At 47.0% G+C, this 71,938-nt stretch overlaps 1 protein-coding gene across 1 annotated transcript; it reads left to right on the top strand.

The window, feature by feature from the left end:
- The first annotated feature begins 25,724 nt into the window (after nt 1-25,724).
- On the top strand, nt 25,725-65,904 carry LOC144172783 (cytochrome b-c1 complex subunit 2, mitochondrial-like). Its single transcript, XM_077701388.1, has 13 exons — nt 25,725-25,878; nt 28,170-28,247; nt 28,882-29,031; nt 31,828-31,892; nt 34,357-34,413; nt 37,627-37,751; nt 42,500-42,597; nt 45,641-45,791; nt 48,860-49,062; nt 58,102-58,182; nt 61,827-61,900; nt 64,467-64,620; nt 65,703-65,904. The coding sequence occupies exons 1-13, from the start codon at nt 25,834-25,836 to the stop codon at nt 65,787-65,789; spliced, it is 1,368 nt and encodes a 455-aa protein (XP_077557514.1). The 5' UTR covers nt 25,725-25,833; the 3' UTR covers nt 65,790-65,904.
- The last annotated feature ends 6,034 nt before the right edge of the window (nt 65,905-71,938 follow it).

Genomic DNA, 71,938 nt, shown 5'->3' with positions numbered 1-71,938 from the left:
AGTTGTGGATAATGTTGTAAGTAGTGAAAGCGGTCGATTTGTTATATGTGATTTTGTTTATGAGCGCGTAGAGTTTAGGGTGTTGTGTATGTACGCCCCCACAAAACCAAAGCCAGGCTATGAATTTTTTGAAAGCCTTGAAAGTTATTTTCAAACAGAGAAAGTTTTGCTTGTCCTCGGTGACTTCAATTGTGTGTGCTTTCCCGAAGATAGGTCAAATGTAGAAGGGACAGTCGATCGCAGCGGGAAGCTACTCGGAAGGATTGCAGCTGATAATCTGCTAGAAGATGTGGCAATGATAGTGGAAGGCGGCAAAGGCGTTCTTTACACGTTATTCCAAGGCGCAAGTCACGCGCGGTTAGATCGTATTTATGTTTCTGCAGATCTGACGCCAATATGTAATGACTATGAAGTACATGAAGTGTCTTTTAGCGATCACTGTTTGGTTGCTGTTTCGTTGGGGAAAAAATCAAGTTTAAAGTCAAATTTTACGTGGCCCCTCTGGAAAATGAATGTAAAATTGCTTGACGATAACATTTTTACTGGAAACGTTAAAAAATACTTTGAAAGTAAGTACGGGCTGGGATGTAACAGCAGAAGCGAAGCCTGGGAAATTTTTAAACAAAATATAAAAATGATGGCTCTAGAACGATCCAGCGAAATGAAGAGAAACGAAAGACAAAAAGAGGCAGGCCTGCGTAGCAACCTTAAACAGTTGGTACAAGAGGAGGCCAAAGAACCTGGAAAGTTTATAGAGGATATAAGAAACACGAAACGGGCCCTTGAGGCACTGGACGTTGAAAAATTTAAAGGAGCAACCGTAAGGGCACGTGCCGAAAAAATGCTAGCCGGTGAACAACCGACGAAGCGTGCTCTGGCTGACGAAAAAAGATATGCACGTAAACATGATGTCGTACAAATCGAAAGAGGGGGAATTGTGACACAAAACAAGGAAGAGATAGCTCTTGCGTTTACAGAGTACTATCGCGATCTTTTTGCAATGCGAAATCCGAAAGATATGGGTTTTGAAACAGAGTTCTTACAGTGCTTGCCGCAGTTGGAAACTGAGGAAACGGAAATTTTGAACAAAGATATCATGTTATACGAAATCGAAGAAGCCATAAATGAGTTGAATAGTGGAAAATCACCCGGGCCTGACGGCATTGGCGCAGCGTTTTACAACAAGTTCAAATCCGAAATGGCGGTACTACTACACGGTGTGTTTTCAGAATCTTACGAGCGTGGGAGTTTGCCGCCGTCGTGTGCAAGTGCCCATACGGTGCTCATTCCGAAGGGGGAGGACCCCGATCAGCTTATTAAAGTTACTGGTTATAGGCCTATCACGCTCACTAATACAGACTACAAGATTCTAATGAAAGTGCTTGCGAAAAGAATGCAAAATGTCATCAAATCATTAATCGGGCCTCACCAAACTTGTGGTATCAAAGGCAGAACCATTTTTACGAACATTCATGCTGCACGGTGCGTACTGGAGTACTGCGACGCTGACTTTAGAAAAGTAGCCATGATACAAATAGACTTGGAAAAGGCTTTCGACCGTGTGTGCCATGAAATACTGTTCAAAATACTTGAGTATGTCAAATTAGGCTCTGTAATTACAGATGGAGTTAAAATGGCCTACGGAAACTGCAATACTAGAATCATTGTTAATAAAGAGCTAACGGATAGGATATGCGTTAAAACGTCAGTACGGCAGGGGTGCCCTCTGAGCCCGTTACTTTTCGCCCTGTATCTAGAACCCTTGTGTGCAAAGATAATTGGTAGTAGCAGCGTGCGTGGTTTTTGCCTCCAGTCGTGTGAACTGAAGGTTTTGGCCTACGCAGACGATGTGGCTATTTTCTGTGCGGACAAAATAAGCGTGAGTAACGCACTTGCCCTCACGGAACGGTACTGTGATGTCACAGGTAGCAAATTAAACGTCAATAAATCTGTCGGGTTGTGGCATGGGGAGTGGGAAGAGGCGCCTGCCGTTTTTGAAAGGGTGAAGTGGTTGACAACTCCGTCAAAGTATTTGGGGATTCCGTTGGATAGGTATCGTGAAAACACGGCGTACTGGAGCGAAAGAGTGCAAGAAATGCGTGCGCAGACAGAAACATGGGGAGGTAAAAAATTGTCAATCTTTGCGAGAGCAACTGTATGCAACGTGTTCCTTGTGGCCAAAGTGTGGTACGTCATGCAGGTGCTGGCGTGTTCCAGGATGCATGTGCAAAAGTTTCACCGGTTGTTTGCTGTTTTTGTTTGGCAGTCGTCCTTCGAACGAACAAGCCGTAGCAATTTGTTTCGGAGACTAAAGGATGGGGGTCTGGCGTTACCGCATCTTTTTTTAAAGCAGGTTGTCTCAAGATTTTTCTTTTTGAGGGACCAGATAGACCCATTTGTGCGTACCTGCTTGCAGTTGACTCTAGCGACGGTACTGCCCAATTTCATTGTTTCCTCCGTTGATTACTTAAGGCCCAGTGGCAGCGGTTTTCTGCGAGAAGTAGTCTCGTCTTTACATTTTCTAAGAGCACGTTTTTCAATGGAATACCTATCCAATGTTACACGAAAGCGCTTAACTACAGACTTAATAGAATCTTGTTTTCCGGAACCAATGTACCGTTTAAGATATCGTGGCAGTGCGGGACGCGATGTTTTAAAACGTGTGAAGAAAATGTCTGTACAAGGAGCAGTAAAAACGTTTTTCTTTAAGCTCCACACGGACACCCTGCCAGTAAGGACATGGGAAGAGCAAAGGGGCTTTTTTCTGCCATGGGGGTCAGACTGTTTTTTGTGCAAGAAGCCAGAAACTGTGGAGCACGTTTTCCTCGATTGCTGGGACGCTGTCTTTTTTTGGGATGTACTTCAAAGGACTATCAAAAAAGACTTGCCGTTGACAGCTGAAGGAATTCGATATCTTTCTGTGCTATCTGAGGGTATTCCATATGACCTGCTTTTTCTTTACGGTTTACACTCAATCTGGCGTAGCAGAATGGACGTCCGTCACAATGATGCTGACGCTCGTTCTGTAAATAGTTATTTTGTTGAACATGTTTGCAGTCTTCGTGAAGTGCTGAACAACGATGATTGTGACGACGAGTTTTTGAATTTGTTAAATGAGTTGAGTGCATTGAAAGTGCATAAACATGTACATGCCAACTAAAAGTTTGGTTAACGTTCTTGTTGTTCTCAACCTGAAAGGTTGATTTTGTAATTAGTGTTGGGAATTTATGTATTAAAGAAAAAAAAAAGCGTCCGTGGCTTGGTCGGTAGAGCGTCGCGCTGCGGCCGCAAAGTCCTCGGATCGAAACCTGGCGCCGGATGCTGTTTCTTTTTCAAATATAGAGGAGCACTGCGGACGCCAACGCCGCCGGCGGTGGATGGTTTGGGGTCGCTTATAAAGTGCATTCGCACTTAAAAAAGCTTGAGCGTGGGTATTTTTTAAAGAAAACAGTAATTGTACCGACAATCTAGATTACGGCATTTAAGGCAATTTCAGGGTCTGCGGTGGAAATAAAGCTGCCGCGGGGTTGTGGGTGCCGTAATTTTACGGTTTGTTCTGAGGCCGTAACCACATGCAGCGTATTTTCCGCGCTTTCGCGCGTCGACATCGCCCCGCGTTGGCGGCGTCGGCAAAATGCACGGCGCCGTGAGCTTGAGGAGGAGAAAACTTTATTGAACAGGTAGATCGAGCTTAGAAGTGGGCGGGGTCCTCAGTCCAGGACTCCGTTGGTGCGGCCTGCCGTCTTCGCCCTTTCAGCGAGCCCAAGATGCTTATTTAGGTCCGAGCTGGCAAGTTCACTCTCCCACTGCTCCTATGTAGCTACGCCGATGTCTATGCTGCTCGCCAGATATCAGCGTCGACGCAGCGCCAGAAAGCATCCGAAAGCAGGCGACATCGTCCGGTTTCCATGTCCATCTCCTGGTTTGGGGTCATTACGTTCGCAGAAAACAATCATTTTTTTAACGTGCGGTAATTTGGTGCCTTGAGGCAAATTACAAGCTATTTTTGTTCGAAAGTGCGCATTCCTCCGTGGCTAGCTTGGCTTTCATCGTGGAGATCGGGGGATTGGGAGAGCTTTTTGCGAGTTAAATACGGCAGCTCTAGCTACATCGCTTGTAGTGTTAGCATGATGGGTTTGTCTGCAAGATCGGTGCGTAACGAACAAAGTTTGTCAACGTCAGAAATCTAGCGGTGCATTCAATTTCATTCATGGCTGGGGAACGATAAAGCGCGATAGCTTTTCTTGGCAGGTATGCGGGAGCTTTGGTTACATCACTTGCAGTATTAGCATAATTGACCTCGCCTTCAAGATCGGTGCGGAAGAAACAAGCGCTATAACTGCCGAAATTTGTCAAATACGACCAAAACTAATCACCCGACAATATTCGTTGGCAGCCTCTGTTAGGGTGCCAAATTCTTCGGTCCACGCATTGTTTTCCGGCTGGTCAAGTAGATTGGAGCTTGGGTGCTGGTGTTGTGTTTTGAAAGTCTATAGTTCGAATCTTGGCAGAACCTCACGGATTTTTTTAGTTTTTTTTTTTTTTGCAATGAGGATGTCATCGACTTTTTTTTTTCAAGGCAAAAAAAAGGCAGAGTACCTTGCCGTTTAACCTACAAGTGACGTTTGACGGTAACCTCAGTATCACGGCATCCCCGAACTTTGCTTTGCTCACACTTTGAATTCATGAAACTGCAGTCGGTACGTAACATCAAGGTTAAATCAAGTAACAAGTAAAGTTGTGCTAATTGCGTCTTCGATCATCATCCTATCTTATTTTGTTCAGATTTCACGGCAATAATCCCCCCCCCCTTCTACCAAAAAAAACCTTACAAGGCTCGTTGGCAACGTCGCTTGTAAACGAATTCTGCACTAAGTCCCTGCCTCTCTCCGTGAGGTTCGGTATTGGGCAACTGTTTTGAAGGTCAAAGGTTCAAAGCAATAGTGGTGGATTACAATACTTGCACAAAACCCCTCGGTAACTTCAGTACAGTACGCCTGCGGAGAGTTTGAAAATAAAGTATAGCAGATATAGCTAAAATAAATATAACTGCGATAGACATGTTCGAAGTAAAAAACGGACATACCAGCAACATCTGAACAACGTCAGCCAAATATGTCTAAATTCCGTCCCCAAATGAAGCAGCAGCAACATCGAGAGTACGTCTTTAGCAAAGTTGAAAGAACGTCCGACATTAAGGTACCATCAACGTTATCTCAACATCCAAAAAATTTTCATTAAAATATTGCACGTTGTACGGATGTGTAATAGAGATACTGCTGGGACATATACGTTCGGATCTTTCTGGGACGTCGCAGAGATGTTAGTGGTTTGCTGGGCACTCTAGAGCAATGGGAGGCTACACGGCTCAGATCCGACCCAGAAGTGCAAGAGTGTGTAATCCAGCTGGCCATACTCGCCGCTAGGGCCCACGGGTTCCTGGCCGTCGACTAGGGGACTGTAGAGTGCCGGTCCTCCCAGCCGGTGCCTCTTTCTTAACAGCTTTGGATGAATAAAGTTATTACCACCACCACCACCACAACCTCTTCTTCTTCCTCTCCTCCTTGTTGGGTAGCAACAAACCCGTTGAGCGTTCTGACCTCTTCGGCCAATCTTTGGTTGGACAATCCCTAGGGGGATCCGGCCACAATCATCATTAATGTGCCAGATACAGCAGCAACGAGGGACGGGACAGGGCCCGAGCAAGAGGAGCTTCGCCCCTAAAAGGCGCTTGTAGTGGATGGAGGATTGCCAGCTGCAAGCTCATGCGAAATGCACAATACCATCACCCAAAAGTTATAGCGAGACGGGAGACTGCGAAATCGTGAGCAAAACCGAGCTTTGACAAAACCCCGTGCAAAGCCTTTCCTATCGCTCATGCAACTAGGTTCATTAAGTGTTAAACGTCGGTCGTTGTGTTCCTCCAGAGAAACCTTTTAAGTGCGAATGCACTTTATAAGCGACCCTGAATTCCGTTGACCGCCGTCCGTCCACATAGCAACAGCTGCGGGTGCGCGCGCTCCTCGTCTTCCTTGGCAACGGGGGGAGATGGCACATACCCACGTGGGGGATTGGCCAGGCATCTCCTCGTCTCTCTTGGCAACGAGGGGAGATGGGCGCGCGCTGCCTGGCCGCTGACATGGCACATATCCACGTGGGGGATTGGCCAGGAATCGGGCGTGAGAAGGGCTAATGCACCCGCTTAAAGGAGTACTGACACGAAATTTCAAAGCTGAGATCCGCTCTAGCAATCAAGTACAACGACAACACAAATAGGTGTCTGTGAATAAATGCATCTTTCTTTCTTTGTAGTTGTGTGTGTGTGTGTGTGATCTCTCTTTCGCGAACATTACCGAACCGCGCAAATTCAACTCGTGCATTCGCACTTTCATATTCTTCCCCTCGGGGAAATGCGGGGAAATTTCTATATTTTTTTTTTTAGGCAGAGTGTTCACTGTCCCACCCTGGCAAGCCCTTCGTACCCAGCCAAAAGACCAATTATGTGTATGTAGGTGGGCGCCAAAAGCAACAATAGGTTAGAATACAGAAATTGTTTATTCATACTCCATGAAACTAACCACGTAAAGGTGACAAAACATCGCTCTAAATTTTTAATTTCAAGCACATAAACGATCAAAAAGGCCTTGCACGATTGCTGACAGTTCCAGGACATTCTTGCGCAACTCAAAGCTTTTTGTCACTTGGGGTCCAGGAACCCCGGAGCGGCGTTATTTTGGCTTTGCTTGGCACCGGAGTTGGTATACTGCTCCGTATCCCCAGCGGTGTCGCCAGACTGTGTGATTGGCCCCCTGACCTGGAAGCCGACTCAGATTTTGCGCTGCCTTGGCTCTTCCCATCGGCGGCTGGCTTGTCGCCTTTGAAGTCCTTGGAGTGAGCAGAAGACTTCGGGTGTCCCACGTCCTGGTACTGCTGGATAAAAGGGGGCTTATAGGCTGTTTTCGTCGTTGAACTCGAAGTCGTCGCATCCGCCTGGTCGTAAACTTTTCTTGTGATGGTGTTCATGAACTGCATGTGAATGTAAGGAAGAAGTTCAATTCTAGCCTGAGAACATCTGCCATACGGAGCAGTTTGTTTGGCGTCACTCTGTGAAAACAACTTTAAGCTCACAAAGATCAAAACTTCGCAAGAGCCACTTCCGCGATGACTTTGTCTGAACGAAACTTTTCTAACAGGGAAGAGCTTCACAAATTACCAGGAATCGTGGCGCATTACAACACACGAAAACCTCACCCAAATTTCTGCTAAAGCACAGGCATATTAGAGAGCGTAACTGTGTTCTTTATAATAAAAAACAGTGATGTTTGCAACAATAGGTCAATATAAACCAACGCACCTTTGTGAAAGGAAGTGCCAATGGGAAGCGCAATAACTCGCATAAAACCGGACGCCTGGAACTCTCCGGGCTGCACTGGTTCCGTAATAGTTTCTTACCACGCCAAGGAACAGCTCTTCTGACATAAATTGGTATAAATGCAGTTCCTCATACCAACATTTTCTTAACACCTTTTCCTTCATTTAAAACACAGTTTTTTGAGAGCGTCGTTAACATCAGCTTAAGCCGGAAAAATTATGTCCCTCTTGCTTACTCTTGTTAGCACATGCTGATCAAGAGTGCGTTTCTTTTTAAGCGAAAGTCCCCTAAATGCTCTATTCAAAATTTTCTACGTTTTCCTCAAACGCAGCTTGTGAAAATAAAATGACTGCCTTTATACGCACGACGTCGTGAAGTCTCCCGGAAGCCACTATACGCACGACGCGAATGACGCAACTGCCGCATTGGCGCCTCAGTCACGTCGTGCGTATAATGGCTTCCGGCAGACCCCACGACGTCGTGCGTATAAAGTCAGTCAAATGAAATTGTCCCCAGAAATCTTTACTGGACATATTACAACAACGCCGTTCCTCACCTCGAAAAACTTCACCCAGGCCGCTACGACGGGTGGGGTCATGAAGCTTTTGTTCTTGGCCTCCATCTCTTCCAGGACTGCGGAGAAGAAACCCTCGAAGTTGGGGGGTCGGACTCCGGCGTGCTTCGTATGATTGACGGCGTTCCTGTGGATTAGCTCAGCAACCGCATCGGGATCGTCCAGGCTCTCAACGATGGCCGACAGCTGGAAGCCCACCGCGCAGGCATGCGCCCTGAACTTGGGGTTGCTGGGAAGCGTCTGAACATCCGCATTCTTAAAACGCTCAAAGAGCTTCTGGTACTCGGGGTACTTGCGAAACATCCGCTGGAAGACGATCACTCCGAAGTCCGGGTTCTTCCGGGTGAAGTTTCGCCAGCTGTCCCGGACAAGCCTCTCCTCTCGCGGGGTCATCCCTGTCCGTGGGTCGGCCACGTCCTTGTGCAAGACGTTCCCCATCGCGGATTCCTCGAGGTGCGCTCGTGTTCTTCGTCGTCTTCTTCGTCTTGCTATCATGGTGCCACGAGGACAGACCCCCTATCTTCATTGGTGCCCTTCGCAGCAGTACCTGGTATTAAAAACGTATATGCATTCGTTATGATCATAATTAAACCAAGCGGGAATTATACATCAAATACTGCAGGGGGTGAAAATTAAACACACAACTTAATACAGGGGGAGTGTTTTTACGGGTGCACCACCGCCGAATGCCCTTTGTAATGATGGGATTGGACTGAAAACTGTGCTCGAGGAGAGTCGTCATGGGGAAAGACAGTCAAGGCTACAGAGCAGAGCCACCCCGTTTCGCTGCGCACCTGGAAGTAGTTGAACAAACACAATTGTTGGCTGTAACCTAAGAAATTCAAAAATATATGGTCCGTATCGTTAAGCCTTGGGTTGGTAATGCCACTAAATTACTAGCCTTCCTAGCCAAAAATATAAAACAGAGAGAACTATTTTTATATGTTCGGATTTTTTTAGTTGCCACTGAAACCACTGGTGTCGCAACGGTTCGCTTCCGAAAAAAAGATGACGTTTTCGTCAACGGACTTCGGCAGCCAGCGTCAGCTCGCGACGTTATTCTCTGCATACTGTTTTAGGAAGGTTGAGAACCAAAAGCTGTCAAAATAAACGAGCGACTGGTTTGCAAAGTATACTCTCAAGTGAGACTGATGCAAACGGGAGTCTCCGTCGTTTCCGCCATCCATTTTGTTAGCCAGTTTGACTGCGTAAGCGAGCAGGTGCGTAAGCTTGTGTTCGTGCTGCTCTTTCGATATACTGCGCCCGCGCTATCTAAATACACTACACAAGTCGGTGGTACTGCCCAGATATCCGCCCCAAAAGAAGTTACTAATCATCACATGCCGTCAGAACTGTAGCTCTAACAAAAAACTACCACCTCCCCTCGCGGGAACCCCTGTGTAGATGCGACGCATAGGGGGTTCACGTTGCAGCGTTGAACAGCGGAGGAACGGCGCTGGAACGATGGAGCGGAGCGGCGCAGGCACCGCGGTGAGGGGACGCGCCGGCGCCAGTGCGTCTGCCGCGGCTATGACGCAACACAATCCACTTTAATCCAATCCAATCCAAATCCAATCCAAGCCAAGCCAAGCCAAGCCAATCCAATCGAATCCAATCCAATGCCCCTCTCGAGAGAGTGTTCGCTGGAGATCCAGCGCGTGCTTGCTGGGAGAGCGGACGTGTTGCTCGTGTGTTCCCGAGGAACCCGCTGGAATCGTGCGAAAGCTCACTCTTCCAACCGAAATATATGGGTTGGCGACCTCGAGAGGACCTCAGGACCACGTCCAACGAAATATTTTGAAACCATAGAAGCTTTTTCGGCGGTTTTCGGAAGAAAGAAGAACACGCCACAACCTGCTTCCAGACCGAACGCCTCAGCCCGGCCGTCGCCCACGTGCGCAGGCACCCCGCCGCGCAACGCTGGCGGGCTCGGTGCTCCGATGAAGCCTGCCTACAAGAACAAGAATTCAGCACATCCCGCCTCGGCTACGGAAGCGATGGAAGTGGAAGAAATTAGAGCCAAAGATTTGGACAAGACGAACGACACGACAAGAACCCCAATACAGAGAACCGACGACAAAGACATGGAAGCCAACCGCGCTACGGAGACTTGCAACAACAGCACCTACGACGCGTCCTGGGAACAGGCGCTCAGTAGGAGGACCAAGCAGAAGATTAAGAAAGAAATGAAGATACAAGCAGCTGCAACAAAGGACACGCAGGCACCGGAGAAATCGGAGAAGAGCGCTCCGAAGTTCAACGTAGCACATAAGAGAAGGATTCCAAACCTTCCCAAGCAGGACTTCAAAATCGTCATTAGACCTAAGGGAATGCCAATACGTTCGTTCACGGTGCCCCGAATCACGGAAGCTATAGCGAGAGCATGCCCCAGTGGGGTGAAGAACCTTCAAGAGGCCATAGTAAGACCGAAGTGGACTTCCAACATCATCTTGGTTAGCACACCGAACCAAGAAGCCGCTAACGAATTTAGAACCATAGAAACCCTGACCATCGGAGAAAAAAAGTATGATGTAAAATCGTACGTGGCTTACTCCGAACAAGAAGTTAAAGGCGTCGTTCACGGCTTTGCTCCTGGCACTACCTCAGAAGAACTTCTGGACGGCCTGCGCGTGCGGACCATCGACACCAAGATCGTGTTCGCTCGCATGCTGGGCAAATCGACCACCGCTCTTGTCACCTTCGAGGGCAACACGGTTCCCCGCGCCGTCTACTTTTACGGAGGGGAAATGACGTGCTACCTATACAAGGCTACAAGGCTGGTCTGCCAAATATGCAGAAAAACGGGGCACAGAGCCGACGTATGCCCAGAACCCAACGCCAACATCTGCTCGTCATGCGGAGAAGAAAACCTTGCGAAAGACCACAAGTGCACTCCCAAATGTGCGCTGTGCAAAAAGGAACACCACACGGGCTCCAAGGAGTGCCAGCTGAAATTCCGTAGCCCCAGAATCCCACCAGGCAACAGAAGCAAAATTTCAACGAAGCAAAGCAGACCAGGATGGTTCGACGACGAGTGGCCAGAGCTGGAACGCCACCCGGAGCCAGAAGACCGAGAGGACCAACCAGCCCAAGGGAAACCCAAGGGTTCTGGGACCAAGGCCCTCAAGAAGAAGAGAAGCAGAGAAGACGACAGAACTAAGGTGAGCTGGGCAGATGCAGCTTCCCAGGACTATATTTGTCATAAACGCAAAATGTCCAAGCAAAACAAATATAAGGATGAAATCGCAGCTCTCAAGGAACTTATATTAGACATTAAGGCCGAAAATGTAATGTTAAGGAACAAATTGGAGAACTACGAGAAATCAGTAGGAAGAAACCCAACCCAAACAGAAACTGAACCCTCCACATCGGGCGCTCGAACCACAGCAGTACTGGACGACAATCTAATTAGTCGAATGAACAGGAAAATTCAAGAATTTAAAATAGAAATAGAAGTACAGTTTTAACAAATCCTCATGGATTGGAGCAAAGCAATAGGGTAAGAGAATGCACAAATCCCAATGAACCAGGCGAAGAAGCAATTAGAACAGGCTAATAAGCGGAAGCTCGATGACACACGAGCGAGCAAAAATCCAAAACAAATAATCATTGAAAACGACCCAAGCCAAATGGACGCAGAATCCAATGACACAGACTCAGAAGAGGACCTATAGACGGCAGCAAATCCAAGAACAATTAATAATATGGCAATGGAATTGTAGAAGCCTACGTAATAAGAAATACTCGTTAGAAACGTACATAAGCACCATAGAACTGAAACCGGACGTCATATGCCTGCAAGAAGTAAAGGTGCAAACTAGTCTCAGAGGATACAATAGGATGGACCTTTCAAAAGACTTCAGAGCAGCTGTATACGTAAAAAAAGACATAACTTGCCGGAAGCACTACTTATTCACTAGAGAACCGTCAGCGAACTTGGTTGAAATATACCCCACCCAGAGAGGACGGAAGAGTTTCTTCATATTGAACATATACAGCTCTCCTTCCAACCCAAAAGACAAAAGAGAATTTTACCCCTCTTTTTCAAGAGACGATGCGCCTAACCCGGAACAATAACATCATAATCTTGGGAGACATGAACGCTCCACATAATGAATGGAACTACAACTACAACTCCGTAAAAGGAAGAAATTTAATTGATACTATAGAATATCTAAATCCCCAAACGATCAATGATACGGCATACCCCACCATAACGGGTAACCACAGATGCAAAGATACATGCCCTGACTTGACCACTGTGCCCACCAAGGACAGACTCACGGCCTGGACAAATACGGGTGAGAATCTCGGCAGCGATCACGATATTGTAGAGATCAGGACGAAATCAGACAACTCTAGAAGCAAGGCAAGAAAACAAAAGATCACTAATTGGGACGTTTTCCGAGAAAAGCTAAGAGAAAAAGAAGAAATAGAAGACATAGACATCTGGTGTCATAACATAAGAGAAGCTCTCAAAGAGTCCACCAAGGAATTTGGACAAGAGAGCGAATACCTGTGTGTCGACAACCATCTGATCAGTCTATGGAACAAGAAACAAAAGCTACCTAAGCGATGGAAAAAGAAAAGACACAACAAGAAACTAAAAGCAAGAATTAAAAAGATCACGAATCTAGCTAGGAAGTACGCGATACAACTCGCGAATCAGAATTGGCAAGACTTCTGTGACACACTCAAGAATACCCTAAATACCTGGAAGACATGGGCAATAATTAATGGTATGCTCAATCCGGAGACAACAAGAAGGGAGACCGGACACAACAACATCAACAGAGTAGCCAAAGGTTTAGAAGGCACCAACGAGGAACTAATTAGAGCCCTAAAAGACAGATTTGAACTGAACGCGAAAATTCCCCCCTCTACAAGAGAATACCGAGGTTCCCAAAATGCAAAGCTCGACAGTGACATCACAAAAGAAGAAGTATATCAAGCCATCCTTGCCAGCAAACGAAAGAGTGCGCCAGGAGAAGATGGAATTGACAATAACATACTCAGGAACCTAAATGACTCACAACTGGAAGCATTAGCTGCATACATAAATGAAAAGCTATGGAAGCCGAACCGATTACCTATGCAATGGAAACACTCGAGAATTACGACAATACCCAAACCAGGGAAGCCACCGCCTATTGAAAATCTACGACCCATATCACTAAACTCGTGCGTAGGAAAGGTATACGAAAGAATTATCACGACAAGGCTTCAGAAGCACTTGGAGGAAAACAATATCTTTCCACACTGTATGATTGGTTTCCGCAGTGGACTATCCACTCAAGATGCCTTTCTACAGCTGAGACACGACATCCTCAATCGCAATGACGACTACGATCAAATTGTATTAGCCCTGGATCTGAAAGGGGCATTTGACTACGTATCGCATGAGGCAATATTGAAGGCAGCTGAAAAGTCAGGATGCGGCAAGAAAGTTTATGATTACATCAGAAACTTCCTGTCAAACAGAACAGCCACGATTGGCATTGGAAACACTAGATCCGAACCTTTCGAAATGCCTAACAGGGGAACTCCACAAGGGGCCATCATCTCCCCAGTGCTGTTCAACCTGGCAATGATTGAAATAGCCAAGAAATTAGAAGAGAAAGAACACATCGGCAAATCAATCTACGTAGATGACATCACCATCTGGACCAAAAGTGGAACCCTCTCAGAAAAACTACTGATCCTACAAGAAACAATCAACGAGCTACAAGAGCCAATACGAAGAAATGGCCTAAAATGTGCCCCGGAAAAAACTGAACTCATTAGAATAAGACCCTCCAAAGAGGAAATTCCCTCTGGAAGCATAGTAATTGACAACCAAAACATTCTCTTCAAACCGACGATAAGAATATTAGGCATGCACATACAAAACGACAACAAGGCCACCACCACCTTGGACAAGCTAAAGAAAACAACACAACAACTGGCTAGAGCCATCCGAAGAATCACAAGAACAAGAAAAGGCATGAGAGAAGCTGGTGCAAGCATTAATCATGAGTAGAATTACTTACAGCTTACCGTACCACCACATCGACGCAAATAAACATGAGAGGGTCGACGCACTCATCAGAACTGCCTACAAGGCAGCTCTCGGTCTTCCCATATACACCTCAAATGAGAAATTCTACAAGCTGGGAGTGTGCAACACCTTTCGGGAGGTCACAGAGACTCTCCTAGAAGCCCAGAAAGAACGACTACTGAATACCAAGAATGGAAGAGAAATACTGAGAATAGCCGGGTACTCAGTTCACTCAGAGTGCATACAGAGAACGACAGAACTGTCTCCTCAACAAAGAGCAAGCCTCAAAATTGCACCGATTCCCCGAAAAATGAATCCCACATACAACAAAGGAAGAAGACTAGCATGAACAAGATACATAAGGAAGACATACGGTAAAGACCCGGACGCAGTCTACACCGACGCGGCAACTAACATCCGTGGCAACGCCTCAGCGGTGGTAGTCAACTGCGACGGGAAAGCTCTAGACTTCCTAATGAGCAACAAACAGAACATACAAGAAGCCGAAACCACCGCCATCCTAATGGCCATAAGGTGGGGCGAGCACAAAAAAAAATCTCACCATAATTACTGACTCCACGAGAGCAATTAGAAACCTAATTTGCGGAATAATTCCTAAAACAGCAAAGAATATAATGTCTCTGACACCGAAAGGCAAACACAAAATAATATGGACCCCGGCCCATCAGGGACTGGAAGGAAATGAAAAAGCGGACTTCCTCGCGAGGCAAATCATGGACCGCGGGGAGTCTGAGCATTCATACGCCCTTCCTCCATACAGTGCGGCTACCGACCGACTCCGGTTATGCCGACTAACCAGAAAAACAATGCCGACCCCTCATCTTCTACTAGACGCAGAGGTGGCCAGAAATCTTAGGAAAATTCAGACAAATACCTACCCACACAAGTCTAGATTAGCACTCATGTTTCCGGATAAGTATAACGAAGAATGCCAGAAATGCCATCAGAAGGCAGACCTCTTCCACACTATATGGAACTGCTCGACCATATGGCAACAGAACTACAAGACATCAATAGAGTCCTGGGAAGCGGCACTGTCCAGCTCGGACCTCTCCAGTGAGCGAGAACTGCTGGAAAGAGCCAAGCTAGGGGCTTTCGCCACTGGAGTCCTGGAAATAGGATTCCACCCTTGACTCCACCCCCTCCTCTTCAACCTTTGTGAATAAAGGAGAGGGCTGAGCGGCGGAGAGCGAAGCTGGCGCGGCGAGGAGAATGGGGGATGGGCGGACGCCGACAACAACGACGCCGACGCCGGATGGAGGAACAAGGCGGGTGAATGAGATGCATGGCATCTAAAATGACCTTCTGAACGATACAGAGTTGGGCGGTATGGGCCACGGTCGGTCTCTCCAGTCAAAGCGCTGGCTTGTGTTTACAAACGAAGCGTGGGAAAGGAGACACCAATATGCCTCCATGCTCGGTGTTTGGGGTTCAGCGCACTGAACCAGGGAGCTTATGCGAATAAATAAACTTAGTAAAATGCGCGCCTCTGACGCCGAAACTGAATCCGAAACCATTTTATTGGGAACTGCTTTGGTGCAGTAACACACACAACACTGTTGGCTCCCCTTTCCGCGTCCCCCCATTGCTTTCTCTTCATTTCCCCTGAAACTTCCCCTAATCCGCCTTCGTATATTTGGGTTTAGTTTTGTTTTAGGACGAGTTTCGGTAAAATAAGGTGAGGTTTAGGTTTGGTCAGGCTAGTTTAAGTTACATTTTAACAGCCACTAAGGTGTGTGATGTTACGGAAACTGCTTCGAAAGGCACTCTTCCGAGGTATAAAAATTCCCCGCATTTCCCCGAGGGGAAGAATGTGAAAGTGCGAATGCACGAGTTGAATTTGCGCGGTTCGGTAATGTTCGCGAAAGAGAGATCACACACACACACACAACTACAAAGAAAGAAAGATGCATTTATTCACAGACACCTATTTGTGTTGTCGTTGTACTTGATTGCTAGAGCGGATCTCAGCTTTGAAATTTCGTGTCAGTACTCCTTTAAGCGGGTGCATTAGCCCTTCTCACGCCCGATTCCTGGCCAATCCCCCACGTGGGTATGTGCCGTGTCAGCGGCCAGGCAGCGCGCGCCCATCTCCCCCCGTTGCCAAGGAAGACGAGGAGATTCCTGGCCAATCCCCCACGTGGGTATGTGCCATGTCAGCGGCCAGGCACGAGCATTCGCACGAGCGTGGACATCGCCGGTGGACGCAGGTTCAGGGTCGCTTAAGAAGTGCATTCGCACTTAAAAAATCAGCAAAGATGTTCATTTCCCGGTGATGCTGAGCTCGCGTAAGGCAGTATTCACGCGCTGTAAGGGCAGAGCGGAACAGCTCACGCTAAAAACGTTTCTGTGCGCACTGAGTCCGCCAATCTCTCTGATTACACTCACTGCTATCGCATCATCTTCTGATTCTATCATCTTAAATTTGGGCGAAATTGTTGCAAACCTGTAGCGGTGGGGGATATTAGGGCTATGGCCCTAGGTTCCCCGAGGACCAGCATGGCGTCTTGGTCGGCCAGATCGGCTTCAAGCAGCTTACTCTTAGAAGCATTCAAGCGGCATGGCGTAGACATTATTCCGGTAGCATTTGTCCCCGCTAGTGACGGGGTGATTCGAGCGAAAAATTCAAAGCTCCTTCAAAAGCAGCTGAAACTAGTGAGCCAGCATTACATGGCCATCTCGGAAGTAAAGCATTATGGCAGGGCAGGCCTGTTGTGCCGATCGATAGACCTAGATTGTGTCGCGGACCTGCTGCAGTGCACATCGTTTCTCTCGGTTACCGTGAACGCCTTCATTCCGCCGAACCTCGCTTGTGTGAAGGGCATTGTTCGGGACGTTGATCCCACACAGTCCCCTGAAGAAGTACTAGAGGAGTTCAAAATGGCAGGTGTGACGCCATTCTAGCGCTGTAGCAGAGTGGAGAATGGACGGCGGATCCCTACCCCGTCCATTACCATGACTTTTACAGGACTATAATGTCTCTCTGAGGTGATGGCATGGCCGCTGGTGCATAGGGTAGACCCTTTGGAGCCTAGGCCACTGCAGTGCCGGAAGTGGCGGAGATTTGGCCACCCATTTGGCCATACAGGGCTAGAAGAGGTTCTGTGAACCCTCTGAGCATATACATTTTATATATGTGTGCATTTCCCCTCCCCTCCCCTTTCTTTCTTTCCTTTTCTTTTTCTCTTTATTGTCGGCTGTCACCTCACTGTAATCAGCCCACTAACCTGACCTACCGTTAGTGGGGCTGACCTCTTCAGCTTTCATTAAAGTTTTTTTCTCTCTCTCTCTCTAGTAATGACGAGGTTGGAAAAGCTGCCCCGGCTGTAGATATCAACGACTCATACGTCATGGAAGTGAATGACGTTTCTACAACTAAGATTCTCCCCACAAAACAGAAGAGGCGTATCTCCCCTATAGATGAACCTAAGGCTGCACGTGGCCAACCAGCAAGCAAAAACGCGTCCCTACGACTGCAACTAATGGCACTGATATACTGGGGAACATTGTTGCGTCCACAGCACACGAGTCAGTATAGCATCTCTGAAGGTTGTTCAGTGGAACTGCCGCTTCGTTAATTCTTCTTTTGTTGATCTCAAGTGTCTAGTTGCAAATTACAGTCCTGATGTTGCCCTCCTTCAAGAACTATGGCTTACTAAAACAATTATTTTGCTTTGGGAAATTATCGGGCCTTTAGTTTAAACCGCAATAGCAGAGGAGGTGGGTTACTAACCTTGGTTTCTTCAAAACTTTGTCACAGAATTTACGTCGTTGGAACTGATGTCCCCAGGAGGCGAAGTTCTCGCGCTAGATTGGTTCTCAATGGGAGTCCTCCGATCTCCCTCGTCAATGTGTATTTTCCGGTAGGCTTCCGTAGGGTTGAGAAACTGGACAGTTTTATAGCTAGTAAATCGAGAGTTATTGTTGCCGCTGACTTCAATGCTCACCACGTTTCTTGGGGCTTCAGAACGGATTCTCGTGGTTTAGAGCTCTGGCACTGGCTGGAAGAGAATCGTCTTTCCGGTCATAATTCACGGGCAATTACATTTTTGCGTGCTACATCTCGATCGCCCTTGGACTTGACCTTCACCTCAGGCAATGTACAAGTCGCGTCTTGGGGTACATTACCCTGCGGTTCAAGCAGTGATCATTTTCAACTTCGGTTTACAGTAGGTACCCCCTAATTAGAATTGAGGTTAGAAAGCAAAAATTTATTAACGCTCGAGTTTATCAGGGGGCATTGCAGGATTGCTTTACATCAATGCAGACAACTGACTCCATTGTAGATGTTGAGTGGACGATGGAGTCTTTGCAAGCAGCAGAAACAAGCGCTGAGTTCACAGTTATTTGATCGCACAGACAAAGGTCTTGAACTGGTGGAACTCTGATTGCAGTCGAGATTATCGCAGTAGAAAAGCAGCTCTGATGTCTCTTCTGCACATTCACTGTCCGGTGAATTGGATTAGCTATAAGTACATGGCATCAGTGTTCAAACGTACAGTTGATGAAGCTAAAATGGATTACATTACAAATCTCAATGACTTTCTTTCGAATTCTAAAAATAAAGCAGCGCTCTATAAGTTCATGGCAAGCAATCGGGCGGTTTCTATCAAGCAGGCCTCATCAGAGGTATTGACTTCTGCTGAAGAGGCCCGGATTCTTGAGCGCTCTGCTAAAGGACTTGCGGTTCGGTTTTCTTCTCGTTGTAGTAACTCGCATCGTATCAGTCCTCCAGAAACGTATGATTTTATGCCACTCTCATTTTGTGATCTGACGGAGGCCTTGTCCATCACACAATCTGTAGCACCAGGGTTTGGCGGCGTGACTGTTGGTGCTATTAAATTTTTGGCTGAGGAATTTGAACTATTTGTATTGAATGCAATAAATTCATCACTCAGGCTTTGTTGCAGTCTGCTCAACTAAACAGTGTCCAAGATAATTTTGCTCCAAAAAAAGCCACGTCAGGGTTTCGATTTAGACAACTTAAGGCCGATTGCTCTGACCTCCAACATGATAAAATTAATAGAGCCAATATTTCCTAAACGGATGGCTTTTTACATGCAGGACAGGCAAGTACTTAGTCCTGCTCAATAGAATAGAATAGGCGTCAATAGAATTCACTTGCGCGTGAGATATTCGGAGCGTTCGAGCACTCTAACAACTCTAATCAGGGGCAGTTTTCTCGACTTTTGTCCCTTTTTTGCGTCCCTTTCAAACTTGTCCCTTTTGGCGAGCCCTGATTGGCTAAAAGCAAAGAACCGGAAGTGACGTAACGCAAGCGCAGCAAACCTACTGCCAACGCCCACTGCTTAACTGGAAGTACGTCACGATGAAAGGGACTGAAAAGGGACGTTTTCAAAGGGACAGTCACGAGAATACCGCCCCAGAACGCAGCTGTTTAGATGCAAAGCATCTCTTAGTCGACCCACCGTCCGCACCTCTCCTCCTCTCCACACCACCTGTGCGCTAGCGCGCGCTGCTCTTCCTCTCCCTTCTGCACACCAGCTGTCCAATCACGCGCATGCGCGCTGCTCCTCATTTCCACTCCCTCTGCTCTGCAAATAAACCCGTCCGCGCTCCGCTCAGTGGCTTCTTCGGTACTGCGCCGTCCGATGACTGCAAATGAACCCCAATGATTCCGTCAGTGAACTGGCTGGCACACCTTCAACTAGCGCCAGCCAGCACACTGTCAGAACGGCGAGCACCTCCGAAGACAAGGCTGCACACAGGAGAGCTCGCGACGCCGGACGTAAACGGCAGCGTCGAGCAGCGGATTCCTCGCTTTGAGAACGAGAAGCCGCTTTGAAACGCCAGCGGCGAGTAGCTGATCCAGATGGCGTTCGGCAACGTGACAACGCTTCGAAACGCCAGCGTCGAACAGCGGATTCCTCGCTTCGAGAACGAGAAGCCGCAAAACGTTCCCCACTACTCGATAAATAAAGAAGACATTTAATACGCTACTACAGGTGTCTTTACTCCAACAACCAATTAACACGCTACTACTCCACGGCTTTGCATCCCCTCAGGATTCCAACGTGGGAAGATGGTGTAATTTTTTTAAAGGGCCCTTAACGTACTATGTGCTTATAGACATCAGAATAGCACGATGTTTAAGGCGCGAAAGGCAAAAAAATTGTTCCTGCGTGGCGTGCGAACTAAACTTTTAAAGAAGGGCGATGACCCCGCGCCGGCGCCGGTGCCCGCGGAGACGCCAGCGCCATCTCTCGCCCTCGCCGCGGAACCTCCCGCGGCGAAGTGCGAGGAGGTGGCGCCGCTCGTCGGCACCCCAGCAAAGAAAGAACTGAAACTAAAGCGTGGCAAACTGTTCACATGGCGACGCAGTGAAACAACCCCCTCGCGAGGGGCACGATCAAATGCAGAGCATTTCCGGGGGCGCACGACGTTAAGTAGTTTGCGTTACGTTAATGTTGTTGCACTTGTGGCAACTGCTGACGAGAGAGCGCTCGTTAGCAGTAATTTGAATGAGTCAACGATATAAGGCGCGTTCGTAGCGCCCCATTCTGTGTCGGCTTTGTGGCGCAGTGGGTAGAGCACCATGTACATTGCGTTCCGCCCGCAGGGTCGAGGGATCGAAACCAGGCGCCGGATAGTATTTTCTTTTATATAGTGTAGGGGGAGGGGTGCGGACAACGACGGTGCGGACTACGACGGGACAACGCGGGTGACATCGTGAGTTACTGAAATGCTCTGCATTTAAAAGAAGCGAAAGAGAACCAAAACACTGCATGAGCTGTTATCAGCTGCGCTGCGGACATCCCGTAAACACCGCGGAGAAGCGGCGGCAGGCGGCGCAGCGATCACGCGTCGCCCGCTTTTCGATGGGAACCATGGCAACGATAGGGACGCTTAGTTCAGGGATTCATCCGCTATGTGGCGCGCGCCGGCATCACTGCTTACATCACTCCTTACGTCACTGCTCGCGAGTGGCGAACGCCGCACCATAGCCTGGCCGCACCCACTTCTACGACGTGTGTCTGTCAGCTTGCCTGTAGGGTATCCTAGCCGCGACGGGGCGCCAGTTCGGGGCGCACGGGGGATCTCGTTTAACGTGTCGCTCGCTTGATACCTGCTGAATTTTTAGATGCGGCGCTCAGAGCATCTCTTGTCGGCGGCCCTGTCCTTCCTGCGTGCGTCTGTTGTTGCCCGCGTGCGTCCATTGTCCGCAGCCACTCTCCCCCTCTCCTCTCCGATACTGAACACTCTCTCGCGAGGGGCATTGGATTGGATTCGATTGGCTTGGCTTGACTTGGATTGGATTGGATTTGGATTGGATTAAAGTGGATTGTGTTGGATTGTGTTGCGTCATAGCCGCGGCACTCCCTCTCTCTGCGGTCTCCTCTCCTTCGGGCGCGCTGCGCATATAACCGGTGTGCCGCTCTCCGGCGGCCTTTCGGTCGACGGTTGCTTACTGCTTGCGCTTGAACCCCCCTCAGCGTCGCATCACACCAGGGTTCCCGCGAGGGGAGGTGGGCGTTTTTGAAAGATGACTGACAGAGGCTGAAGGGAAATCGTGTAAGAACATATCAATAATGTCGGGTAGGTACACAGCAAACAGAAAAACTATATTTTCGGATGGTACAGCCATTATTTTACTGATATGTTTCTCTCTGGACGATTTGGCGAGGAAAAAATTACGAGCACAAATTTTGTCCAAGCTCTCACTTCCATCATTACTTTCAAAAAATATCACGTGCTCGTAAATTTCAGGAGAATATAGAAAACAAAAGGATGAGCAGCTGAGGGTCCAGCGACGCTGTCTGGTCGCTTCTACGGTACAGGTCTCAATATTAGACCTGCGTACCGGTGCGGAGTGCGAGCAGCGTGGACAAAACAAGGCCGAAATGCGGAGGGGATAGAGGTGGATGCCCCACTTTGAACACTTTGAAAGTTTCGCGGCACGCGTGATACAAGTAGGTAAGCGAGCAAAGGCGGCATCAGCCTGCGGCAGCACAAGTGGTTTTGCGTCCCCCGTAGTGTCGCCAACCGCAGCGCCCAACACGGCGCCTCAAGAAGCCATAGCCTTACACCCTTTTGTTATTGGCCCTACGTGCCGACCTACGCTAAAAAATTACTATTTGGCGATCCATATGCCAATTTAAGCGTAATTTTTATTTGTTTGCTTTCGTGCTTTTACTTCGAAGCTGTGTATGTTTCGGTTTTAGAATAAAGCGTGCGTGGACAGATCGGCGTAGAACGGAAATTTTTCCTCTACAGAGCTAGATTTTTGTGTTGTCTTCATGAAGGGTTCCTGGAGCTACGTTTTGGCCTGTGTTTTTGCCCTAGAGACGTGTCCTCCTTGAAGGGCTTCCCAAACTTGTGTTTGGCTGGTGTTTTAAATGCAGAGCATTTCAGTAACTCACGATGTCACCCGCGTTGTCCCGTCGTAGTCCGCACCGTCGTTGTCCGCACCCCTCCCCCTACACTATATAAAAAAAATACTACCCGGCGCCTGGTTTCGATCCCTCGACCCTGCGGGCGGAACGCAATGTACATGGTGCTCTACCCACTGCGCCACAAAGCCGACACAGAATGGGACGCTACGAACGCGCCTTATAGCGTTGACTCATTCAAATTACTGCCGACAAGCGCTCTCTCGTCAGCAGTTGCCACAAGTGCAACAACATTAACGTAACGCAAACTACTTAACGTCGTGCGCCCCCGGAAATGATCTGCATTTGATTGTGCCCCTCGCGAGGGGGATGTTTCACTGCGTCGCCATGCGAACAGTTTGCCACGCTTTAGTTTCAGTTCTTTCTTTGCTGGGGTGCCGACGAGCGGCACCACCTCCTCGCACTTCGCCGCGGGAGGATCCGCGGCGGGGGCGAGAGATGGCGCTGGCGTCTCCGCGGCCGCGTCTGCGGCCTCCGCGGGCACCGGCGCCGGCGCGGGGTCATCTTTTGAATCCGTCTCGACACGCTCCCTACTGAATGGGCTCATTTTATTTACCGCCAAGCACGCGCACATTACCGGTCGCCCTTTCATGCGTGTACCAGGAACGAGAAGAAGGACAGGGGGTGCGGGAGTGCCAACGCGCAGCCAGACTTCACGCTCGCACCGTTTCAGAACCAGCCTGATCGAATAATTACGAGAAGACAGCTGTAACTCTTGTTTCATCGAGACAATCATAAAACACAATATCTCGTTATAGTTGAACCTCGTTATAATGAACGCTGATTTAGGGCTATAACTAAACTAAATCCAAACTTTGGTTGGTCACGCTTCATTTCAGTGACACTTATTGTTTCTAAAACGAAACCGAAACCGCGATAAAAGCGCGTTATTGGTCGTAACGAAGAAATATTTGGTTCGCGGAGGCTCAGTACTTACTTGTGAAAACTCCCTACGTCCAAAACTGCGGAAGAAAAGGCCCTTACGTGTGAACTCTGTGAAAACTTTGTACTATGCAAAGCCACCAGATGATGATCCCATACTTCATCAAATAAAAAATAATGCAGGCCTGTTATGTCAAACCAGCTTTGTTCGGTTGCAATTTCACGTTGACATGTTCGGTCCATTTAATTTGAAAAGCCCGAAGGAGCCAACTAAGGATCACCACGTTTGTAGTGGATTTGAAGCCTAGAATAATGCGGTTTTGAATCTAGAATTTTTGCACAAACCAGAGAGCTGATTTTTTAAGCCTATTTTTACCGCTGCTGTTTCAACGAATATCGGATATAAAAATCAATTGACTACCCCGATAATACTTCGTTATAACGAGGTTCGACTGTATGTGGCAATTAGCTGCTAAGTTGACTCAAACCGTACCCCGAGTTCCATATAATTTTCGGGATCACGTAGTTCACCGTTGGGAACTGCGCAGTTGGGAAATTGCCATCTGCTGTCAATATACATGTGCTCCTATGGGAGAAAAATCGACATCCCCGTGTTTTCCGCTGCAACGAAATTAGAGCCCTTACAAATCTCATTCTGCTGATTTACTTGGAAGTATGCTCAATCGCAAATTACAAATAAGCGTAGGCTTGTTTGGTTTACTCCTTGGACTGTTCCCACGGTCGTTGGTAATCCTTCGGCACAGAGTAGATTTTTTATTCATTCACCGTCGGCTTCCGAATCTCGGACTAGTTCTCTCCTACGTTAACTATTGGTCAGATACGAATTGCGTGACGTCATCGGAACCGCTATACAAGTGACAGTTGCAGAGCTTATAAGCTCTGCAACTATCGGCGGCACTGTATACGTAGTGCCGCCGATAGTCCTTTATGCTGATCATGGAGGGCAGCTTTGTTGCGGATCCGATTGATTGATTGTGGGTTTTAACGCGCCGACGCAACGCAGGCGATAAGGCCCGCTGTAGTGGAGGGCTCCGGATTAATTTTGGCCACCTGGGGATCATTAACGTGCGCCGAAATCTCAAACACACGGTAGTTTTTGCTTTTCGCCTCCATCAGGAAAGCGGCCGCCGCGGCCGGGAATCGAACCCGCGTCCTCCGCGGGTTTGTTGCGATAGCTCTCTTTTTTTATGCCACGGTGTCAGAACGCTCTATGCCACGGTGTCAGAATATATTTACACCACGCTCTCTGTGTACAGATTGAAATAGAGAGTTTTAGCAGTCCGTCTGTTCCGTTGGTTACGTTGTTACCGGGTTGACTGGGAAGCGCCTGCGCCTGCGCGCGCGGAAGGGCGAGGAGGAAGGGCGAGGAGGCGCGGACATGGTGAAGGCAGTCCCGCGGAACTAATTCGGGGGAAAATTGCTGAAACGCGCTACATGTAGGGCGAAAACCCTCCAGTTGGCAACATTGGCACGGCGGCTTCCCCCAGAACCGGGAACGCTGATTGGCTGCAGCATTTAAGAGAACCAGCCAATAGCGGCGGCGTAGTCTTCAGCGCGAGCTTCGTCATAGAGCCTGCGTCAGAGTGGATCAGAATGGCGACGAGGATTAACAGGTAAACAAGGAGAGAAAGGAAGATTTTTTCGCATGTTTGTGCCGCCCGTGCCTCAAGGCTGTGAGGTGTAATATTTGGTAGGTATACGTTGTCCTTAGAGATTGCGCGCTTGAAATCGTTACCTTCACACACACGCACGCCCGTGCACACACCCCCAAAACGACCGAGCATGTTTGGGTGCTCGGTCGTTTGGCACGCCACGGTGGCTCAGTGGCTAACGCGTTGTGCTGCTGAGCCCAAGAACGCCGCTTCGATATTCGGCCGCGGCGGCCGCTTTTCTGGTGGAGGCGAAAAGCAAAGCCTCTCGTGTGTTCGACGTTTCGGCGCTTGTTAAAGGTCCCCAGGTGGTCAAAGTTAATCCGCAGTTAATAAAGATATTCATAATAAATGAGTTCACGCTGTAGGTAGACGTATTACCGTAACATATTATTGTAAGAAACCCCATGGTAACGATGTACAATCTTACATGCTTCTCAGAACCTTCTCACAAACGTTTATGAACGTTGCTTCTGACGAAGGTCTGTGCGGTAGAGCAGCCAATGTTGCAAGGTCGTCCGCATATTTGTGTTCGTACGCCGCGTGCGAAATCAAAAATGAGTATTGATCGCACAGAGCGTGCGAATAAGGATAACGTAAATAGAGTAAGCTGGTAGGTATTGCGCCCTAGCAGCAAATAGAGTAAATGTGCAAAAATTATCTGTTAAAAAGAATAGTTATTTCTTCGCAAAACTGGAATTAAAAAAAAACTAAATAAAACGTATTGCCAGTGATTTTTTGTCCACAACGCGACGCTGCCTACATAACTGCTTCTAGACACACATTACTCTTCTCCACTGCCTCGTGTTAACAGTTTTCTTTTTGCGTTTTTTTTTTTCACCTTTCGTCTCGTCTGTGGTGCAACCATGGCAGCGAAGATCACCCGAATCCCTGGCCTAAATCTGCACGCGGTGAGAATACTACTGCGCGTTCATCTTGAAACATTTTGTTACTACCTACATTACGCACAAGCTGCTACCATGGACACGTTGCGATCCAGGGCTGCTTCGCCGGGCGGCTTCATGCCCAACGTGACCGGCGGCCGCCTGTGAAGGTTAACGGCGGGGGTCACTACTGAGTGAACATTCGTGGAGCTGTTTACTCAGCAGGCGTACCTTATTTTCACTCCTGCGCACATCGGTGTGGGGCTGTTGATGATGAGGGGCTTCGCGAAGTCATTTTCGCGCGATCGTACTTGGCGAGGGCGTGCAGGATACCACCTTCTGGCTGGAGCACTCGCAATGTTCATCAAGTTCCCATTCAGTCTCGCGGCGTCTAAAATCGCTCTTGTCAACAGCTTCAACCGAGAAGTCGGACTTAATCTCGCTTCTTTCGGTTACGCCACGCTAGAAGATGGAGAATACACCGGCTTGCAGCAGTCGTAGCCGCGTTCGCCGTAGTTCTATTAGTTTTGAAGCGATTCGTGGCCGGCCTGATTTCACTGCACCATTTCGGTAACCGGTGTTTGGTTCAGATCTGTTGCTCTAAAGCTCTAGGGCTGCGGTACCGTACGTCGCTATGTTTGCCAGGTTACTTGCTCGTGTTTAGCCGCTGTTTCGAAGCACTAGCAGTCCTGTCGGAGCAGTGTTGATGTGGTGGCGGTGTTCGAAAAACCAGCTTCAGTCCCACAGTGGAGTACTTTATAGTTTACGGGTTTCTTGAACGCGTTTTTCGAGCTTGTGCTACTAAGTCGATCGTATTTTATAAAAACTCCGTGTGTTTTCATTTCGCCGTGTTCACCAGTCTGTCATGGGACGCTGCGAATTAGTCGTCTGCTCTTCGTTCGAAGTCTCACCGCAAGATAGCTGCATAAAACTAAAATTATTCTTACACACTGCCTATAGATATTGGTGAAAGAGAAAGTGAGCTCTTTCCATGAAGAACATTGACCCCTGTGCGATTTAGCAATTCGTGTTTCAGGTGCGGGTAGGAAGAGTCAACTTCAGACAGTCAAACTGTTCTAAGTCCCCCCCGCCCCATTTTTGCTAATTGCCAGTTTTCATGGGCAGCGCAAGGTTCCAGTCAGTTGGATTAACCTCGTTGCATCTCGAAAATATCGAAAACAGTCACGCACTTTCTCATCCTCTTGTTTTCTAGCTTCAGTCATTCCCTGAGCAAGGAGCCTTGCTGAGGGAGTATGAAGACTGGAGTAGGCGCAAACCTTGCCTACAGTGGCGCCACCGTGATAGCCGAAATCGTACACGACTCCAAGTCCGTATCCAGACATTTATTTCGGGGAAAGTGAGGAAAGGGAGGAGAGTTATGGGAAGGGGAAGTTTTTCCAAAACACTTGCTTACGTGCTGGCCAGAAAAAAGTTTTTTGGGACCCCCCCCAGGCCACGTCCCGGCATGATGCTATTGGTGGTATTAGAGCAGGCTGGACCGTAGCTCCATTTATGCAAGTCCATGCAGGCAGTCACATCCGATGCCAGTGCACGCCTGTGAGCTCGTAAAGAATTCATTGTCATAATAAATATATTTTTCTATTTCGTGAAAGATGTCCAGTTCTTAGCTTGCAGCCTGAACAGCTGATTTTTGGAAAGGTGTTAGATTCTAAAGGCACTGGTACTTTTAATCTCATGCATAGGTTTGCTCAGTAAAATCTAGCACAGGCTCACTTGGCTTCGAGGTTCTAGGGGAGCGACAAGTTTAAAGGGGTCCTGCAGCATAGACCAGGACAGATTTCACGTTTTCAGCAATAACCAAGGGGTCTGTTTTGAGTGGATGATAAAAACACGTACATGGTAGAGAAAGGTTTAAGAGCCTAACCTTGTGCTGCCCCTGTTATACTCGGTGACAACTAAAGAACGGCACCGGAAGTTGCCGCTGTGCCTTATCACCATAGCCGGATGTTTCTCCGCACGGCGCAAGTAGGGCGTTATTGGGAATATTTTGAACATGGCGTGAGCCGTTGCCGTGATTTTTTGGACTTAATATGCTTATAAACGACTGCAGTGACGACAAACAAACTGGGTGAGACAAGGCAGACGATATCACGCATTCATAGCAAACCCCTTTCAAAACGCGCGCGCACTGACGTCACGGGTCTGGTGCTTTGGCGGAGTGATGCACTACATGAGGTGGTGCCGTTCTTGAGTTGTAACCGAGTGTAGTAGTGGGCAAGAACGTGGTGTCCTCCACTGTAACTGAAGGTGCTGCGGATGACTGCACATAAAGCTTGGTGTCCACCTTGTGTGTGCAGGCGCGCGCCTTTGCGGCACAGGCTGCTGCCAAGCCACAGAGCCAGGCGTTCCAGGCTCTGCCCAAGCAGGATGTCGAGGTGAGTTGGATTGGTGTTGGATTGGATATGCCCTTCGTGGTAAGTTACTGGGCAGTTAGGCATTGGGGTTAGACATCTTACTAGAAACAGCACTAAATTGACAAAAAATGAAGGTGAATGAGTCAGAGGGCAAGGTGCCGACTAACAAATTAGCTTATTGCAGGGCAATGCAAGTAATTTACGCATATAATAACCGTACTGTGCGGGTACCGTTTGGGGGGTAGAGGGGGTTTGCTGTAAAAGTCTCTTGTCTTTGAAGCACGAAGCTCTCCAGCTCGAGGCGGGAATGAGTGTCCCGGTGTTTTAGTACTGTGAGTACATGAGACGATGGTTACGACTTTGACAGGAGACGCCAACAACGCCAGCCCAGCTCCATCCCTAAATAAAAAACCCTTAAAAGCAAAACGAAGATGCTAAGTAAACAGATAAGTGTGTATGTTATTTTTAATACCGGGTAGCGTGACAACTTTGGTGCTATCTTTTAAATGGCCTTGACTCCTTCATTGTTTACACACACTTTACTTTTGTCTCTCAGAAACCAATTTTTCCTTCTGGTTGCCATGCCAGTCTCCCGCCTGCCTTTGTGCTAACACTGCAGTGACATTGACTTTGTGCACCCTTCTTGGTTCCGCAGACGTCGACCCTTCCCAATGGGCTGACAGTGACCACCCTGGAAAACTACTCCCCTATCACCAGGCTGGCCATAGTGGTGAAGGCTGGTGCACGGTACGAGGACGGCCACACCCTCGGCATCACCCACACACTCCGCAACGCGGCTGGCCTGGTGAGTAGAGGAGGGCAGGGTGGCTCAACTTCTGGGCTGGGTGTCTAGCACGGAGATTTGTCCGTCAACCGCCGAAGTGGCGCAGTGGCTAAGGCGTCGTTCTGCTTGGCCCGAGGACACGGCTTCGATGTCGGCCAAAGCGGCCGTTTTTGCAGTGGAGGCAGAAAGCGAAAACGTCCATGTGTTCGAGATTTTGGCGTATGGTAGAGATCCCCCTCAGGAGATCGGAATCAATTCGGAGCCCTCAACTACGGCAAGCAAGGCAGAAGACACTCTTTCGTACAAACGGGGACGCCTTTCCGATGCCCACTTTGAATGTCGGCTCCTTCTGAGAAAGATATCTAACATATCAATGTATAGCGCTGTAAATAAACTGTACATAAGTTCGTGTATAAACAAATGTTTTTGAGATTGCAGTGTGTACGCATATGAGTCGGTAGTGTATGAGTGAGGAATTTTTGTTTGAGTAATTTCGAAGTAATTTCATTACTTTTGAAAAGTAATGGTAATGTAATGTCATTACTTTCGGTCACCTGCAATGTCTAGTGTAATTTAACTACATTTTGGAAAATTCTAGGAAAGTAATGAGTAATGTAATTTAATTACTTTAGAGAGGTAATTTTGCCATCTCTGTGTACACACCCAAACACGTTCCTATGGTACTAACCAATGCGTGACCCACGGACTTGAAGATCGCCGTGCTCAGATATGAAAGGCTTTGCAGATTCCTGAAGATGCTTGGAATGGTCTGGTTCAATTATTTGAGAAATATCTGTGAAATAAAAGAATAAAACCCGCTTGCTAGGCAGCCATTGCCACTAAGCACTACCTAGTGCAAGCTAGCTGAACTAAGATGAATGCACTGTTTATTTGTTTTTATTTTAGTACAGAAGTGGTACATCTCTAAAATAAACAAACTAGGCCATGAGGATTGTTTTCATGGATCTGTAAATGTTTCGTATTTGTGTGGAAGGGTTTTTAATCCCATGGTTCATGAATTAGTACATTCCATAGGAATGTAATTTGGTGAGTACCCTTTTACTCTTTCGTTACCGCGGAAAAATGGCCGATTTTGAGTGCTTCCACAAAACAGTTTTTTTTTCTCTTGAGCTACTCGATACATTTAGCATTGCTATGCATGAAATTGTAACTTATAAATTGCTCTTTCAAACACATAACAGCTGTTTTGTGAAGGGTACAATTATTTCCAGTTTATTTGTAAAATTAACAGAAAAAAATGCACAAAAAAATATACACACAGCCTAAGGCAATTCTACTGAGCCTAAAAATTATTCTAGGAATTCTAAGATGTACTAGTTGTTTCTACTTTCCTAAGCTATGGTTCAATATATGCATCAACGCTGTACACCAAATTTTGGATTTTGGGGGGCCCACCAACTTAACAGCCCTGATGGCTGTGCCGCTCCGCAAAGCCACTCAACCCTAAGTCGGTCTCTAAAATATGCATCCAAGCATACCTGTTTGTGTTCTGACACAAAGTTCTTATTACTTCAGTGGTAAAAACCAAGAAAATAAATTTAGTGCTCTTGAGAAACAGCGCGCGTTGCTCCGCAACGCTCATCTGACACGAGCGCCAGGCTATCTTGAAAGTGATAACGCGATGCGGTGCGGTGCATTTGGCAAAGTATCCCCGCCACACATTGTCCAGACCCTGCACATGAAAGTAAAACTGCAGTCATCAGATAGGAAACACGTTTTATTTATAAATAGAGTATGAAGAAAAAAAAGAACCTTACCTGGAGGCCATTGAATGGGAGGGTCTTCATCAGAACTGAAATCTGAGAAATCCATATTGTTTCGGGAGTGATACCCTGTCACACGGCACTTTCAATCGCGATTGAGTTGATCCGGATCAAGCTCCATTATGCTACTTGGCTGCTACACGGCCAGTTTCAATCGCAATTGAGCCCGATCCAACTCCCAACTCGATCCCGGTTTCCCAAGCGTGATTGAGGTTCCCAAGCGCAATGGGACGAAAGCGGTGATACTCTCGTCCCCACTGAGTAAGGGCACGAAAGGTGTCAGCTTCAACTAACGCCACAAATTGTATCAAATAACTTGACTCAGATAAATGGGCAATAGCATTTATATAGTTATGTATACGTACGACCGCGCAAAGTTACCGGGCACCGGCTGCAAAATGCATTTTTGGCACCACCTGGCGATTGTGAGTGCAAACGGTGCAACTTCTCAATCAGGATTTAAACGTGCCATGTAGCAGGGGTGATGCATTGAGCGCACTCGAAAAGTCAGTTGCACTTCGCTTCAATCCAGATTTAAAACATCCGTGTGACAGGGTATTAACACTGCTGCTGGGGAAAAAAAAAAAAAATATCAGCAGTAGCAGCTGCCAAAGTCCTTGAAAGAGCTGCCTCTGCCTTTGCGGAGCGCGCAGTGAAACAGATCACCATTTTTGCCCAACTCACCGCTACCTTGGGTTCAAATTTTGCTCCCAACGCCATGTACACATGCTAAATGTAAACAAACAATAATCAAATGGAAAAAGGAGTTGTCAGATGGCGTTAGTTCGCAAGGTGCAGTTTTTAACTTTCACCGTTTCACAAGACGTTTGAAATCATCGCAACTTCGTGTCTGATGGGCTATGGCGTGGCAGTGAAAGGTTAAAACGCCCAAACTCTGAATTTAGTTCGTCTGTGAAATTCATTTCATGACATCTAGTATAAGTATTTTACAAACAGCTACACTGAGCATACGGTTGAGCGACTTCATCTGTCTTTGTCCTTCTTCCCTTCTTCATTCTCTTGCTGTCCACAGGCCACCAAGAGCCACTCCAAGTTCGCCATCACCAAGAACATTGAGTACCTCGGAGGAAATCTGACGTGAGTGTTGGCCAGATAGACGTCGTTGCCACACATGGGCTATCACTCTATCAGTGCAATTACTGGGGCATGTTTTCCCGCTGAATAGAGCTTGCTTTCGTTTTGTTGCATGATGCCTAATAGCTGTGGAGCACATTACATCGCGAAGTTTGACAAAGACTGAGAGGGAACACGAGACAAGTGCTGACTATCGACTGTTTCATTCGACAGGTAGAACACACGCATATATTCTGAAAATAGACACAGGTGCAAAAGGTGTGACAACTGTGTGACAGTGCCGTGTAACCAAGTAATGTCAGTGTGTTTCCTGTCAAATCAATGGCCGGTGCTTTTCTCGTGTCCTCTTTTTGTCTTCATCAATTTTTGTGATGTAATATTCCCCTCAGATGAGTACCAACTGGTCCAACAATATATTCTTCTACACTGGATAAATTTGCTAACTGTTATCTAGCAAAGCCTGTGTGAGTTTTTTATCCAGCGCGAGGATACTTTGTTTTCACTGGAGCAGAGAAACAAGAAGGAACAGTCCGGATGCTTCTCTTTCCTGCACCAACTAGCAGGGTTGTTTGTTTAACAAATTTGGCTTGTTTGGCATTTGTGTTCCACCTGATTGCGTGGAAGACATTCTAGTTGAAATTAAGTGGAAGAAAAGGGTTTAGCGGAAGGGAGGGTAAATCAAATACGGAGACACGAAAAACTCGATGCAAGGGGGACCAAAGAGATTTTCGGGGCAAAGAATGAAGTCTGCACGGTAGAAGTGGATCCTTGGGGAGGCCTCTGTCCTGCAGTAGACTCAAACAGGTGGACTGATGCAAATGGGGATTGTTTCATAACCTCCATTCTCCAATAGCCCAAAGCCTGTCTATCGCCAGTTGGGGGAGAAGTGTCATATGTGGTCAGCAGTTTCTTGCTTGCTTGACCGAGTCGTCGTACGAGTGTCTCCAGCTACTGCCATAATGGTTTGCAGTTTTGATTTGCATGCTGCATTCCGGAGCCTCGCTGGCAAAAGAAAAGTTGTTTTTTGTGGTCAGTTTCTGTTGCCTTACAACATTGCGATGAGATATTTTACCTCCTGAATTTTATGTTATTATTTATTTTATTGAACTTTTATTGGCAATCAGAAATTTCCACGGTGCTTAGGCAAAAGGCCGCTGTAACAGTTGCCTGACTAGGCCCCTAGCACCAGGCAGCACAAGCGACAGGAAAAGAAGCAACTATACATTCCTCAGTACACGCAGAAATAAATACAAATGTATGTACACTATTTTACCGTAACAAAAACAATAAAAATCATACATACTACAAGGATATATAACCAAACATGGATACAAATTTTCTTGCATAACAAAATAATAAATAATATAAAATAATTTTACTGTAACAAAAACCGTAAAAATAATACTACAAGGATATATAACTGAACATGGATACAAATTTTTTGCATAACAAAATAATAATACTATAAGACGAAAATAAAATAAAATTATTGTGGAATCACTCTGAAAAAGAAATGAAAATAGTGTAAACATTACTCAAAATAAGATGAATGTACAAAAAAATATGTTACACTTGAGGTAGAAAATACAATTTTGTTTTTAATCTATACGTGGCTATTGAGGAAGTGTGTTCAATCATGTCAAACAGTACAGCAAGGCTGTTTAGGAGATCAGGACTTTGCCATTTAAAGGAGTACTGACACGAAATTTCAAAGCTGAGATAACTATGTAAAATGCTTCCTTTTTATCTGGAGATATCTCCCAGCAAGTTTCAACAGCAACCGTTCGGTGTAACATATTTTAGATCCATTTTAATCTTCGCCCGCACGAGAAAGCCCAGAGCGGGCCAACATGACATCATGTGCTGCCCCCAAACTGCCGACGTCGGAACTCCCGTGAAGAAGCGGACGCGCTGGCTGTGGTTGGCGTGCACTGCTCCGGCGTGTGTACACGTCATGGTTTTGGGACTGACGTCATGCTGCCTGGGCGCGTGGGGACGGTGAAGACCTCGGCCGGTCTGGGCATGCGCGCGTCCAGACCGGCAGCGGTGCAACAAGAATGGTGACGTCACGTGATACCTCCTGTCATGGCGGCCGCTCGGCGTTCGTTTTGTCGAAACCCAAACTGACACATGTAAACGGCGTCGTAAATGTATGTTTACGCTGCGCTCGACCGTCTAATATACCATTCTATGATTAGTGGGCTGGTAGGCATGCATAGCAGCGAAAAAACCTGACGCGAACATTTCGTGTCAGTACATAGAAAAAAGTCTTCGTGTCAGGTTCACGCTGCGCTCGACCGTCTAATTTGCCATTCTATGAATAGTGGGCTGGTAGGTATGCATAGCAGCGAAAAAACCTAACGCGAACATTTCGTGTCAGTACATGGAAAAAAGTCTTCGTGTCAGTACTTGAAAAAAAAGTATTTTAGATGGCCTGCTCACGCGTTGCGCCCTTGTCTTTCCGCAGGGCGTGCACTACGCGGGAACACCTCATCTACCTGCTCGAATGCAACCGGGACGATGTGTAAGTCCTGCGTGCTCACAGCATTGATTCTGTACGCTGCCTCAGTTGCAAACGCCTTGTTGGTGGGCATGACTGCACAAAAACCTCGTCAGTGGTTGTCCATTGCTCTGGGCCTACACATTGTTACAGGGCACATATAATTCCGTTTAGATCAAATTACATTTGATGTTAGTGGTGCAAGTTAACTTTAATATTTAGTAATTAGGTTTATTAGGTAATTAACAATGTTTGTTTGGAACTGCATGAGAGTATGAAATCACATTAGACCTGAACAACATTCAGTGACTCTAAAAAAGCATTCGTGTTGGTTTCCTAAATTAATGAGTAGCCTTGACAGCAGTGCGTGCTTGCTAAACAAACAAGTTTAGTAATAATGAACCAAGACAGGAAGGCAGTTTTTCTCCGCATGTTGTTTTTACGTAGAAGAGAAGGCAAACAGCACCTTCACACCCGCCGCAGTGGCTCAGTGGCTGAGCTGTTCTGCTGCTGAGCACGAGGACGCGGGTTCGATTCCCCGCCGTGGCGGCCGCTTTTCTGATGGATGCGAAAAGCAAAGACGCCCGTGTGTTCGAGATTTCGGCGCACAGTAAAGGTCCCCAGGTGGTCAAAATTAATCCGGAGCCCTTCACTACGGCCTGCCTCATCGCCTGCATTGCGTTGGTGTACGAGATTTCAGCGCACGTTAAAGATCCCCAGGTGGTCAAAATTAATCCGGAGCCCTCCACTACGGCGCGCCTCATCGCCTGCGTTGCGTCGGCGCGTTAAACCCCCACAATCAATCAATCAATCCATGCATTGCGTTGGCGCGTTAAACCCTGCAGTTACCGTATTTACTCGCGTAATCCTCGCACCCCTAATGTGAGCCACCAAAACTTGGATTTTTTGGTTCCTCGCATAATCCTCGCACCCCCAACTTTGCAGCGGCGAAAGTTGCCTGCTCGCGAAACCCGCATGGTGCACGCGCTCTCCAACGCGCGCCCTCCCCCGCCGCCTCTCCGTTCGGCAGAGAGCGCTGTGTATCCAAGGCCATCCAGGCGCCCTAGCAACCTGCATGGCTACTCCCTAACGGGCGCCCTAACATGCTACTCACACTGTCCTTGAGCCTGCTTCGCGCATGTTTCGCGTGCGCGCAACTAGGCGGTGTTCGCGCAGCCCGCTGTCGTGTCGTCGTGTCGCCGTCGTGGCGGCAGCAGTCAGTGAGTCACTGGCGTCAGTGGTGGATAGCTCGCTGCCGTTTTGAGAACTTTTTGATCTAATTGTTTTGTGCTTGGTGCCGCTTCGCCATGGGGAGGAACGCCAGCTACACTGCCGCTTTCAAATTGAAAGCGAAAGAGTACGCGATTGAACACGGCAACCGTGCCGCAGGCAGGCACTTCGGCGTCGCCGACTTCAGCGTGCGTTACTGGAGTAGGGCACGCACATACGACGACGAGATAGGGCGCGCGCCAGGAAGCAAAGGCGGCAATTTCATGATCGCTGATCGACGGGAGACTGTTTACGTTGTAAATAATAAAATAAAAAGAAATAGCTGCTGTTGGCAACACTGAGCTTACATATACAAAAAACGACCGCTACATTTAGCGGGATTGGCATAAGGCAAATTGGCAACACTGTGAACCGGATTTTTTTTTTCCCCGCATAATTCTTGCACCCCTAACATTGCATTGACTTTTCTGAAAAAAAAGTGCGAGGATTATGCGAGTAAATACGGTAGTCAAACCCAACAGCACCTTCGCGAAGCTCTGCCATGTTTCCTCCTTCCCATCTACGGATTTGTTCCTTACTTGTTTTGGCTTGCGACGTTTACTCGTGTCACCTAGAGGAATGAGGGGCTTTTTTTATTATTAAAAGTTGATTTGTTTTCTTTAACAAAAAATTGTAAGGAATCAAAAGTCGTGGGTGCATTTCACTATCTTCGTATTTTGTGAGTCACTGCTATCGCTGTAAAGTGACATTTCTCTCACTTGTGTAGCCAGGCTCGGCCAAACTGAATGTCGTCAACAGCTGGTGCCATTTGCTTTGGTGGTTGGCATCGCATTTGCTGTCTGACAGGGGGGCATTTGAGGAGTTAGCGGAAACGTTTCTGTTCCTTTAATGTGCACCTTTTCAAGTGGGTAAAGAACAGCGCAGCTAGGTTGCACGTTCCCTGCATTAACTTTCTGAAGAGTCATTTTCAGTTGAAGAGTTTGAAGGGCCCATGCAGACAATACACAAGTTCGGTTCATTTGAAAGATTGCCAAATTACGATCATACTGACCCCACTTTTAATGTAAACTTCACTCAAATAAATAAGCTACATAATTATTAAAAAAGGGAATGGCCACGCGACCCACTAGCTCATTTCCCGCAACAGAACCTATGGCGTCATATGTACCAGCTGTGTGATTGGCTCAGGCCGGAAAAAGCATATGCAAGTTGCCCAGGGCTTATAATCTCGCCGAACGAACTATTTGTGCTTAAATTTAGGCCACATTCTTTTTAAGGCAGTAAGAATGGTGGGACAAACAGTGGAAGTTACGAAAGCACACGTAAACATAGAAGTACCGATGCAAATGCTGCTGTTGGTTCTGCACGCACTATGCTTAGGACTGCAGCGCTTTGGGGTAGTCTCAGACGACAGTGACTGATTTATCTTACGTGGCCAAGTTTGTCGAGCGAGCACCATGTTTCACAAAACAATCATTCTTCCCCTGAACAAAAACAAGCCAGGTACAAATACCATCAAAAACAAAGCAGACAGAAAACGGCTCGCTCCGGTATGGTGCTGCCATCTAGACTGATTAACGGTAAACAACGCTCCGCAGCACACCTAGTTTAGCTTGAGAACCTGTTCTTATGATGTCATGGCAGACGTGAAACACAGTTTGGCAGGAGAACAAAAGTTTTAACTTAATTTGATTAGTTTCTCAGTGAATAAAGCATCGTTTGCTTCCCGACAAGTGTTGGGGGCACTAAAAACCACGAAATCTTTTGAATAAAGCAAATGTATTTTGTCTGCATGGCCCTTTAAAAAAGTATAAACTGGAAGCCCGTAATGCGACAGAACGGATCGTTGCCAAGACTAACTGTGGTGGTCTTCTTTTTGAAGAGAGCAAACAGGTTTATGTTTAGTGAGCTCTATGCGCATTGCCAATGTGTGTGGGACGGACGCTTTTTTCTGCTGAATGTGTGACACTGGGGTGACACTGGGGCGGCACTGGGTGGGTGTTGCAGGCACACGGCGCTCAAGTTTGCCACGGAGGTGGCCTTCCTGCCGGCTTTCAAGCACTGGGAGGTGGGAGACGTGGCACCCCACATGCGCCGTGAACTGGCCGTCTTCCGACAGAACCGGGAGGCTGGTGAGGCTGTTTTTTTTCGCTTCTACACTGCCCAGATATACCTTTCTCCACCAAGTTTCCAGGGGACAACAAAATGTGTGGCCGCAGGCATGTATGCGCCAGGCCAGTAATTAGAGCTTCTTGGAGTAGCCTTGGTTGCTGATTGGCTAAGGCTTTGTTTGGGCTGCTGAGCAGAAGGACCAAGGGTCGATTATTGCCGCAGCATTCATTTTGCAGACAGAGATGGAAAACAAGAATTACCGTATTTTTGCGTGTGTAACCCGCACCAAAAATTCGAAAATTTCACGGGTGCCGTAGAATTGCAGATTATATGTGAGGTATTTCCTTTGGTGCAACTTCACGGCAATGTGTGGTGGACCGCTAGGCCCCTAAAGCAGTAATAGCAACTAAGCCACTAACAGTGCTAAGCCACTAACAGTCCCGTTAACTGTGCTTATTTTGCACACACCGCTCAACAATATACCAACCTGAAAAAATGTATGCACCAAGTCAGCTAGTTACGTAATCAGCTAGGTAAGTTCTTTTCCATGAACTCCGTAGTGTTGCTTGAGTAGTAGTTTTGGTCCATCCTCTTATGTATAAAATGTGCGGGCAATACGCGGGAATATATTTTTTTATTCATTGACGGAAAGTAAAGGTGCGGGTTATGTGCAGGGGCAGGTTATACGGGGGAAAATGCGGTGCTTGGACACCCAGTGATTGTGAAAGCGTGAGTTTTTGATTGCCAAAAGTGAACGTGTCCTCTCATCACTCTGCATCTTTCTCTGCTGTGCTGCACTACTATGACCGGGAACATACCCGTATTCGCACTGCCAAGTGAAGAGGACATTTAGTAGGAGCGTATATATCGTGCTTTGCTGATCATGTAATTACTTCTGTAATTGGCGTGCTCAAATTTCCCATGTAGGCCTCAGTACAGGCTTCTAACATTTTTCCAAGTCCGTCACACTGGCTCCACCTCTGGTCAGATTGTGACCATGCTGTGGTGGTGGTGCTTGTCTCGCATTTCAGAGGCTCTTGGTTTTAATCCCACCAAAACACGAGTTTGCACATTTTTCTTTTCAGAAAAACCCAATTACTTTGTTAGAGAAGTTCGGCATCACTCAGAGCAGTTATTCGCATGTTTTTTCTTTTATATTCTTAGAGCAGTCAATGTGCGAGGCAGTTTTTTACCTTGCAAGGGGGCAGACTGGTCTTAGAGCGATTTTATTTATTAACCAACCAATTTTAATAAAACTGCCCGGCACTATGGAGTATTTTGTGCTGATTTCAAATCTGCAATGAGATTCTTTGCAAGTTGATTATTTTTATGAGATAATTAATGATTAATTGCTGTTACTTTGGGCCGCAGTTACGGAAGAACCACTCCGTACAGAATGGTGATTACCACATGGCTAGTCAGACAAATGACAAAAAGAATACAACCTTGGAAGAACTTTCTTGCTTTAGCTATATTTAAATAATTTTTTTTTTGTCGTTTTACATACAACACACTGAACTTCACTCCTCCCGTGCTCTGCCAGAAACGGCTCACAGATGGTGTCAATTGAGCAGAATAATAATTTTAGAATGCCTCCACTTGAAAAATTTGCTTCCAACATTGTATTCTAAACACATATATGTATCAGAAGCAAAAAGAAAAAATTAGTCGTGCCTGCTCTGGGTGCCGAAATATCTGTTTGGCAAAATTCTAGCTTCACGTTGCAAGAAAAGTGCCGTTTTGCCATTGAACTCTGCTCAAACTAGTGCACTTCCAAATGCTTCAATAAAATATGGTGCGTTTTGGTGAAAAGATGGTTGTGGATGTCGAAAATTCCCATTTTTCTAAAAACGGTTTTCTGGCCGTTTTTCAGCCCCAAAGACCCCTTAAAATACTGTTTTTGGATGTTTTTGGTGCATTTTGAAAGGTCCCAGGTAGCCTGTGCTAATCTGCAGCTCCGGCACTACCGCGCACCTCGTAGCTCGGGTATAGTTAGGTAGCTTTGGTGCATGAAACTCGTACGATGTCAGTCTCCCCTATTGCTATCCTTAGCAGTGCCAGGTTTTGGTGGTGCGTATGGGAAGGACAACTGATTTCAAAGCTCTTAACTGATCTGAGGTACTGCATCTATGGAAATGTGCACTTAGTCCTAAAAGGCAGGGAAGGGGGGGGAAGTTGGGACTGCCTCACAGTGCTCATCTGGGTGTCTTTAGACAGATAATTTTTTCTTGAGTTTCTGTTTAAAATGAACTTGGTGCCTGAAAGCTGTACACTGTAGGAAGGAGTGCGAGCAAGGATGCAAGGAAAAATGATGACCACAGCTGCTGAAGCTGTAGTTATACCCCTGTCACACAGGCACTTTCAATCACGATTGAGTCGATCTGGATCGAGCGCATGCTACACGGCAGTTTCAATCACGCTCGAACCCAGTCCTGGTTTCTCAAGCGCAATCGAACGAAAGCGGCGATACTCTCGTCCCCGCTCAGTAATGACACAGAAGGTGAAAACTTCAACTAACGCTACAAACTGTGTCAAATAACTTGACCCAAATAAGCGTTCGGTAACATTTACATAGTTACGTATACCTACGACCGCGAGAAGTTACCAGACGCCGGCCGCAAGTACAATGTTAGCGCTATCTAGCGTACATGAGTGCAGCCGGTGCAACTTTTCGTTCGCGATTGAAACGGGCCGTGTAGCAGCGGCAGTGCGTCGAGCGAGCTCGAAAACTCGATCGCGATTCACTTCAATCGCGATTGAAAGTGCCCGTGTGACAGGGGTCCTTCGAGCTTTATCCTTCGAGCTTTATCCTATCCTTCGAGCTTTAGCGTCTTCGAGGGCACGCCATGTCATGTACCCATTTCTCAGAAACTCATCTGTAGTGACGCCAAATTCTATAGTGGGCATGAGTTTCATTACCTACCGTATTTATTCGAATATAGGTCGACCTTTTTTTTCCGAAAATGTGCTTAAAAATTGAGGGTCGACCTATAATCGTGACCGAAGAACCTCGACCTATAGTCGTGATCAAAAATGGCGAGCGCACCGAGCGATCCGTTTCTCCGTCGCGCCCGGCGCTCCTCAATTTGAGGCGGCAGCGCGGAGCATCTAGAACAAAGACCGGCAAGAAAATAAAGGAAAAAATAACAAAACAATCAGCGTAAGACAACCACCCACAGTCACTGCCGGCTATCGCGCATTACCTGCGGCCGAACCGGACACGAGCGAGCTGACGTACTGGCTAGAGAGCCAGATTGGCTTGGCTTGGTGTCTCCGGAGCCGCGGTAGCATCTAGCGCGAGGTGGGGGTAAAGGTGACTTTCGCCACCTAGCGTAACCACCTCGTGAACGGAACGGCGTTGCCTGCTTCGCTCGCTGTCTCTACTATCTCCCGTTCTCCGTTTCATGCGCTTTCTTTGTGTTTGCTTCGTTGTGATTTCCGCACAAAACGTTTTTCTCGTGCGCATTTCACGATGTCACGTCGGACTTTAAGCGGCGGGTGATCCTGTTTGCTGAGAACTTGAACAACTGCGCCGCTCAGCGAGAGTTAGACGTTAATGAAAAGCTGATCAGGGGATGGCGGAAACAGCGGGACGAACTTTTTGCTTGTAGGGGACTGCGTCGTGCGTTTCGTGGCCCTACAATTGGGAGGCACGATGCTCTCGAGAAAAAACTCCGGCTGCACGTGGAAGAGGAGCGTGCGATATACAGACCAAAGCTCAACAGTTAGCGCTGCGAGGCAGGATTGGCCGTTCAGCCTTCAAAGCCAGTCGGGGGCGGGGGTGGGTAATGAACTGCGGCGCATGCGGCGCAAGTTCCGACGACGACGCAGTGTGTGGCTCCAACCAGTGAGGTGACCGCGTTGTAAATAAATGGGAGTTTTAAAAAGTTTCCTCAAGTTTTTTCTTAAAAGTATGGGTCGACCTATAATCGAGTGTATTATTTTTTTTTTCGGCGACTTCAATTTTTAGGGGGTCGACCTATATTCGTGCTCGACCTATTTTCGAATAAATACGGTAGTGTTGACTGAGGCCAATCGGGGAGCTACGAGGTCCGGGGGAACCAGGTGAGGCGTGAAACCTTCTGTGTGTTTAAGGTCCATACACAAAAGGGGGATTTACCTGAAACTCCCGTTGTTCTGAATGGAATTTGACTTTGTGTTAGGGCTGGTTGCTTATGAAATATTTGAGCCCAGTTAATCGGCAGGCATTAGCCGATGAATTGGTTGGCGTGGTTTATAGCACATAAAAAAAAGAATAAAACCCCATTTCGTGTTTTACATACCTCTTTTCATTTTGTTTTTTTCTTGCTATTTGTTCATTAGCATGATCAGTCGAAATTGTATTGTTCATTCGTAAGAAATTACTCCTGTTTTTGAGCCAAGCAAATTTCTTCGCATTTTGAAGCAGTGTCAGCCGGAAGGGGTTCTTCAGTCTTTTCAACCAGGCTAAACAAGCCCCCTCGCGCGGCAGGGATGTGGCTGGAATGCGTATCACCATTTCTTTAGAAGCTTGTGGGTCTCGCCATGATATGACCGGAGTGTCGCAGTGCAATGCCGAACGCGCGTGCACCCTCAGATTTGAGCACGGTCAGATAAGCTCTCTGATAGTTTTTTAGATGCTTGGTATTTGGTTTACTGGGCTCACATGAGTGTAACCGATAATAAGTGGTTAGAAATATTAATCGCAAATAATTTCTTTATTGATTAATCAGCAGGTTAATAGATCAATCGCATACCCATAATTTGTGGGGGGGCTGTGTTTGTGCAGTGTTGGCGGAGGCTCTGCACAAGGCTGCCTTCCGCGGTGGCCTGGCCAACTCCCTGTACATCGAGGACTTCCTCGTCGGCCGCTACTGCCACAACAAGGTGAGCCTATCTCTAGATCTCCGTCTTCGTCTTAACCATACTCTGCACTTAGAAGAAGATAGCTAGGACTGTCCAAATCACCACCAACAGATTCTGAATAAAGTTTACTCTCTCTCTCACCATAATAATAATAATAATAATGTGAGCATTGTTTACCGTTCTGAAAGTGGTGATCAGCATAAGGGCTCTGAGTGAGCTCTGGACAGTACTGGTGCTTTGGCTTCATCTGTGCTTATCCGTCAGCACTAGCATTTACATCTGGACTGAATTGTCTTCATTCTTGTGCATACTCATCATTGAGGTTTTTTCGCCACTCTAGAGGCTGGAGTCCTACAATAAACGTCGCTCTAGATCTTGGTCACTGAATATTAACAATAATTATAATAATAATAACCACCTCCTATGTAACATACCCTGCAAGCCTGGAAGATTAAGTGGATTCCCGGTTACTTGCAAAGATATTGGAGGCCCGAAATTTCTTATCGATGCGTAGTTTTTATGATCATAGTGCAGGAAGGTGAGGATGAGTGCTAGGGCCAACAAAAAGGCGAAAGATAAATGCGGCTGAAGATCTGAGCCAGGTGATGGGGATGATGATGGATATTGTGCCCTTTGCTCATTGGCTGCACGCACACCCACCACAGATTGGCATTACCAGTAGAATAGTTTTGCACTATGTAGTTTTGGCTTGGTTGACAGCCCACAGTAAACTGGGAAAAAAGGGGAGGTTTGTGATGGAACATACCCGCGAAGGGGACTGACGCCGTATTCTACGCGAGAAAGACGAAGTGCAAGGCCAAGCGCCTGCTGAGGAGTTGGAAGAAGAGGTGAAGGAGGCACGGGCGCAGAGAGCGAGACCCCAGCCAGGGAACGAGGCGGACTGAACGGGGCACGGCTCTGTGCGACCTCGGGGCGAGACGTCTGGTCTATGCGCCACAGTGAGGCAAGGCCGTCGCGAGTCTCTGCTACGGTTCCGGGCGTCGCCGCCAAGGCCCGGGACATCGTCGCCAGCACGGGTCATCTCCTCATCCGCACTAAGAGCGTTCCCTCCGTTTTGTGTGATCCGGCCCATTTCATTACAAGGTTTACTTACAATATGTAGGAGTATGCGCCAGTACACACAACAATTTGGTACATATTCTGGTCCGATGTTCTGTATTTTTGTGTGCATAACCTGCTGCTGCTGCAACTCGCACCCCTGTCTTGTATTTCTGGGAGAAAAGTATGCTTGCAAATCGCCCGCACTTTTGCGTGTGTAATGTGGCCGTTTAATGATCCTGAAGAAGAAGGAGCACTGCACAGTTCTGTCACGATTATTCCAAGGACGTGGGTTCGATTCCCGGCCGCATCATCCACTTTTCTGATGGAGGCGAAAAGCAAAATGACCTTGTGTTCGGGATTTCGGGGCACATTAAAGATCCCCGGGTGGTCAAAATTAATCCGGAGCCCTCCATTATGGCGCGCCTCAATGCCTGTGAAGTGTCGGCACGCGAAACCTCATAATCAATCAAATCAATTATGTCAGGGTTATTCAAGGTAACAAGTGCACCAGTGTTCATCGAACTGCCTTTTTCTTTTTTACTATCTGAGGTTGAAGAGCACACAACCAGGGAACAAATGCAGCCAAGAGACGACATTGCTGTATGGCAAGGTGCATCTGCTAAGCTGATTACATGCGCATAGCGTCTGGGTCGTCAAAAACAACCCCCGAGCTCCTGCGGATCTTTGACGTCACACGGCAACAGCTGACCTTGCAATGGCAAGCTTGCTCGTGGCAAAGATAGAATGATGTGCGTTCTTTATTTCTTCATTTAAGAATAAGCCAGCTGGAATAGAGCAGGAAGCAGGCTTTGGCAACGCGTGCACCATGGAGCGGCCTTTAACGTGGGGAGGCTGCATTTTAGGGTGCAATTATATTTACGTACTATTACCCACCCTTCAACTTGACTCATCAGATTTTTCAACTGTCGGTGCTGGTTGTATGCGCAAAAATGTGGCACATGAGTGTCGGTGGTCTTCTTGGTTCTCAGAGTTGACTATTGAAATGCGAAATTTTGCAGCAAAGTTGGCCGGTTGGTTCGTGATTTGTTGGAGTGAACAACTCGTAGGTCAGCACTTGTGTGGTCTTTTTTTTTTTTTTTTTTTTTTTGCTGTTTCTATTTATGCCAGTGTTTATTCCGAGGGTGCTGAATTTTTAATGGACCGATTCTTTTATGATGATGATGATGATTGCTAGTGGTATCTTCTTTGTAACGAAGTGATGACGTGTCATCTAACCAAAAAAAAAACTAAAAAGAAGCTGATATATGTACCTTTGTTTTACTTTGTTTCATGCTAGCGCTGCTCTTAAGGCAGACACAAAAAACTTATTAAGCGCTAAATACTTTTTTCTGTTACAGGTGCTAGCTGTCCTAGGCAGTATTCCCTCTCTGCTTTTCGTCCATCAGCATTCTAATCTTTCGGTCACCCCAGCAGCCTTGAAGTTAACTTCCTCTGTGCTACCCTTAAATCCTGTGGCTTCTGGAAGCGGAACATTTCCCTCATGTAGATTTGGATGGATACCCTCACATTCTAACACACTGTGCCGCATAGTTTGTTTCTTTTTCGTAGACCACGCATACCACGTGATTTTGTGTATACTTACCCACAAAGCTCTTAATTAATTGGCAAGCAACCTGCTCTAGCCTGAAGAAGCAAAGCACTGCCGTGGGAATTATCCTTAGAAATTTTCCTTTGTGGTGTACAATTTCTCTGCCCTGTACATCTCTAACGACGTTGTAGCTTCCATTTTTTTTTCTCCATTTGTTCCTTTTTATCTGCCTTGCCTCTTTGTTGCTTACCCTGGCTATTCCCTACCTCCTCCTTCCCACCCTCCCTTGCTCTATCTCCCCTTCACTCTCTCCCTCTCTGCTTCTCTCTCTCTCTGCTCTCTCTCTCTCTCTCTCTCTCTCTCTCTCTCTCTCTCTCTCTCTCTCTCTCTCTCTCTCTCTCTCTCTGTTCTCACCCCTGTTGCCAACGCACACCCTACCTCGTGTGTCCACAGCTGTCGCAGTTTGTGAAGAAGCACGTGTCGGCGCCGCGTGCCGTCCTTTCCCTGGTGGGTGCTGAGAACAGGCGGGTGGTGGATGCCCTCAAGAACTTGGACCTGCCCACGGACCCGGGGGCCGAGTTCCTGCCCTGCAAGTTCGGCACCGGTGAGTGCTCTCTCTATCACACCAGAGCTCGCTCGAGCACCCTGGCCCCCCCTAACAGGCGTTCGTCAAAAGCCACGTGTCTGTCATTGGGAGCTTGGTGAGTTTAGGCCTAAGCAGTGGGAGCTTGAAAAACCTACACGCAGTAACCCGTGCTGTTGCCGGGTGTACGTAGCTGAGCTTGCCAATGAATGTTTTGGTTTATCTTGACCTGAAATTCTTCTGGGGCATGGCATGGGTTGGAAGGACTTGAGTACGTATACTCACACACACACAAACAATGCCTAAAGCAGCTTTCATTAAATGGGCCATGAATATGAAATAAAATTTTCTGCAGTGTAAAAGAATCAGCCGTTGGTGATGCATTCAGCTTCATTGCAGCTAAAAAAGATGCTTTTTTTTTTACTGAAATAGCGGAAGAGATGTTGAAAAACTATTAAAAAATTTCATGCTATACTGATGTAATGTGGGCAGGAGTGATGTTACATGCGCCAGCACTAAGGACATTGTTATCACTGTGTTAACTGCACGCTAGCATTCATGGGATAAGATCTAACGGAGCTAGGGGCAGCACTACAATCACCCGGTCATGTTTCTTCCTGGTCGCTTTGTTTGGTGCCCGCCAATTGCCCAAACAAGGTTCACTGACATCGGGGAGATGTCACTGGAAGTGACTTGGGGGTTGCCACTGTTTTATCTGTTTTCCTTGATATCCTGCCTGTCTGTTTGAAGTTTCAAACAAAATTATTATTGTCAGGCAAAGCAATCATTTTAACAAACCATGGTCATACTTTGTCTTCGTGGCCTCTTCAAGGGCTAGGCAAAGTTTAGGCTTCAGCACCGTGAACCTTGCCACCTTTTATATGTCACCCATCTTGCAGTGAAATGTTTTAGTTCATTTTGTTCCAGCTAGAATACCTTGCGACGTAACTTTAGGAGGAGGGAGGTACTTCTGCTCATGAAAGGTGAGATGTATACACCCGCAAGAAATGTCAGAAAGCAAAGCCACGTTAGAGAATTTAAATGCAACTGTTGTAAATAAAAAAGGGACTGATGGGAGGGAACAGTGTTACGTTGGAGGTTCAACCTAAGTGTAGTGTGGAAGTGTAGTTGTCAGAAGAGGTTTAGTTTTGTGCGAAAGGATTTAATACTTCAGCGGTGGAACAGCTGCGCCATTTGTGTTATTGAGTGCCAAACTTGTCTACCTGTGCCGTCCTGCGCCAAACCGCCCCTATTGCACCAAACTCGTTTATCAGCGCTGTCCCACGCTGCAGTGCCCAAATTGTGCCGCAAGGTACGACAGCCTTTATGCCCTGCCCCAAACAAAAACTTGGCTGAAACGTCGTGTTTTTGGCATCAATGCAGTTATGGTTTTGGTTTCATCAAGGTTATGAGTGGCTATGGAAGTTTGCTTTTGCTTTGCTGTAAGGCTGCAGGCTCTTTGGGTTTATTTGTGTCGCATTTGCGCGGTTTTGTTTTCCAGTGCTAGCCGCTGCGCCACAATCAATGAAAAATTACCAAAAGTGACCAAAATGTTTTAATTGTAGGGTTTAACGCTCCAGCGCTTCACAGGCTGTGAGGCGCACTGTAGTGGAGGGCTCCAGATTAATTTTGACCATCTGGGAATCTTTACCACGCGCCGAAATCTCAGACACACGGACGTTGAAATTGTTTTAATTAACAGCAGAGCTGTTTAACTCTCTTTTGCAACGGCGGAAAAATGACCGATTTTGAGTGCTTCTAGAAAACGCTTTTTTTTTTGCTCTTGAGCTACTGGAGACATTTGGCATTGCTGTGCACGAAATTGTAGCTTATAGACTTATCTTTGAAACACATAACAGCAGTTTCGTGAAAGGTGTAATTATTGAGGGTTTATTGGCCAATGAAACAAAAAAAAAATTCACAAAAAATGTATACACAAAACACAAATAGGCAATTTTGCTGAGCCTAAAAATTATTTTAGGAACTCTGTTTCTCTGTTCCTAAACTATGATTCAATATATACGTCACTGCTGTACACCAAGTTCTAGATTTTTGCGAGCCCACCAACTTAACGGGCCTGACGGCTGTGCGACTCCGAGAAGACACTTGAGAGTCAGTCGGTCTCTCTAAAACATGCATCCGAGCATGCTTGTTGGTGTTCTCACACAAAATCCTTAGCACTGCAGCGGTAAAAAAACAAGGAAAAAAAGTTAGTCCTCTTGAGAAGCAGCGCGCGGTGCTCTGGAGCGCTAATTTTACGCGAGCTCCAGGCTATCTTGAAGGAGATAACGCGATGTGGCATGGTGCATTTGGCAAAATATCCCCGCCGCACGTTGTGCAGACCTTACCGCAGTTGTCAGATATTAGGCACGTTTTGTTTATAAATACAGCGCGAAGTCAAAAAGGAACTTCCCTGGCAGCACCTGTCAAAGTCTGAGGCTGTTGAGTGGGAGAGTCTTTATCAGAACTAAAATCTGAAGAATCCACATCGTTGCTGGAGTCATCACTGCTGCTGAGGTAAAAGAAATCAGCAGCAGCAGTGGTCGAAGTCCCTGCAACTGCTGACCACTTTTGCAGAGCGCGCAGTAAAACAAAACGACATTTTCGCCGAACTCTCCGCTACCTTAGGTTCAAATTTTCACTCATGACGCCGTCTACTGACATGAAAGGTAAACAAATGGCAACGAAAGTGAAAAAGTGTTTTTAATGAACACACCAGATGGCGTCACTGTCTGAATAGCGCCATTTTTAGTTTTTGCGGGTGGTTTGAAAATTATCGTTCACCCTTGAACGGTGGCCTTCAGCGCGGTTGGGAAAGAGTTAATGTCTCCGTTGTTTTGATTAACCAAGTGCCCTCCACTATGACACGCATCATGTAGCTTTGGTGCTTTAAACCCCACATTCATTCATTCATTCATTCATTCATTCACTCTCTCATTCATTCATTCATTGAGTTGTTTGTTAGAAGTTTGCACCGAAATAGGTATCATTGTGATTGGGACGGGGAGTGTTTCTAATGAATCAAATGTGTATTTTGCCTTGGTAATCCTCTTCAAACTATGATGGAAACGATGATGGGCTTCTTGCAGGAGAGGTCCGCATCGAGTCCCCTGGTGAGTTCGTGGACGCGGCGGTGGTGGTGGAAGGGGCGGGTGTCCAGAACACCAAGGAGTGCGTCGCCCTGGGAGTGTTTGCACACATCCTGGGCACGGGGCCCCGGCTGCCGTACAGTGAGAGCCAGGCCACCAAGCTGGGAGAGGCCGCCTCCAAGGCCACCCAGAACCCCTTTGCCGTGAGTGCCGGGAGGGAAAGTCGGGGGATGTCAGAAATCGCTGATTCGACAAGGGGATTGCTTGCTTCCACAACGTCTTGGAAGCTGTTTTTTTTTTCTCGTGGTAGGGAAGCGGGCATTGGAAGGTATTGGGGAGGAATGTAGGCAATTAATTCTTTGTCGATTCTTTGAGCACATCATTTTTGTCCTTGTTTATCCACCGCTGACAAGCTACTTTAAATGGGCCGTGAGGACAAAAGACAGCTTTGCTCTACTCGAAAGAACTAGCCTTCCCTCGGTAACTCACTCAGCTGCATTCCAACCACAGAAAACCTTTTCTAAACCAAGAAATGCAAGAAGTATTGACAAAATTTTAGATTTAGCACTGTCGTGGCGTAGTACGACCAGGAGTGACGTAATTTTGGCCAGCGCTGAAAGCGTGGCAGGGGCGAGACAGCTGCACATATTGCGCAGTTCTGATACAAATCAGTATGTCTGTGCCAAGCTGATCCAGAATCTCGAAAATTGCAAAAATTGGACCAAACTGCCCCAAAACAGTCAGAAAAATGATTTTGACGTGCACATCTGTTAGAGGGGGGGGGGGGGGGGGATGCCAATGGCGTAATTCTCGAGCGCGCCCAACATGACACTGTTTTTAGCGGTTTGATTAATTGATCAATTAGTCAAAAAAAAAAAAGTCCTAACGATAGATACTTTTTCTCTGAACTCGCAATGGCGAGTTGCACGTTACATTCTGTGCTTTACTGAAGTTTTCTAATCGAAAACTATTGCAAAGTGCTGTAGAAACATTTATGTCAGCTGAGGCGACAAACTAATTATGCAAGTTGACGAAAAAAACGGCAATTTTTGAGCGACGCATCTCCGAAATGCGGTGTAAGAAGTAGTTCTTTACACCGTGCACCGGAGCGGCACCTATGGGCGCCACCATCTTGGTATGGAGAATGTAAAACATGGCGCCTGGTGAAGCGGCTGCTCGTAGTTCAGGCACTCGGTGCGTTTCACTTATCTCTACCATGGCTTAGATTAAGCGGGTGGGTGGGTTTTTATTTAGTCGGATGATCCGTTTCAGAGAGTTGCGTGGCTCGAAAGACTGAGTGCAACGAAAACAACGTGGCACCCACGACTTCGCCGTAGTTCGTCCTTGTTTGAGGTGCACGGAGTAAAATTCTGGACTCATTGCGGTGTTATATAACGCCGAGTTATTGCGGCGTTTGACAGCGAGCTTGCAAGCGGTGAGAATGGTACGACCGACACGACAGAAGTTGCGGCACAGGCTATATCGCCGCGAAATGTCCAAGCAGCGTCCGATAACGGGACTTTTTAACCCTTTGAGGGTCAAATTTTTTTGCCAAATGCGACCCCCCACGATTTATTTTTTTTATTGCTGATTGAAATTCTTTTGATGAATCGATTACGAGAAAAAATTATCGTAATTTTTTTAGGGTGACCATAAAGTGACAAAAAAATCGTTTGTGTTGTTACGTACATGTGGTTTATTCATGAGTGACACACGAAAAATTCTGAATAAAAACAAGAGAGTAACAAGCCGGCGCCTTTTGAGGGAATCAAAATCAGATAGACATCAGTTTCGCGGGCGCAAAAAGCGGGAAGCACCTGGAGAACGATACCGAAACGAGCCGGTGCACGCGCGCGGCCTAATGAGGGAGCGATAGCCAGCGCACCGCCCATAAAATACAAAAAAAAGGAGAAATGAGCCTCATCAGTTTCGCAGGCGACTTTAGTCTGTGGCAGGAGCAAGAAGTGAGAGGCCTCTGGGCACCCGGAGTATAGAGTTTCATACTAATATATACTAGAGGGAAATCTGGCGCCACTGTTTAGGGGAGCCGCGCTTCAGCGAGCGTGCCATCATGTACCCGGTAGGTACGTTCTACTTGTCCTTGGCATGGCTCATGAACAGGCTGAAACGTTGGCTGTGGCTGCAAAAAAGCCACAATATTACCGTAGATGTTTCATGAAATTTGTTTTGTTATTATAAAATTGAACCTCCGAAATCTCAGTAGTTTTTTAGAAGCTTAATGTACGATGAACAAGAAAAAAATGTTACTTTTTTTTCGTTAATTTTGGCTTCGAGAGAAAAAAGCCGTATGGCTAGCTAAGCCAGGTAGTCGAGGAACGTCGCTAGCAGCAATGGCGCCGCCCACGGCGGCCCGCGACTGCAGCGACACATTTCCCTCTAGTATATATTAGTATGAAACTCTATGGCCCGGAGGGCCATACCCAGCGCGCCTCCTGGTTAGCAGATGCGCAAGCGATAGCCGGTGCGCCGCTGAAGTAAATCATAAAAAGATACAAAGAAGATCCATGGGTGCAAGGAAAAAATTTGACGTATTTCCGAAGTGTGGCAGCACATGCCAAGCAAGAGAAGTTGGCGAAAAAGGCGCGCTTTTTAAAGATACAAGCGATGCCATACATGCACGTCATTGACCATTTTGAAAGTGTTTGCCGATGCCTTACATGTACGGCCGTGACCCTCAAAGGGTTAAGTGAAATTTATTGTCAAAAGCGAGGTGGGTAAACATACAAGCGTTACTCGAATTGATTTATTGATTATGAAGTTTAGTGCTCCGAAGATACACCAGGGTTATGAGGCGCGCTGCAGTGGAGGGCTCCAGATTAATTTTTACCACCCGGGAATCTGTGAGGTGCGCCGAAATCTCGAACACACGGGCATTTTCGCTTTTCGCCTCTATCAGGAATGCGGCCGCCGGACGTACTCGAATTACAATCGTGGTGAACGTGCCCCTTGGGGATTGAAATGGGAGGGGGCTGTTGTGTGGCACGACTGTCACCTCGCTTTTCACAACTTTTGCCGTGGCTCTATACTTGCGCGCACAGCGCAGCTTGGGATTACAAAAATAACAATTTCAGTATTCAAATGATAATAAAAATGCCTTACGGTTGCTCAGTTTTTCAGTTATGTTTTCAAAGGCATTCTATGCTATCTATGATTAGAGCCTCAGAATTTAAAAACTTTGTAAAGAGGTAGTGCACTTCGTGCCTTGTGTTACTCTGGTAGAAAGAAAACTTTCTCTGAATGCTGTGGCAGGGTTATGTATTTTCAAAAGCGAATTAAAAGTGCACTTTCCGCCAACTTGCCAAAAATTTTATTTTTTAGGCTCCTAAGATGACATAATAAATGTTGTTATAGCTGCTCCAAATTGAGGTTCTTCTGCTCCAAAATCGAGATTTCGCTGCTCCAAGAACTGCTCCCAAATCTGTTTATGTCATCTCACCCCTGGCGCAGTTATCAGCGGATTAACTGCGTGCTAGTGTTCGAGTGGTATGGTACAATGGAAGTAGGAGCCCCACAGCAATCGCCCAGTTATGTTTCTTTTCTTGGCGGCAGCCACCAATCGCTCAAGCAGGGTTGTGTAACGTCGAATAGAAATCGTTGAAAAGTGGTTGGGCAGTTGCCTCTGCTCCATCTGCTTTCTGTAATATCTCCCTTACATGTTTGCCGTGTCTAGCGTCCTGTCCGAACGGAACGATATCCAGTGGTAAAGTTCCGTCCAGACGGAACGCGAAGAGAATAGTGTCGAGTTCCGTCCAGACGGAATGGCAACTGTCACTAAAGTTCCGTCCAGTGGAAACACAACTCGCGTTGAGAGCAGTCTTTTTTTATTTTTACCCAACCGGCCAAACCGCTTCCGCTCACTGACTAGCCTGAGTCGCCGTTAATTAACCACTGGTAATACAGTTAAACCTCGTTATAACGAAATTGAAGGGGCGCCGCGATTTGCTCGTTATAGCCAATATTTCGTTATAGCCGTAGCCGACATTTACTGCAAATATTATGCATAGTAATTACCTTAAACAAAAAGCGGGCGAAATAGCATCTTGCTGCACGGCGATAGTCAGTAAAATAAACACATTCCGGAGGTAAAAAGGAAAAGTCACGAACCTACTTTATTGCAGTTCAAAACTCGTATTTCAAACAGACTTGGCTACGAAGAAGTCCGTAAATGGACATTGATGCACCTTCCTGATGCGAGCGATTGCTCCCTCAGCTGCGGCCGCTACGTTCACGCCATCTTCGCCGCCCTCGTGCGTGCCGAAGTAGCGACGCAGCACGTCCACCGCATCAGCCTCCGACGCCGTCCTTAGCGCTTCTTTTCAAGCCATGTGCAACAGCGCTGACGATAGACTCTCGGTTGCTCACGATGCACGATGGTGGACAGCGTACTTGTCCACAAGTCACAGTCTCTTTGCCACCTTGACGGGGTGCACCTTCCTTCGCGCCCTACGCGACGGCTTTTATCATAGCCGTGTACTGTTCAAGCGTGATAGTCTTTCGCTTTCGCTTCCCGCCTGTCGCACTCGCGTTGTTGTAATCACGCCGGCAGTACGATAAAAGATATGCCAAAACCCACGCACACACAACTACGCAGCGACGCCGGCGATACGAAAAGAGGAGCGGGGGGGGGAGAGGACGGCGACGCAACCGCGCGCGCCGTGTGCATTGGGGTTCTTCTCGGGCTCACCGCGGATAGTCCGCGGATTCCCCGAAGCCATAGGGATACGTGGGAAAATCTAACGTCGAACTGCTTCTCGGGGAGCCCGCGGTGAGTCCAACACTGTTAATCGAAGGGCCCCATTGTCTGCATGCCGTGCGCAGCGAGAGGAGGGTGGGGGCTTCGCGGGCGCAGCGTCCGCATGGCGCGCCAGCCAGCTTCGCGCGCGTGGCGGGAGTTTTGAACTGCTAATACAGTTGCCGCGTCACGCACTGTCTCAAATCCGCGTTGCGCACTGTTGTAAAATTAGCTCAAAATTTGATTTCTCAACGAAATTTGTTCGTTATATCCCGTAACGGGGAAATTTTACCTCGTTAAAACGAGGTTTTAAATACATTGGTTTCTATGGGGACTTTCAAGGGGAATTACGATTTGCTCGTTATATCCATTATTTCGTTATAGCCCTTCTCGTTATAACGAGGTTTAACTGTAATTACAGTACATCGGGCGTAACTAGCGATGGCTACGTCGGCCTTGGCTCTGTTGAGTAAAAAATTTAGACCGACTGCTAAAGGGGGCGCAAAGTTAGCTGTTACAAAACGCTGGCACAACCACGCAAAAAAAAAATTAAAGCATGTCCGGGGGGAATCTAACCCAGTATGATAGTGCCATTATCCGAGGCGCAACCCCTACACCAAATATGAAAACTGAGCATGGCGTCTAATCAGCTGGTTTTGCTTTCGTCTGGAGGGAACTGTACATGTACAAATTTCACGCCGGCTCTGTCTGGACGGAAGTTCTCAATTGTATTCTGTCTGGACGGAAGGATAACCCGCTGCGCTCCGTTTTGTATGGACGGAACTTTAGCACTTGTATATCGTTCCGTCTGGATGGAACGCAAGCCACAGCATTGAAGTTTGCAAGAAAAAGTGGTGTCACTGTTATTGGGACGCAGCGGTCTTTTCAATAAACCAAACTTGCGTTTCGTCTTCACAGTCCCTTTAAATTTCTTTGTTTTCGTTTCTCGAAAGCGCTCCAGAATGAGAGGTGGGTGGGTGAGTACTGCTTGGGAAAGCAACTTTCACCTGAGAGAGTGAATTTCGCCTTGTCGGGGATCCTTTATTGAAATCGTAACGTAGAAACCAGGCGAGTGACTGGCTCGAGATAAGTCATCGCTCGTGTTATGTCTTTCCGTCTTCTCTTGTTTTTGTGCTGAGATTTTAGCGGAAACTTTCATTCTTATATCTTTAAAACGAAAGTTGTCGGCACAAAAATTCACCTAAATAATTCGTGCTGTCACTTTGCTTCCACTTTGTCTTGCTGCCATTAAAAGGGCTGTTCAGGATATGAGTTTTTTCTGACAAGCTTTGCATCTCTTTTTCTTGCTTCTCAGTTCGAATTTTTCTCACTAATTGTTATTTTATGTGCTTAGAATTCCTTAGTGCTCTTGCTTCCCTTTTTCTTAAAGGGACAAACTGGTCTTAGAGCTATTCTTTTATTTACCTACCAATTTTAATGAAACTGCCCAGCATTATGGAGTTTTTTGTGCTGGTTTCAAATCTGCAATTAGATTTTTTGTAACTTGATTATTTCTCGAGATTATTAGTGATTAATTGTCATTATTTTGGGTCACAATTACAAAATAACCACTCCATAAAGAATGGTGATTATCACGTGTCTAGTCAGACAAATGACTAAAGAATACAACATTGGAAGAACTTTGTCGATTTAGCTATTTTTTTGGTCGTTTTACAACACACTGAACTTCATTCCGCCCACACTCAACCAGAAATGGCTCACAGGTGGTGTCAGTTGAACACAATAATAAGTTTTTAAAACCTTGGATTGGATTGGAAAAGACTTTAGTGACAAAGATCCTGCAGTAGGCGGGGGCCGATTTACGGCTCCGCCTCAACGCGGCCTAACGTTGCATCTCCTTTCGCAGCCCTACTGAGCACTAGCTCCTTTTCGGAGCCCATGCCTTTCAAGCGCAGTGAAGATCTGCTGGATGGCCCAAGGTTTTTAAAACCTCCACTTGAAAAATTTGTTTCCAACGTTGTATTCTCCACACATTTAGGTATCGGAAGCGAAAAAATTACCTAGTCGTTCCTGCTACGGGTGCCAAGATATCCGTCGGCAAATCGGGCCGTCCCATGTATAAAGAAAATGGCTCCGGTGCTGCTCCGGTGCAACCCCATGCGAGTACGTAAAAGAACCAGGTTGGAGAGGAGTTAGAAGTACAGGGAGAGATATTGGCTGCACTTACAGATGACATAGCTACACTCTCGCATCTACTGACAGTGGTAAGTAGGAACGGCACATAGAAGGAACGGCACATTGAAGGGAGCGAAAAGGAGCCTCTCTCACAGCAGAGCGTGCTTGCTGTAAGTGACTGTGTGAAGCACAGCTCAAGGGACAACGGCGGGCTTGGTCGGTTGGCGGTGGTAAGGGCGGACCTGCTGTACAAAGTACATGCGCACATTTTTTTCTTTCCAAATTTTTCATTGTCCAGTGAGATTGTTATCAGTTTGTTTTGAAGTCAGTGGCCCCCAGTTGCGGCCGCAGCTGCTGTTTCGTCGTGGACGCCCGCTCTAAGCCAAGGCAGAGTCCTTCAATGCTTTACTGGTCACGAAACTGCTCCGTAACTCAATGGGAGAGCTTCATATGCTGCGTTTGGCCGCCGCGCGGTGGCGCCACCCTCTCACTGAGGTCACTCCTCGGGCGGCGTTGCACTGGCCCGAACGGCGGAGCCGCGGCGAGTTGAGTTTGTTTCGTGCGGGAAAACAAATGTAACGTGCATCTCGCGCTCTTGTGATGCGACTTAAGTAGTGCAACGACGATGCCTAACATGTGTTGCGTCCCGGGATGTCGTTCCTTGTATAACGATACCACATAAAATGTTTCCTTGTTCTGTTGACCGAGCGACGGGGAGCTGCGAGAGAAATTGAGGCGCGCCATCCCAAGGCAAAAAACGGGAGATTTCAGCTTCGATTATAAGTGTGTGACAGTGCGTGGAAATGCACTGTGTGTGAGAATGGAAAAAGCAATGCACCCTTTTGAGAGCATCGTGGACCTAGAATTGTAGAAGGCTAACTTAAAGCCGGATTTTTGTCATATCAGTCAGGTTATAGCGGTGCTTCATTACCTGTTTGCAAACTTGTATTACCTTGCGCTCAGGCTCGCGTGTAAAAAAGCTTTGGGACGTCCTTGTGCTTTTACTTTTCATATTTCCGCGAATTATCCCATAGGGTTCGTCTTGTTTGTTTTGTAACCGCGCGTGGCCGATTCCGGTTTCTTATCTGGCGTTTCAACCGGAGCACCCGTTTGCTCTTTTTGTCGTACGTCCCGTCGGGCAATATTGTTTGATATGAAAAGGGTGCCACCTTGTCGCCAACTTGTTTTTTTGTTTCTTCGACAATGTTCTCTATCCCATTTCCATGGATCTGAAATTAATAACGTTCCGAGAATAATGCATGCATAGCAAACGCCTCGCAACTCATTTTATTGACGTTCATCTGTGCACGTCACACTGCGGACTGCTTCTTCGACGTTTGTGTTTCATTCTATTCTTCTGTAGAACAGGAGCTCGCTAGCTCGCTGCGTTCAGAAAAGCCTTGCGTCGTTCTTGGCTACGTGGCAATATTCTGTTTCCTCTGTGTGCTCCAAATTGCACCGCGAAAAAGTAAATTTTTGTACGCTGGACCACGCTCATTTGTCTCCATTCGTAACATTGAATTTTTGTTGCGCGTGATAAAATCAGTTTTATTGTTCTTTTTTCGCTTCCTGTTTTTGCAAATTGCAAAGTGTGGAAGCGGAAAGACACATGGTGCAACATATGTCTCTTCGTGTTTTGATCCTTCGCGTTTCTGCAGGGTTTTAGATGTTCTCAAGTATGTACCCACTCATTGAAACGACAATACTATTGGGCTATCTCTTTTAGTGTTCTGTGCATTCCAGAGCAATCAACGGATTCATTAAGCGTAGTCTGAACGACGCGTACTTGGTTTCTTTCAGTTTTTTTTATTGTATTATCGATAGGCCCGCAGCAGTCCGTGACTACGCAGCTACCGTATGTGTGGTATTTACAACATTTGCTTTAAGAAAAGCAGAAATAGAGATTTAAAAATCCGAAAACACGACGGCGCAGCGCTTGTGCCAGAGCACGCAGAAGCCGTTGCCGTTCGCGGCCGAAGTCTACGGTAGTTTACTACGAAAAATAAAACCCCATTGAAGGCAGGTGATGACTTGACAATTCATTGCTAACTACTACGAAAAAAACACTTAATCAGCGCACAGACACCAAAAGCAGCGAGCGTTTGCACGCCAAGAGCAGGCCAATACATACCAATACGCCGCGAAAGCGGCGGCTGGATGACCTTCGTGCGGCGGTGGCGCCTGTAGTGGCGCGCGCGGTCCCTATATGAAACTAGCGCCGAAGTTTCGTGACCAGTGAAGCATTGAAGGACTCTGGCCAAGGCTTGTGATGTTGGGCAGTCGAAAAAACACATTGGCTCGTAGCTGTAGTGTGAAATGCCGTTACCAACATCCAGTGCCCTCTTGTGCACAGGCGACAGCGCTGAACATCAACTACAGCGACACCGGCCTGTTTGGTGTTGCCCTGGCTGGACACCCTGATGACATGGACAAGGTGGGTGGATTTCCCGTCTCTTATTTGGAATTTTGGACAGCTCCAGTGCAGCTTTTTCTTTTTTTTTGAGGCAATAGTTCTTTTTACGTTCTGCGAAAAGGCGCCGTTGTTGTCTGGCCAAGAAAATGGTCGCCGTTGTAAAGAGTACTGTAACTGCACAATCGTAATACGCGCTTTTTTTTTTTGAGGCAATAGTTCTTTTTACGTTCTGCGAAAAGGCGCCGTTGTTGTCTGGCCAAGAAAATGGTCGCCGTTGTAAAGAGTACTGTAACTGCACAATCGTAATACGCGCTTTTTTTTTTTTTTTTTTGAGGCAATAGTTCTTTTTACGTTCTGCGAAAAGGCGCCGTTGTTGTCTGGCCAAGAAAATGGTCGCCGTTGTAAAGAGTACTGTAACTGCACAATCGTAATACGCGCTTTTTTTTTTTTTTGAGGCAATAGTTCTTTTTACGTTCTGCGAAAAGGCGCCGTTGTTGTCTGGCCAAGAAAATGGTCGCCGTTGTAAAGAGTACTGTAACTGCACAATCGTAATACGCGCTTTTTTTTTTTTGAGGCAATAGTTCTTTTTACGTTCTGCGAAAAGGCGCCGTTGTTGTCTGGCCAAGAAAATGGTCGCCGTTGTAAAGAGTACTGTAACTGCACAATCGTAATACGCGCTTTTTTTTTTTGAGGCAATAGTTCTTTTTACGTTCTGCGAAAAGGCGCCGTTGTTGTCTGGCCAAGAAAATGGTCGCCGTTGTAAAGAGTACTGTAACTGCACAATCGTAATACGCGCTTTTTTTTTTTGAGGCAATAGTTCTTTTTACGTTCTGCGAAAAGGCGCCGTTGTTGTCTGGCCAAGAAAATGGTCGCCGTTGTAAAGAGTACTGTAACTGCACAATCGTAATACGCGCTTTTCTTTTTTTGAGGCAATAGTTCTTTTTACGTTCTGCGAAAAGGCGCCGTTGTTGTCTGGCCAAGAAAATGGTCGCCGTTGTAAAGAGTACGGTAACTGCACAATCGTAATACGCGCTTTTTTTTTTAGGCAATAGTTCTTTTTACGTTCTGCGAAAAGGCGCCGTTGTTGGCTGGCCAAGAAAATGGTCGCCGTTGTAAAGAGTACTGTAACTGCACAATCGTAATACGCGCTTTTTTTTTTTGAGGCAATAGTTCTTTTTACGTTCTGCGAAAAGGCGCCGTTGTCTGGCCAAGAAAATGGTCGCCGTTGTAAAGAGTACTGTAACTGCACAATCGTAATACGCGCTTTTTTTTTTTTTTTGAGGCAATAGTTCTTTTTACGTTCTGCGAAAAGGCGCCGTTGTTGTCTGGCCAAGAAAATGGTCGCCGTTGTAAAGAGTACTGTAACTGCACAATCGTAATACGCGCTTTTTTTTTGAGGCAATAGTTCTTTTTACGTTCTGCGAAAAGGCGCCGTTTTTGTCTGGCCAAGAAAATGGTCGCCGTTGTAAAGAGTACTGTAACTGCACAATCGTAATACGCGCTTTTTTTTTTTGCTAAAATTAGCTTTCAAAACTGTGTGCGCGCTGCAATCGGGCTCAAAGCCGAAATTGGCTTTAAACCAGCAAGCAGTATTTCCATGAACATTAACTCCTCCCAAAATCAAATTTTAAATCTGCGTAAAAGAATCAGCGTAAGGTAATTTTTTCTTATTATTCTAGTTAAACATCGCATCGCATTATTATTCTAGTTAAACAAAATTTGCATCGCGCACTGTAATTGGAGGCGCATTGCAATTGTGCAAATAGGGTAATTGGAAAACAAATGTGGGATCTGGTGGGATTTGAATGCAGCCCTGCACAATGACAACCCAATACTCTACCAACTGTGCTATCCCAACATGTGTGATTCATAAAACGTAAGTTGTGGTTGTACCTTGCTTACTTGCGGTATTGGCCCGAAATCAAGAGCTTTGAGGGGTTAATGGGCCGCTTCACAAATTTAACTATGAATCAGAAATGGAATAGTTGTACAGTAGCGTGGGCCATGGGACACCCGAGCGCGATGATAATGAGTGGGACGGGGGCACACCATTTGGGCAGAACCCTAATTCTAGCGGTGCTTGGGCCTCTGGCAGCCTGCTTTCTTTCGTTTTTCGTGCAGTAAGACGTAGAAATGAAAGCAGACAGACAGACACCAACTTGATGTAGCAGAAAAGAAGCCAGGTGAAGGTGAACTCATTCATGCCAAAAGAAAGAGAGACAAAAGTGATGAAAACAAACGCAAGTGCGAGGTAGCGATATAGTGGCCGTTAATAAGTATCACCAGGCTTGCTTGCACCTTCAAAGCACGCAAGCCGACTTAAGGGGGGGTGCTCTTAAAACAGCTTCCTTTAATTGCGAAGTAAACTCTGTGTAACTTGTCAGTCTTGCTGCCTTTTTTTCCATGGATTTCAAATATGGCATTATTTTGTCAGTCAGTCAATTAGTTGCTAAGATAATTAGAGATAATTAGCCATTTTTGGTAAAGCAATAGACAAATTCTGTGTTGTTCATTAAACTGTAATCTTTATATTTTCCAATACTATGAACCCTTATGAATGCAATAATCAAAGCAATTTTTTTTGCATCGCTTGGAACTAATTGTACAGTTAATTAAACTTTGGTGGCACAAGTGGCAAGGAACCATTTTGAGTGCCCATTTCAAACACTGCAGTTTATAGAGCTGTAAGGTAAGTTCCAAGCGATGCCTAAAAAAACTGATTCTTTAAATTACTGCACTCATCGGGGTTCATAGTATTGGAAAATATAAAGATTGGAGTTTTGCGACCAACACTGTTTTGCCTGTTGTTCCCCCAGAACTGTCTAATTATCTCTAACTATCTTGGTAACTAATTGACTGACTGACAAAATGGTGCCACATTTGAAATCAGTGGTGAAAAAAGCAGCAAGACTGACAAGTTTCACAGAGTTTACTTAAAAATTAAAAATTGTGCCCACCTCCCCCGCGAGGGAAACCCTGTGTAGATGTGACGCATCGTGGGGTTCACTTGGTGTTTCCGTTGGATTGATTCTGAAATCGCATGAAACATGTCGGGAACGCATATGTTTATTATGTTTTATTGGCCAATCTTTGTCAATCTCTCTAAGTGGTATGCTTGGGCCTTCGCTGTTGCAACGGCCTTTACTCCATCATTGTTGCTGTAAGTGGGAGCTTCTTTTCTTTTATTGCAAGTGTTAATCATTGCCCCATCATGCGTTGTATCAGTAGCTTCTTGACGTAGTTTGAATGAGTCAAGGATATAAGGCGCGTTCGTAGCATTTGATTCTGTCTCGGTTTTGTGGTGCAGTGGGTAGAGCACCATGTACCTCGCGTTCCGCCCACAGGGTCGTGGGATCGAAACGGGACGCTGCTAACTATTATTTTTTTTTATGGTGTAGGGGGAGGGGTGTGGACAGACAGCAATGCTGTATGGAGGGACAAGGCGAGTGAATGAAATGCAGTCGCATCTAAAAAAATTGTTTTAAGAGCCATGATCCTCCTTAAAAGTGCCCCTAAGAAATTTTTCACCTGGCAAGAAAAATTTCCCCCCGTGTTGTACATTGAGCAGAAACAAATTTTCGTGCCTCCCGCAGTGTGAGACATTTCCCACACGACTTGGCAACACTGTGTCACACTCTGACCCGTCCTTGTGTCCGTTCTTGCAGCTGACGAAGGCAGTGATGGGCCAGGTTCGGTCGGTGGCGCAGAAGGTGGCTGACAAGGACGTACAGGAGGCCAAGTGAGTTTCCTTGGGAACCCCTCCCCTTTTTAATTCTGGGTTTTTTTTTTCCCTCGCAAGCGGTGTTTTTTTTTTTTTTTTTTTAAGTTGAAAACCTAAAGCACCTCATTCTGAAAAAAACGGGCATTGTTATTATTTTTGTCCGGTACTGAAAATGGCTTGCACGAGCGTAAGCTTGGGCGAGTTGGTAATTCGTCATGGTGGTAAAAAATGGGAACTAACCACAGAAACAAGAGAAGAAAACGCTTTGTGTCGTCTTCGTTTTCTTGTCTTGTTCCCATCGTTAGTTTGCATTTTCCACCGCCATGAAAAAAATGGCTGCCACCGTTCAGAGTACAGACAGACATTTTAGTTGGTATGGTAATTTAACCTGGTTCTGCAAGAGCGGGAGCTGACTGTGTTACCACCATGCTACATCAGCATATTGGTAGCAGTGAACTTTGAACGAGTGATTGTTCCAGCCGCGGAACGAGAATTAACCTATCGGCATTAGCCTAAGTTAGTCTTAGCAAGCATTAGCCTTAGGAACAAGGATTTAGCCTTTCGGAATTAGCCTTAGTTAGCCTTAGTAAGCATTAGCCTTAGGAAAACGAATTAGCCTTTCGGAATTAGCCTTATAGCGCTTTCCATTGGGCAAAACAGGAGCACTTCTAACTGCGCTCAAAGTGCTCTTACGAGGTCTGGCGTCTTCCAGTGGTCGAGCAGGAGCCGGGGCGTCGTGTTTCATTGGTTAAGGAGGAGCACTTTTTTGGCGCCGAGAACAGCCGAGAGCAGTTCTTGGTGCTCCGTCGCCAGTGGCGGAGTAACAGGGAACACCGAGGAAGTCACATGACCTCTTTTACGTCATTTCTCGTTTTATCCCCGGGTGGCGGAGGAAAAATGGCGGAATCCAAGCTAAGCGCGGCCGTCTGGACGATGCTGCTACTTTTAGATGATGAAAGCACCACAGATTCAAGCGCAAACTCATCATCGGACAGCAGCAGCAGCAGCGACGACGACGACGATTTGACATTGCATGAGTTTATGTTCGAGCACCTGTTCACCCCGCCGGAGCAGCGACCGAAGGTAGAGTCGTATCTGGAAAAGACGGTGGACACTGTTATCGTTCGCAGCTAATTTTTGGGAGACACGATGGTGACCCCTTTATTATGAACATGAACATCCGCTCGGCTTCTTCATTCATCGCCATGCGGAAGGCAGACACAAAACCACCGGCACGTATCTGGCAAAACTGGCGCAGAATAACTGCATGCAGACAACACGAGCGCGCGAAATGCTCTGGGAAGCATGCGCGGGAAACGTTTGGTCACATGACTCTTGACATCCTGCCCTCCCCCTCTTTTCACTGCTCCCGGAGCAGCGCGAATGTTTCATTTGCGGAACGAAAGCACATGTCCCCGTTACTCCCGTGTGCTGCTCTGGCTGCTCACTGCACTTGCTCCTGTTCACCCAATGGAATTTGCCATTAGTTAGCCTTACCAGGAATTCGCCTTAGGAACAAGCATTAGCGCTAGCGGAACAAGAATGAATCGGTATGGCAGCACCGACGCCATGTTGGTGGCAAGGGAATGTAGCGATGCATAGTATAACAGGTGCACACCAGCCACAAAGAACGTGTCGCTACTATGCTTGCAGAAGTAATTATTTACCATAACATTATGATGCAAAAGCGAAGGGAGAGAGACTCAAATACAGTGTAGCTATAAGAAGTCTTTGATAAGTATTTTTGGGTTTTCACCTTTAAAACACGTAAGCTGACTTAGATGCCCAGGGATACTTTTCCCTTCAAAATGCTGTTTTTCCATTGACATGGAAATATCGTTGGGTGCGCTCCAGAGCTTGAACCATCGGTAATTTAGCGTAGGCAAGGTAGCGTAGCTTCCAGTTGCAACCTACATTGGTAATTTTTCCTATGCTAAATTACCAATGTAGGTTGCAACTGGAAGCTCTGGCCTATTGATTTGTTAGAAGTTGAGGTGTGTGAATGTCCACTTTTTTTAATACGAACTGAATGAGAATATTTGAGTTTGTATATCTAATTGAACATTGAATAATGAAGGGCAGATACATTCAGCACGTAGGAAACCTTTATTTGACAATCCTCAAACCTAAAGTTCTATCGAAAACAATAAAAGTCAACCAATGCATGAACACAAAAGCTGTAGATGTACAAAAATATCAAAATCTAGGACACCATTCATAAAAATTGCTGGCTTGGACCAGAAAACGTGGAACGCCGTGCTTAAAATTGGCTAGCACGTGAAAATCACAAATCTTCATGAAGGGAAGACGTCACAGAAAACGTCCCATTGCATATCAATGCTGGCTGTTGGGGTTAGAAGTTTCTTGCGAACCAGCGAACCAAAACCAACTGCTCCACGTAGCCAGGCCAAAGCCATTCCCGTGTACTTGGCCAATCACAAGAAGTACCTTTCTGCAGAGCCCTGGATTGGCTGGTATTGCGAGGTAATCTAAGCTCTCACTCAGTGGGTGAGAAAGGTAGCCAGGCAGGGGAATGTCAGGGTCAGTGTGTCATTGCGCTCGCGTTTCTTCGTTGTCCCTGCAGGCAGAGGCTGAAGGCGGCGCTGCTGTACGGTCGGGAGAACCAGACGGACGTGGCGGTGGAGATGGGCGTGCACCAGTCACGCTCGGGCCAGCCCTGGCGCCACGATGACCTCGTGCAAGCCATCGATGCCGTCACCAACCAAGATGTCACCACGGTCAGTGCCAAAAGAATGCCCGTGCCGCATGTCGTCTCCACTTAATGTAGCAGGACGGGAAGCTTTGCACGATAAAAGATTTGCTAGTCTGTTTCGATTTGTAGCAAAAAAAAAGTGCAGAAGAGGACGACAAGAGAGAGCAAAAAATAAACAGGATAAAGCCCACTTTTTTTTAAACAGGCGCAGAAAAAGACTACAGTGAAAGCTTGGTAATTCAAACTTGAATAATTCGAAATTATGGATAATTTAAGCTGTACGATTTGGTTCCACCAAGCCTCCATAGAAACCTATGTATAAAAAAGTTCGTTAGTTCGAATGAGGGTACATTCCACCTCGGATAATTGGCACTACATGCCACCACACCAGCGGCTTGCCGCCTGACAAACGGCCAGGGAAACGCACCTGCCGCCTGCACGTGAGGCTGTGTCACTTAGAAAACGGAGAAAGGAGCTAAAATCGGGTAAATGCAATCTTAAAGGCCCATGCATACTTTATGGACGACTTGTTTTTTGTGGACTGCATCAATGAACGGGAATGCCCTGGTGTGTGTGGTGCGCTGGCAGAGTTCTCAAGTCGGAAGCACAGAGCCTGTTGCTGCTGGTGACGATGAGAAGGCAGAGGACGTAGTGCCACTGTAGTTGTCCACAAAGGCCGGATGGAGTGCAGATTCTCTTTTGTTTACTTTTGAGGAAGGCAAAGAGAAGGGCTTCCACTGCATTCGCTCCTTGGAGCAGAAAGCGCTGGCTGTCGCACTCAAGAACATAGGGCAGACTGCAATCACAGACTTTTTTGAGCATCAGATTGTTGGAATAGCTTACTGCTTCCGCCATCACAGGGTAAGGTTGTTATTCTTCGTGTTCATTAGTGCAAACTTTAATTTGAATTGAGGTGACTTCCCCTTGTAGTTCGAGTTAACGAGTCTATACTGTACGAAAGACTACTCTACTTTTATTTCATTGTATGAAAGAAGTGCACAAAGTACAGGCACGGAATATAAGTCCTGTATAGGTGCACATCATCTGCTTGGAAACTTTTGGCAGTAACTACCGACTTATCGTCTGTTCTTTCGTTTCGCCCACCAGGTGGCTGCTCGTGTGTCCAAGGCCAAGCCAGCGATGGCCGCCATTGGACGCCTGCACAAGACCCCGCACTTGGATGAACTCCTCTAGAGCACTGGCCTTTGGTAGTCTCGGATTGTTAGTGGCTGCGTCCCTGTGCTATCCAAGCCAAGCCAAGAGAGTGCTTGTAGCGAGGATGTGTGAATAAACCATCTTGTGGCCCACAGTTCGCTTCCGCTGAAACGGTAATTTTGGCAATGTGTTGGTGTTCATCATTCCTTTCGGACTATGGGGAAACAGGGCAATAAGGGAGATAACAGTATGAGACGTGAGCTTACTTCAAACCGAGCTCTTATTTCTGATCAAAGCTACGAGATGTGGCCCCCATTTTTAGGACTCAGTAGATCCAGTGGGAATCAAAGTAATAAAGCTGTCACACGCCAGATCTAATGACAATTTAGAGCAAATGTCATTCGCTCTAAATGTCATTAATTCGGCGCTACACGAGAATGCCGAATGACATTTGAGCTGAATTACTTTTACCAGCTAACTGATGTTCGGGAGCTCATTCAGTAGCCAAATGAGTAGCCTCAACAGCAGGGGAGCGTCACTAGAGAAAAAAGTTCAGTAATAAACCAAAGAATGCTGTTTCTAAAAACTGTTAGTGAGCTTATATTTTCATCTTCATAATAAAGACAACCGTGTACTAGCAACAAAGAAAATCTTGTCCCCATTGCGCGCGGTACCCTAATACGGATTTTTTGCAGACTTGTCTCGGCTTGTGATGCTTACTAATGTCACCTAGGACGGTTTTTTAATTAAAAAATAATCCTTTGTTATATTTTTAAAAAATATGTATGAAAACATTCTAGATCTACTTGAAATATAATTTTGTGGTTTTGTGATCGCGCTAGTAGTCCCCGCTATCACTATAAAATGGCATTTGTTTCGCCGTGTAGACTGTACGGCCAAACCGAATATCATTACCAGCTAATGTCATTCACTTTGAATGGCATTAGATTTGTCATGTGACAGGGGTCTAAGATGAACCATCACATGGAACTGAAAGCACACTAGGATTAGGTACATACGTGTGGAAAGAATTAGCTTTGTGAAAGATGTTATATATTTCCTGTATGTTGAGATTTTTTCAGGGTATTTGCATGTTAGTGTTTTAATAGTGTGAAGGCATCCTTGCTTTTCAGGTCAACCACTTGTCCAGTGCGATTCCTAACTCCATTCGTCTTTTGTCATTGCCCTGAAGGTAACATTCACTGTAACACTCAGAACAGTTTTATCCGCATCAAGTTTTGCTTAGTATACTACTTTGCGTACTATCGGAATCAGCACGGTCCTTTTTAAATCTGTGAAACGCCAAATTTCTGAAACCACATTGCTGCTGGAGGCAGAATGTAGTCCGCTAGGGTGATACAAAATCTAAAGTAGACTTTCCGTCAGGCTGCAAGCGGTGCCAACATTTGTACCCTTTATTCGAATCAAAACTTCTTTAAATCAAAACGTGATGCTGTTCACACGCTCAAAATTGGATTTATAAAGAATACTGCACATATTTCTGAGTTTGTGTCTAGTTACTGTCTGCATGTGGTAACCCGACCTACTTGAAGCTATAGAAAGATGCAAGCTGGAGCTATTGTGGGATTTCCTATGTTGGGATTTTGATATATTGTGGATGTCCTGCGTTCACTTGTGATGACAGTGGGGCAATTTATGTCATGTTCACTGACTAGAGACGCACGCGATTGGTGGGTGGAGGCAATGCCTATTTAGTATTTGACAGCTACACCAATCGCACCCCGCGCTCTTGTGCGCTGCTCAGGAGGCCGGCAAGGAGCGTTCGGCATTGCGCAAAGGCAGGGGGAGGTGCGGTGGCGGTGGAGGGAAACGTAACGTGCGGCTGCAACAACACTCCCTCCGTAGACGGCCATGCTTCACTGCAGAACGCACAATGTGGGAAAGCCAGCTTCAAGCACCAAGCTCGTGCCGATTCCCATAAAGTAGTTCGGAAAACTAGAGTGTGGAAAAACACGACAAGGAAGAACAATGGGACAAGCGCTTCACACCCCGACTGAAGTCGGCATCTAAAACGCTGCCTAAAGTTGGCTTCACCTCTGAACGCAAATGCGTTGGTGGGAAGACCTTTCTTTATGTCAGTTATATAAAGATATGGAGGCCTCGGGACCTTCATCTTTTTAACACTGAAAGTTGTTAAGCGACGCTCGGTGTGTCGCCACAGACAACCTCCTGGATTTTAGCTAGCCATGAACTGCTTCGCTGCAAAAGCTCCGTGTGTTGCCAGGATGCCGAACACTAAGAAAAGCACGCGGTTGTGCAAGCTTCCTGGCGACCCTTACGAGCGTCGGTGACAGCCGCAGCAAGTCACCAGTGCTATTCCTATTGCTATTGCGGTAATGCCATTCCTATTCAGCGCCAGCATGAGTGACCTGGTCAACAAACTGTACAGCACAGATGACGTACACTGCAGAATTTACGCCGACGATGTCACTTTGTGGACAGTGGGGGGCAGAGATGGATGGAGGCGTACATGATCGCCTTCAAATAATGGGGTGGACGCTGTTGAGGAACACGCCAAAACACTCGGCCTTTTCTGTTCCACAGGAACATATGAACAACTGCCGTAGACGCTCACAAGACGATGCCGAAATCGGAAAGACACCCCACGAAATCACAGCGTAACGCTGGGAGTAGGAGAAACTCCGATACCCGAAGTAGCCGAGATAGGTATCCTTGGCCTCCTACTCCAGACCAACGGACACAATGGCGAGACAATGCAAACCCTATAGAGAAAGCCACCCACCAGGTCACGAGACTGGTTGCGTGGACAGCCAACAAGCATAGGGGCCTGAAGGAGAAGACGCTGATAAAGCTCTTCTATGCATTTGGAATTAGCAGATTTACGTACGTAGCCCCTTTTTTACCCCTCAAGCGGGCAGAGCGCAACAAGATCGACAGTCTGGTCAAGAGGGAACAGCAGGCTCTTGGAATCCTGGGAATTCAGATATGTCCCTCTAAGGAGAAATTTGAGGCACTGGGCGTACACAACACCCTCTAATAGCTCATCGAGGCGCATCGCATTGCACACCTCGAACGCCTGACCAATGCGCCCAGCGGCAGAAAAATCCTCGACTGCCTACGCATCTCGCACGAGAGTGCACTTTTGAATGAAAGCACTCCGTTCCAGCCGAACTACGCAAAGGCATCTACATTATTCTCTGTGCCCTACGTGTACAGTTCGCGAAGAAACACGTTCTCTGCACGTGTTCTCGCTACGAATTAACGGGAGCGTACCACGGCTAAGCTTTGTCTGGGCCTGCCCGCGTCCGCCCAGATCTCTTCGAGGCACTTCCTTGGGCCCTGGCTTACAGCCGGCATGGCAAGTCGCGCAACAAAAACGCTCTTAACGTTCCTCCGGACCACTGGACTTGTGAGTGAGCTGTGAACTCTCAGACAAATGACTATATCGCCTGATTGTGTGTGTGCTTCTCGTGTGCGTCTGTGTGTTTCAGTATTCATGTGTAAGTGAGAGTTTTCATATATTTTGGTCACACCTTCACCCCCATTTGGTGTAGCGAGTCGGGCACCCAGCCTGGCTGGCCTCACTTGCCCATTAAAGATGTTTCTCTCTCTCTCTCTTCCCTCCACAAGAACATATATCCAGTCTACAACGAAAAGCGGAGAAATTCGAGCGCTAGCGCTAGGGAGACAGCTCCGAGGAGAACCTCAAGTCGTGCACACGGACACTGTAAACAACGCAGGGCTGTGGTCTCAGTTGTCACCGACTAGGAAGGAAAGGTTCTCACTGGCTGCTCCATCCGAACATGACGCCCCGATGAAGGTGAAGAACTAGCCATAGGTGTTAGGCCTAGCTGCAACCCAAGCGAGAAAAATTGTCAGAGTCTTCCAGCCTGCAATCCGCAACTTCACGAAGGGGAGAATTTCCATAGTGGCACTACGAGTCCTTGCCCAGCAGGGCGAGAGCGTAGACACCAGAATAAATATGTTATGGACACCCGCACGCGCGGCTGTGGAAGGCAACGAACGGACCAATGAGGCCGCTGGAGCATTCAACTACTGAGAGCCCCTGCAACCCGCCCTACACCCTGCTGACAACACCAAGGATCACCTGAGCACCTACCGGGACGTGCTGAACCAGTACAGAGGCGAAAGAGGTGAAATACCCTGCAGCCGACCCCTTGCTGACCAAAAAACAGGAGAGAGCACGGAGAAGTTTCCAGACTAATATATCTCCAAACCCGGGCCTCTACACGCACTTGCACCCATAAATTCGTGACTGTAAATGTAAACACTGCCCCCGGCTAGCTTGCGAGTTTGGCACACATGCTGTGGGATTGCCCTGCTATATAAACAGACTTCAGCCATACAAAAATTGGCTGGCGATTACGATAATCCCTCATGCGATATTTGGGCTCAGCAGCAGTGCGCTGATGCAGCACTCACTCGTGGGTTGTCTCGACGGCATCGATGATGAGCCTCTGCGTCGCCGACGCGAAGTGCGTCTCAGGAAGGGACCGCGAACTGCGTCATAAGCGAACGCCCATCATAGTCAAGCGCACGCCCCCCTCACGTTTTCGCCAAGAGTCGCGCCGTCGAGCGCCTCGTGCGGGCACAGCATACTGCGCCACCCCCTTCTCTATCGCACACTTTCGGAGAGCGCTGGTCCGCGCCGCCACGATGAACCGCTCTCCCCTCCCAATTTCGCGACACTCTCCTCCTTATTCTTTCATCGCTCGCTTTTACTTCCACTCGTCGGACTCGCCATCGTTGACTCGGTTACGCCGACAATACGGCTCAGCCCAGAGACGGCCGGCAAAGGGCTGCGCCATAAAAGTACAGTGGTACAGTTATTATCACCAACAAAGAGCAGTGGGAGACCGTACTGCTTAGCGAGGACTCTGCCATACAGCAGTGGGCCGTGCCGAGGGGAGATTAAGACGCCGCTAGGACCCCAGACATCCTGCCCGTCGTCTGAAGCAAACCGGCCCTAACTAGGCCTTTCCGTTGAGATATTGGCGGTGAGCGCGACCACAGGCGGCGCTGCGAAGCGCGCCTCCGTAGAGTGCCTCGATGCGCGCGCCCCCGCGAGCATCAAGGCACCCTAGCGCCATCCTTCAAGAGGTCTGCTGTTATATGATCCTCACCAGGTGCTTTGCCCCCTTTCATTTCTTTCAAAGCCTTCCTTACTTCTTCGGTCGTTACTGGTGGGATGTCTATCTCCTCTGAACTACTGTCTCGTTCGGCATTATCCTGTATGTCCCGGCTACTGTACAGATCCCTATAGAACTCCTCGGCCACTGTGACTATTTTATCCCTATTTGTGATGACATTGCCTTGCTTATCCTTAAGTGCATACATCTGATTTTTCCCCACGCCAAGACGTCTCTTTACTGCTTTCAGGCTACCTCCGTTCTTTACAGCGTATTCGATCCTCTCCATATTATACTTCCGTATGTCAGCTGTCTTGCGCTTATTGATTAACTTCGAGAGCTCTGCTGGTTCTATTCTGTCAGCTGCGGTAGAGATTCTCATGGTTTGCCGTTTCCTGATTAGATCTTTCGTCTCCTGTGAAAGTTTACCAGTATCCTGTCTAGCCATAGTGCCCCCGACTTCTACTGCACACTCCGTGAGAATGCGTGTAAGGTTGTCGCTGGCTTCCTGTGTCGTAGGCTCGGCTTCCTCGTTAGGGGCGGAATATCGGTTCTCCAGCGCGATCCTGAATTCTTCTACTTTAGGTCTTACTGTTTGCTCATTTATCGGCTTCTTTCGTGCTAGCTTGTTGCGGTCCCTTCTCAACTCTAGCCTAATTCGAGATCTTACCATACGGTGGTCACTACACCTTACCCTTCCGAGCACTTCCACATCCTGCACGACGCCAGGGTTATCGCATAATATGAAGTCTATTTCATTTTTGTGTACCCCATTCGGGCTCCTCCAGGTCCACTTCCGACTCTCCCGTTTACAGAAGAAGGTATTCATTATGCGTAGGTTATTCCGTTCTGCAAACTCAACTAGTAGGTCCCCCCTGCTATTTCTACAGCCCAGACCATAGTTCCCAACTGCCTCGTCTCCAGCCTGATTCTTGCCTACTTTAGCATTGAAGTCCCCCATAACTACAGTATACTGCGCTTTTACGTTAGCCATTGCCGATTCCACATCTTCATAGAAGCGTTCCACTACTTGGTCGTCGTGGCTGGATGTGGGCG

The sequence above is a fragment of the Haemaphysalis longicornis genome, unplaced genomic scaffold (genome assembly GCF_048455015.1).
Source record: "Haemaphysalis longicornis isolate Haplotype H1 unplaced genomic scaffold, Haemaphysalis longicornis Haplotype H1 scaffold_26, whole genome shotgun sequence".
Classification (NCBI taxonomy): domain Eukaryota; kingdom Metazoa; phylum Arthropoda; class Arachnida; order Ixodida; family Ixodidae; genus Haemaphysalis; species Haemaphysalis longicornis.
Note: the sequence above shows the minus strand (reverse complement) of the source record. Positions and strands in the feature narration are given on the sequence as shown.

Excerpts from the sequence above, each read along its gene's own strand:
- LOC144172783 (XM_077701388.1), top strand. The coding sequence starts at position 25,834 with ATGGCAGCGAAGATCACCCGAATCCCTGGCCTAAATCTGCACGCG. Across the intron at positions 58,183-61,826 it reads ACCCTGATGACATGGACAAG|CTGACGAAGGCAGTGATGGG; the intron begins GTGGGTGGATTT and ends CCGTTCTTGCAG. Across the intron at positions 61,901-64,466 it reads AAGGACGTACAGGAGGCCAA|GCAGAGGCTGAAGGCGGCGC; the intron begins GTGAGTTTCCTT and ends TTGTCCCTGCAG.